A 72,089-nucleotide genomic window follows, 5' to 3' on the forward strand; every position below is an offset into this window, starting at 1 on the left:
GGTTCGAGCTCTGGTCTGGAAGATCGCACATGCCACGGAGCAACTAAGCCCTTGTGCCACAATTACTGAGTCTGTGCTCAAGCCCGTGGGCCACAACGAATGAAGCCCAAGTGCCTAGAGCCCGTGCTCTGCAACAAGAGAAGCCACCGCAATGAGGAGCCTATACACCGCCATGAAGAGTAGCTCCCGCTCGCTGCAACTAGAGAAAAGCCCGCACGCAGCAACGAAGACCCAATGCAGCCAAAAATAAATATATTAAATAAATAAATTTTTTAAAAAATAAAAAAAAGAATTGTCTACAACCACCAGAAGGCAGGAAAGAGTCAGCCATGAGATGATTTCTCCCTCAGCACCACACAGGGAGCCAAACTTATATTCATCTTGATTTTTTTTTATGCTTATCCAGTTTCTTTTTTTTTAGTAGTTTCTGCTTTATAACAAAGTGAATCAGTCATACATATACATCTGTTCCCACATCCGTTCCCTCATGCATCTCCCTCCCTCCCACCTTCCCCATCCCACCCCTCCAGGCGGTCACAAAGCACCAAGCTGATCTCCCTGTGCTATGCGGCTGCTTCCCACTATCTATCTACCTTACGTTTGGTACTGTATATATGTCCATGCCTCTCTTTCGCTTTGTCACAGCTTAGCCTTCCCCCTCCCCATATCCTGAAGTCCATTCTCAAGTAGGTCTGTGTCTTTATTCCCGTTTTACCCCTAGGTTCTTCATGACATTTTTTTTTAATTCCATATATATGTGTTAGCATACAGTATTTGTCTTTCCCTTTCTGACTTACTTCACTCTGTATGACAGACTCTAGGTCTATCCACCTCATTACAAATAGCTCAGTTTCATTTCTTTTTATGGCTGAGTAATATTCCATTGTATATATGTGCCACATCTTCTTTATCCATTCATCCGATGATGGACACTTAGGTCGTTTCCATCTCCGGGCTATTGTGAATAGAGCTGCAATGAACATTTTGGTACATGTCTCTTTTTGAATTATGATTTTCTCAGGGTATATGCCTAGTAGTGGGATTGCTGGGTCATATGGTAGTTCTATTTTTAGTTTTTTAAGGAACCCCTCCATACTGTTCTCCATAGTGGCTGTACCAATTCACATTCCCACCAGCAGAGCAAGAGTGTTCCCTTTTCTCCACACCCTCTCCAGCATTTATTGTTTCTAGATTTCTTGATGATGGCCATTCTGACTGGTGTGAGATGATATCTCATTGTAGTTTTGATTTGCATTTCTCTAATGATTAATGATGTTGAGCATTCTTTCATGTGTTTGTTGGCAGTCTGTATATCTTCTTTGGAGAAATGCCTATTTAAGTCTTCTGCCCATTTTTGGATTGGGTTGTTTGTTTTTTTGCTATTGAGCTGCATGAGCTGTTTATAAATTTTGGAGATTAATCCTTTGTCAGTAGCTTCATTTGCAAATATCTTCTCCCATTCTGAGGGTTGTCTTTTGGCCTTGTTTATGGTTTCTTTTGCTGTGCAAAAGCTTTGAAGTTTCATTAGGTCCCATTTGTTTATCTTTGTTTTTATTTCCATTTCTCTAGGAGGTGGGTCCAAAAGGATCTTGCTGTGATTGATGTCATAGAGTGTTCTGCCTATGTTTTCCTCTAAGAGTTTGATAGTTTCTGGCCTTATATTTAGGTCTTTAATCCATTTTGAGCTTATTTTTGTGGATGGTGTTAGGGAATGATCTAATCTCATACTTTTACATGTCCCTGTCCAGTTTTCCCAGCACCACTTATTGAAGAGGCTGTCCTTTCTCCACTGTACATTCCTGCCTCTTTTATCAAAGATAAGTTGAACATAGGTGCGTGGGTTTATCTCTGGGCTTTCTATCCTGTTCCATTGATCTATCTTTCTGTTTTTGTGCCAGTACCACACTGTCTTGATTACTGTAGCTTTGTAGTATAGTCTGAAGTCAGGGAGCCTGATTCCTCCAGCTCCGTTTTTCGTTCTCAAGATTGCTTTGGCTATTCGGGGTCTTTTGTTTTTCCAAACAAATTTTGTAATTTTTTGTTCTAGTTCTGTGAAAAATGCCAGTGGGAGTTTGATAGGGATTGCATTGAATCTGTAGATTGCTTTGGGTAGTAGAGTCATTTTCACAATATTGATTCTTCCAATCCAGGAGCATGGTATATCTCTCCATCTATTTGTATCATCTTTAATTTCTTTCATCAGTGTCTTATAATTTTCTGCATACAGGTCTTTTGTCTCCTTAGGTAGGTTTATTCCTAGATATTTTATTCTTTTTGTTGCAATGGTAAATGGGAGTGTTTTCTTGATTTCATTTTCAGATTTTTCATCATTAGTGTACAGGAATGCCAGAGATTTCTGTGCATTAATTTTGTATCCTGCTACTTCACCAAATCCATTGATTAGCTCTAGTAGTTTTCTGGTAGCATCTTTAGGATTCTCTATGTATAGTATCATGTCATCTGCAAACAGTGACAGCTTTACTTCTTCTTTTCCAATTTGGATTCCTTTTAATTCCTTTTCTTCTCTGATTGCTGTGGCTAAAACTTCCAAAACTAAGTTGAATAAGAGTGGTGAGAGTGGGCAGCCTGGTCTTGTTCCTGATCTTAGTGGAAATGGTTTCAGTTTCTCACCATTGAGGACAATGTTGGCTGTGGGTTTGTCATATATGGCCTTTATTATGTTGAGGAAAGTTCCCTCTATGCCTACTTTCTGCAGGGTTTTTATCATAAATGGGTGTTGAATTTTGTCGAAAGCTTTCTCTGCATCTATTGAGATGATCATACGGTTTTTCTCCTTCAACTTGTTAATATGGTGTATCACATTGATTGATTTGCATATATTGAAGAATCCTTGCATTCCTGGAATAAACCCCACTTGATCATGGTGTATGATCCTTTTAATGTGCTGTTGGATTCTGTTTGCTAGTATTTTGTTGAGGATTTTTGCATCTATGTTCATCAGTGATATTGGCCTGTAGTTTTCTTTCTTTGTGACATCCTTGCCTGGTTTTGGTATCAAGGTGATGGTGGCCTCACAGAATGAGTTTGGGAGTATTCCTTCCTCTGATATTGTTTGGAAGAGTTTGAGAAGGATGGGTGTTAGCTCTTCTCTAAATGTTTGATAGAATTCGCCTGTGAACCCATCTGGTCCTGGGCTTTTGTTTGTTGGAAGATTTTTAATCACAGTTTCAATTTCAGTGCTTGTGATTGGTCTCTTCATATTTTCTATTTCTTCCCGATTCAGTGTTGGCAGGTTGTGCATTTCTAAGAATTTGTCCATTTCTTCCAGGTTGTCCATTTTATTGGCATAGAGTTGCTTGTAGTAATCTCTCATGATCTTTTGTATTTCTGCAGTGTCAGTTGTTACTTCTCCTTTTTCATTTCTAATTCTATTGATTTGAGTCTTCTCCCTTCTTTTCTTGAAGAGTCTGGCTAATGATTTGTCAATTTTGTTTATCTTCTCAAAAAACCAGCTTTTAGTTTGGTTGATCTTTGCTATCGTTTCCTTCATTTCTTTTTCATTTATTTCTGATCTGATCTTTATGATTTCTTTCCTTCTGCTAACTTTGGGGGTCTGTTGTTCTTCTTTCTCTAATTGCTTTAGGTGCAGGGTCAGGTTGTTTACTCGTTATGTTTCCTGTTTCTTAAGGTGGGATTGTATTGCTATAAACTTCCCCCTTAGAACTGCTTTTGCTTCATCCCATAGCTTTTGGGTCATCGTGTCTCCATTGTCATTTGTTTCTAGGTATTTTTTAATTTCCTCTTTGATTTCTTCAGTGATCACTTCGTTATTGAGTAGTGTATTGTTTAGCCTCCATGTGTTTGTATTTTTTACAGATCTTTTCCTGTAATTGATGTCTAGTCTCATAGCATTGTGGTCGGAAAAGATACTTGATACAATTTCAATTTTCTTAAATTTACCAAGGCTTGATTTGTGACCCAAGATATGATCTATCCTGGAGAATGTTCCATGAGCACTTGAGAAAAATGTGTATTCTGTTGTTTTTGGATGGAATGTCCTATAAATATCAACTAAGTCCATCTTGTTTAATGTATCATTTAAAGCTTGTGTTTCCTTATTTATTTTCATTTTGGATGATCTGTCCATTGGTGAAAGTGGGGTGTTAAAGTCCCCTACTATGAGTGTGTTATTGTCGATTTCCCCTTTTATGGCTGTTAGTATTTGCCTTATGTATTGAGGTGCTCCTATGTTGGGTGCATAAATATTTACAGTTGTTATATCTTCTTCTTGGATCGATCCCTTTATCGTTATGTAGTGTCCTTCTTTGTCTCTTCTAATAGTCTTTATTTTAAAGTCTATTTTGTCTGATATAAGAATTGCTACTCCAGCTTTCTTTTGATTTCCATTTGCATGGAATATCTTTTTCCATCCCCTTACTTTCAATCTGTATGTGTCTCTAGGTCTGAAGTGGGTCTCTTGTAGACAGCATATATATGGGTCTTGTTTTTGTATCCATTCAGCCACTCTGTGTCTTTTGGTGGGAGCATTTAGTCCATTTACATTTAAGGTAATTATTGATATGTATGTTCCTATTCCCATTTCCTTAATTGCTTTGGGTTCGTTATTGTAGGTCTTTTCCTTCTGTTGTGTTTCTTGCCTAGAGAAGTTCCTTTAGCATTTGCTGTAAAGCTGGTTTGGTGGTGCTGAACTCTCTCAGCTTTTGCTTGTCTGTAAACGTTTTAATTTCTCCATCAAATCTGAATGAGACCCTTGCTGGGTAGAGTAATCTTGGTTGCAGGTTTCTCTCCTTCATCACTTTAATTATGTCCTGCCACTCCCTTCTGGCTTGTAGAGTTTCTGCTGAGAGATCAGCTGTTAACCTGATGGGGATTCCCTTGTGTGTTATTTGTTGCTTTTCCCTTGCTGCTTTTAATATGATTTCTTTGTGTTTAATTTTTGACAGTTTGATTAATATGTGTCTTGGCGTATTTCTCCTTGGATTTATTCTGTATGGGACTCTCTGTGCCTCCTGGACTTGATTAACTTTTTCCTTTCCCATATTAGGGAAGTTTTCAACTATAATCTCTTCAAATATTTTCTCAGTCCCTTTCTTTTTCTCTTCTTCTTCTGGAACCCCTATAATTCGAAAGTTGGTGTGTTTAATGTTGTCCCAGAGGTCTCTGAGATTGTCCTCTGTTCTTTTCATTCTTTTTTCTTTATTTTGCTCTGCATCAGTTATTTCCACTATTTTATTTTCCACCTCACTTATCCGTTCTTCTGCCTCAGTTATTCTGCTATTGATCCCATCTAGAGTATTTTTCATTTCATTTATTGTGTTTTTAATCGATGCTTGATTCATCTTTAGTTCTTCTAGGTCCTTGTTAACTGTTTCTTGCATTTTGTCTATTCTCTTTACAAGATTTTGGATCTTGGAAATAGAATCTTGGATCAGCTTTTCTATCATTATTCTGAATTCTTTTTCAGGTAGGCTGCCTATTACCTCTTCATTTGTTAGGTCTGGTAGGTTTTTATCTTGCTCCTTCACCTGCTGTGTGTTTTTCTGTCTTCTCATTTTGCTTATCTTACTGTGTTTGGGGTCTCCTTTTTGCAGGCTGCAGCTTCGTAGTTCCCGTTGTTTTTGGTGTCTGTCCCCAGTGGCTAAGGTTGTTTCAGTAGGTTGTGTAGGCTTCCTGGTGGGGGGGACTAATGCCTGTGTTCTGGTGGTTGAGCCTCGATCTTGTCTTTCTGGTGGACAGGTCCACGTCTGGTGGTGTGTTTTGGGGGTGCCTGTGGCCTTATTATGTTTTTAGGTAGCCTCTCTGCTAATGGGTGGGGTTGTGTTCCTGCCTTGCTAGTTGCTTGGCATAGGGTGACCAGCACTGTAGCTTGCTGGTCGTTGACTGAAGCTGGGTGCTGGTGTTGAGATGGAGATCTCTGGGAGATTTTTGCTGCTTGATATTATGTGGAGCTGGGAGGTCTCTTGTGGACCCGTGTCCTGAAGTTGGCTCTCCCACTTCAGAGGCACAGCACTGACTCCTGGCTGCAGCACCAAGAGCCTTTCATCCACCCGGCTCAGAATAACAGGGAGAAAAAGTAGAAAGAAAGAATTAGTAGAAGAAAGAAAGAGAGGGAAAGAAAGGAAGAAGGGAAGAAAGGAAGGAAGGAAGGAAGGAAGAGAGAAAGGAGGGAGGGAGGGAGGAAGGATGGAAAGAAAGAAAGGAGGGAGGGAGGGAGGAATGAAAGCAAAAGGAAGAGTGAATGGAAGAAGGGAGGGAGGGAGGGAGGAAGGAACGAAAGAAAGAAAGACAGGAGGGAGGGAGGGAGGAAGGAAAGAAAAAGAAAGTGGGAAGAAGAACGGTGGGAGGGTGCGAGGGAGGAAAGAAAAAGAAAGAAGGAAAGGAGGAGCGGAGGGTGGGAGGGAGGAAGGGAAGGTAGGAAAAAAAGAAAGAGCAGGTAAAGTAAAATAGAATAAAGTATGAAATATAGTAGCGTTATTTAAATTAAAAAGTAATTATTGAAAAAAAAAACCTGACAGATAGAACCCTGGGACATATGGTGGAAGCAAAGCTATACAGAGAGAATCTTACACAGAAGATTACACATACACATTCACTAAAAGAGAGCAGGGGGAAAAATCAAAAATCTTGCTCTCCAAGTCCACCTCCTCAATTTGGGACAATTCGTTGTAAAAAGAGGAAAAGGGCGAGAAGTCTGAAATCTTGCTCTCTAAGTCCACCTCCTTAATTTGGGATAATTTGTTGTAAAAAGAGGAAAAGGGGGAAAGTCTTAAATGTTGTCCTCAAATTCCACTTCCTAAATTTGGGATGATTTGATGTCCATTCATGCACTCCACAGACGCAGGGCACATCAAATGGACCGTGCAGCTTGAATCCGCTGCCTCCGAGGCTGCACAGAGAGATTTCCCTGTCTCTACTCTCAGAGCTCCCGGGTCTCAGCCTTGGACCTGGCCCCGCCTCTGCACATAGGTCACCGGAGGGCGTCTGTTCTTCGCTCAGACAGGACGGGTTTAAAGGAGCCGCTGATTCGGGGGTTCTGGCTCACTCAGGCAGAGGGGAGGGAGGGGCGTGCAGTGTGGGGCGGACCTGCGGCGGCAGAGGCCGGCGTAACGTTGCAGCAGCCCGAGGCGCTCCGTGCACTTTCCCGGGAAAGCCGTCCCCAAGTCCCGGGACCGCGGCAGTGGCGGGGTGCACAGGCCCCCCAGAAGGCGGGGTGGACAGTGACCCGCGCTCGCACACAGGCCCGGCGGCGGCGGCGGCAGTAGCAGCCCCAGAGTCCCACGCCCGTCTCCGAGGTCCGCACCTTTAGCCGCGACTCGCGCACGTCTCCAGTGCTTCCCCAAGCAGCCCTCTTAATGCCCTCTCCTCGCACACCAGGAAACAAAAGGGAAAAAAGTCTCTTGCTTCTTTGGCAGCTCCAGACCCTTTCCCCGGACTCCCTCTGGGCTAGCCGTGGTGCACTAACCCCTTCAGGCTCTCTTCCTGCCGCCAGCCCCAGTCCTCTCCCTGCGCTCCGACTGAAAGCCGATACCCGAGCCTCAGCTCCCAGCCCCGCCCACCCCGGCGGCCAAGCAGACAAGCCTCTCGGGCTGGTGTGTGCCTGAGGGCACTGATCCTCTGTGCCAGAATCTCTCCGCTTTGCCCTCCACAACCCTGTTGCTGTGCTCTCCTCCGCTACTCCGAAGCTTTCCCCCTCCGCCACCTGCAGTCTCTGCCCGCGAAGGGGCTTGTAGTGTGTGGAAACCTTTCCTGCTTCATGGCTCCCTCCCACTGGTGCAGGTCCCGTCCCTATCCTATTGTCTCTGTTTATTCTTTTTTTCTTTTGCCCTACCCAGGTATGTGGGGAGTTTCTTGCCTTTTGGGGGGTCTGAGGTCTTCTGTCAGCGTTCAGTAGGTGTTCTGTAGGAGTTGTTCCACGTGTAGTTGAATTTCTGATGTATCTGTGGGGAGGAAGGTGATCTCCGCGTCTTACTCTTCCGCCATCTTCCCAAGCTCTATCTTGATTACTTCAAATTTTTGGCAATTATGAATAAAGCTGCTCTAAAAATCTGTGTGTAGGTTTTCATGTTTTGCATTTGGATAATTAACTAGGAGTGTGACTGCTGGATTGTATGATAGGTAAGCCTATATTTAGCTTCATAAGAAATTTACAAAGTGCTTGTACCATTTTGCATTCCAACAGCAATTTACGAGCTTTCCTGTTGCTCTATATCTTCACCAATATTTGGTGTTTTCCATATTTTGGAGTTTAGCCATTCTGATAAGTGCTTAGTGGTTTCTCGTGAAATGAAGTTTTCTTTTTTTAATAAATTTATTTTATTTTTGGCTGCGATGGGTCTTTGTTGCTGCGCACGGGCTTTAGTTGCGGTGAGCTCGGGCTACTCTTCATTGCGGTGCACGGGCTTCTCATTGCGGTGGCTTCTCTTGTTGCGGAGCTCAGGCTCTAGGCTCACGGGCTTCAGTAGCTGTGGCACGTGGGCTCAGTAGGTGAGGCTCACAGGCCCTAGAGCACAGGCTCAGTAGTTTTGGCGCACGAGCTTAGTTGCTCTGTGGCATGTGAGATCTTCCCAGGCCAGGGCTCGAACCCATGTCCCCTGCATTGGCAGGTGGATTCTTAACCACTGCGCCACCAGGGAAGCCCAGAAATGGAATTGTATTAATTCTTTTTTACTTTAATTTGGATGCAGACCCTATTTATTTATTTATTTATTTAGTAATGTAGCTATAGTCTAGTTCCTGAAAACGTTTATCCTAGAACCAGATTGTCTAGATTCAAATTCTAACCCTACATTTTGCTCCTTGTGAGACATAGGCTAACTACTTAGCATGTGCTTCAGTAGCCTTATAGATAAGATGGAGATAATAATACCATCTACCTCACAGAATTGTTAAAATTCAGTTAGATTATCATGGAACATATAAATAACAATAAGAGTATCTGGCCTATAATAAACTCTTTTACCTTTAATTGTATATAATAATTTCATCCTTTTATTTTATCAAGGGGAAGGAATTTAGAATGTAATTCCAAATATTGATAGAACTAGGGTAATTATTTTAATTTTAAATTAATTAAAAAAACTCAGTTACATAAAGATAGAATTCCTCTATTTCTGCAACATTACCATATTTAGCTTTCAGCACAGTATTTAAATTTCAATTCAGTAACTTCACAGTTGTACGTCTTTTTACAAACTTTCAATATTGAGAACAGTGGCCTGAAGAATTTTTAAGCTTTTTTTTTTTTTTGGTGGGAGGGAGAAGAAGGATAAGTTTTAACCCCACTATTTTGTAATTTAGTTTGGTCATGACTCTGATTTGATGAAACTGAGATCAGTATGATAAATGAAATTGCAAAGTTCAAGACTTTGCTCCACTGTTTATTGTTAACTATTCAAATGAACTGAATTCTTAAAATTTCAGTTGTTTCCAGAACATGCCACTTCTGAAGCATCTTAATCTCAATGTGTAAGCAGATTGTTATTGTTCATCTAATTCATCAAGCATAACTGCATTGCCAGTGGTCTGGCCCTAGGAGGACACAAAGTTCATAGACTTAATTATTACAAACAGTATGTCTTCTATTTTAATTTTCTAGTGGAGGGTAACTCTGGGTCAGTCATGCAAGGAACTGACTTAAGTTCCATGTCCTTGAAAAATGTTGCCACCTCAGTTTAAATTAATGGTCTAACAGCTTCAACCATTTGGGGAGCACTCTCAGTAGTCATATGTCCTAAATTTGACTACTTTCATATTAGCATTGTTAAGACATTATGGGAATTCCCTGGCAGTCCAGTGGTTAGGACTCCACGCTTTCACTACTGAGGACCTGCGTTCAATCCCTGGTTGGGGAACTAAGATCCCACAAGCCATGCAGTGTGCCAAAAAAAAAAAAGACTTAATTAAACCCCAGAACACAGTCGTGCTTGTCATGGGCATCATGTTTAAGAGATCTTCTGTCACATCAAAATTTTCTTTGACACCACCAAATGATAGATCTAATTGGATGGTAATATATATACATATATGTAGCTGAGCTCTCTTCCACTGCAATAGAAACGCCATAAATGATTTAACTTTTTCATAGAATTTGTCCTGTGAATTCTCAGCCTTATCTTCATTACACTGAATAATGGTGTTTGCCTTTGATAATGCTATTTTTGGTTATGGAGTGTGGGGCATGATTTTTCTCCTGCATCCAAGAGATAATCCTTTATAAACTCTCCATTCCTAAAAAAAGTTTTAATGGAGAAAGGGTATTTTTCAATTCCTATGTGATTGGATTTTGCAGCATAATCATTTATTATACATTTAATATTAATGTTTTATAAATCTGGGGAATTTCCAACTCTGCTGAGAAATTCCACTGGAAAAAAGAAAAGAAAAAGAATAATAAAATAAAATATCCCTGTACTACTCAGTGCTCCTTTCTTGGTAGTGGAAAACACATTTCTAAGAAAAGTGGAAACTTTAACAACTCAAATATCTTCAAGATAAATATTGCCCTAAAACCTGCCTTATCATAAAACCATACAAAAATTAGACAGATTTAAAAAAAGGGAGTCAGAATTTTTTATCTAATTGATCAGAGCCAAAGGGCCAGTGATTCTTTTTTTAATATTGAAATAATATAAAAAATAAGGTGTGGTCCATAAGTCAAAGGGATTCCTTAAAAGATATTGTATTTATCATAACTAAATTTAAAAACTCTAGTTTGCAAACAATATTGAAAGCAGAGAGATTAAGAAAAATTACCAATTTTTGAAACCTTTTGGACATTTTTAAAAAAATGATAACAAATGGTATTTTATTAAATTTTAATAAACTGTGTACAACATAGAAATACTTGCCATATACACCATTCTTGGACATTTTATTACAATTGTAAATATTCAGAGCACTTTACTATATTCCACAACGGCATTTTTTAAGGTTTATTTTTCATAAAGGAACAACTGTGTAAAAGATCAAGCAGCATCAATTTTCTGTTTCATTGCCCTCCAAGGCAATCTGTGGAATTAAATAATTGCAATTTTGACCTCTACTGCAAATGATCAATCAGCTGAGGCTTCTACTAAAAGTCCTTAATATGACAAAGACAAAAGAAGAAGATACAATTGTCAGATGAAGTGGCCAGAGATTTACTGATCTTATTTTTTTAAAGTCTTTATTTGCACAGTAACAAATATAAATATTTGATTATTTCATTAAGTTTATCCAGTGAGTATTTATTTATCAGCTAAGAGGCCCTAGGCACTAATCTAGCCATTTGGGATCTAGAAGTAAATAAAACATAGAGACCCCTTTACCTTATGTTACAAGAATTCTTTTGAGAAGACAGATATTTGTGGGGGAAAAAAAGTAAACATGTTGTGTGTTAGATTGTGATGAAAGTTAGGGGGACAAACATAAGTTAGGGTAACAGTCCCTGTGGTGAGATGTGGTGAGCTATTTTAATAGAATAATGTAGGGTGACTTCTCTAATAAAGCTACCTTTGAAAAGGCATTGGAAGAAATTAAATGAACAAGCCAAGGCTCCAGGATAAACTTGGCAGGCAGAGCGGATACCTAAAGCAAAGGTCCTGAACCTTCCTGCTGGTCCAGTGGTAAAGAATCTGCCTTCCAATGCAGGGGACACACGTTCGATCCCTGGTCGGGGAGCTAAGATCCCACACGCTGCGGGGCAACTAAGCCCGCGCACCTCAAATACTGAGCTTGCGTGCTTCAACTAGAGAGCCTGAGGGCCGCAAACTACAGACCCCATGCACCCTGGTGCCCGTGAGCCACAACTAGAGAGAAGCCCACACTCCACAACGAAAAGATCACACGTGCTGCAACTAGGACCTGACGCAGCCAAAACAAATACGGGAACTAAATAAATAAATAAGTAAATAGACAAATAAATAAAGAGAAGACCTAAGATAGATAAATAAATAAATGAATAGAAGGCCTAAGATAGATAAATAAAGAGAAGGCCTAAGATAGATAGATAAATAAATAAGTAAATAAGTAAAGAGAAGGCGTAAGATAGATAGATAGGTGAATAAAGAGAAGGCCTAAGATAGATAGATAAATAAACAAATAAATAAATAGATTCAATCAATCAATCAATCAATAAAGTAAAGGCCCCAAGGGGCATTGTGTGTGCCTGGAAGTGTGAGGAAGTCAATGTAGTGGATGAAGACAAAGTAAGGTGGTAGGCAGTGAAGTTGGAGGGGTCACCAAAAGGACAACTGGCAGTGACTTAATTTGCTGTGTGTGTATGTATTTACCTTGAACCAGGAACTCTGCGTTCAGGCCACACACCTCAACTCTCCATCCCTAAGTGATACTTTAGAATTTTTTTTTAATGAGAAAGAGGGAAGAGAAATAACAGGTGTGTATCTATTTGCGTGTGTGTGTGTTTATTCTTTCCTAAAAACAGTACTAAATTCTTTGATTGTATTATTTAAAAGAACTGTTAGGAATTTTTATTTCTATTTTACAGTTGAAGAAATGGTCCACAAATTCTGTTTTTTTCTGCTTCCTAAACATATCCTCTTGCTACCTGCCCAAACAGTCATTCTGGGATCCCAGGGTGGCCAACAAAAAGTGCTGATGTATGCCTTCAAAGAAACACAAGGTAGAAATGACTTGGAAGTTGGCCCCAGATTTATCTGGGTTTGAATTCTAGTACTGCTACTCGTTGGCTAGGTTAACACTTGTTAACATAGTCATGCAAATATCCCAGGCACTTATTAGTTTCATTTGCCTGTAAAATGAGTATAATAATATCATGTATGTAAAGATTAACATATATAAGGAAGCTAGTCTAGAATCCCCAGATGAAAATAATAAATATTAGTTCCCATCTTCTCCCTTCCTTCAATTAGGAGATGGAGATCAAGTGGGGATTCAACCTGGTTTGGGGAAAATGATGGACAGAAAGAAAGCATGTGCAGGACCTGCCTTGTGAGGCAAAGCTCAATTCCCAGTGGAGAGTGGAGGTGTGTGGTCTGATCCCTTGAAGAGTTCCTGGTTCAAGGCCTGAAAAGAACTGAAGGTAAGGAAAGGGTGAGAAAGAGGGAAAGGGAGGTAGCAGCTGTGTATCTATTAAAATAATTAACAGCTAACGCTATTAAAATAATTCAGGGGAGGGCTTCCCTGGTGGCACAGTGGTTGAGAGTCCGCCTGCCGATGCAGAGGACACAGGTTCGTGCCCCGGTCCGGGATCCCACATGCTGTGGTGCGGCTGGGCCCATGAGCTATGGCCGCTGAGCCTGCGCGTCTGGAGCCTGTGCTCCACAACAGGAGAGGCCACAACAGTGAGAGGCCCGCGTACCGCAAAATAAATAAATAAATAAAAATAATTCAGGGGAGATTTGAATTTAGAATTGGTAGAGGTGGAGGTGGGGATGGTGGTGATATTCTGATGGTTGAACTAGCAGATGTGAAATAGGAAGTGAAAGAAAGTGAGGGGTTAATCATGATTATCAGCTTTTTGCCAAAAAAAACCCACAAAAAACTGTAAGGCGTCTGTGGGACTATGGAGTGAAGCAAATTGGGGCAGAGAAAGATCCCTTCTGTTGAGTAGACAACACAATTGAATATATGACTCAAACGTTTGAAGGAGAAGATTCAGGAACACAAACAAATTGGTATGTAAATCTGTGAGACCAAAAAAAAAAGAGAAACAAACAAAAAAAACCGCATTAATTGCTTATACAATAAGATGAAATCATTTTTCATTTTATATTTACTCATTCAAATATTGTCCGAATTTAAGAAATGCTAAGGGTTTATCCATTTTGAAATTTTCCATTTAAATAAAAAAATAATATTCTCACAGACATATTCATCAAGAATGAGATGACCAGAACTTGAGGAAAGCAAAAATAATAATAATGTTTTGTGAATTTTATGCAAGTGAACTTTCTCGAGATGCTTTTGACTATTAATTTCTCTTCCTATTTTCTCTGCCCTTAGATTTGTTTCATGAACCACTGCTGAGAATGAGCTTAATGAGTAGTTTATTGGAGTTGGAAGTCACAAGAAAAACATACCAGGAGAAAATAAGATTTATGAATATGTACATCATTGCACTCTAGATTATTTCACTTATTAGTCAATACAATCTATTATAATTATAAACTATAATAATAACTAAGGAAATTTAGATTCAAAGAGGTCATGTAAAATGTTTTAAGGTCTTGTCTTAGTTTGCTAGGGCTGCCATCACAAAATACCACAGACTAAGCTGTTCAAAAGACAGAACTCTTATTTTCTCTGGAGGCTGAAGTACAAGATTGAGTTGGTTTCTCCTGAGCCCTCTGTCCTTGGCTTGGAGAGGGCTGCCTTCTCACTGGGTTCTCTAATGGCTTTTTCTCTGTGCAGATACATCCCTAGTGACTCTTCCTCTTCTTATAAGGACACCAGTCACATTGCATTAGGGCCCACCCATATAACCTCATTGAATCTTAATTTTCTCTTTAAAGGCCCTATCGAGAAATACAGTCACATTGTAAGCTATTAGGAATTAAGACTTCAACAAAAAAATTTAGGAGGACAATATTAAGTTCATAACACTCACATGGCTATTAAAAAAAAAAACTGAGATTTTCATACTCTCAGACTCCAAAATCCACCCTCTTTCCAATATAATGTGCACTGTTTGACATTAGACCTAGGCCTGAGACTAAAGATAGAGGTAGGAACACAGAGCTGATAGGGAGCAGAGATCATTCGAAGAGGCTTATGTAGTGGAGTTATATAAATTTTGATACTTCAGTTATTGCTCACTCTACCTTGAGTCAAATTACCTGTATGCCATTTAGAGCTCTTTGGTTTATTTTTTAATTAATTAATTAATTTTTATTGAAGTATAGTTGATCTACAATGTTGTGTTAGCTTTAGGTATACAGCAAAGTGATTCAGTTATACATACATATATACCTAATTTTTTTCAGATTCTTTTCCCTTATAAGTTATTAAAAATTATTGAGTATAGTTCTCTGTGGTATATAGTAGGGCCTTGTTAGTTGTATAATTTATATATGGTGGTGTGTATATTTTAATCCCCAACTCCTAATTTATTCCCTCCCTCTTTCCCCTTTGGTAACCATAAGTTTGTTTTCCATGTCTGTGGGTCTGTTTCTGTTTCATATGTAAGTTCATTTGTATCTTCTTTTTTTTGATTCCACATATAAGCAATATCTTATACTTGTCTTTCTCTGTCTGGCTTCACTTAGTATGACAACCTCTAGGTCCATCCATGTTGCTCCAAAATACAGCTGGATTAAAATCTCAGCAAGGCTCTTCGTTCATCGCTTACCAAAGGTAGACTCCTTGACTTTTAATTTACAGTTCTTCATCTCTAACTGGGAAAATCCTGTTTACTTTTCAGAGCTATTGTGATGTGTAAATGAAGTGGTAGGCTGCAGCAGGGTAGCTTTTCAGTAAATGCTATCTCATCCTGTCACTAGAGATTCTGGAAATTTTTAACCCTTGGGTCAAGCGTCTCAGTGTCTTTCATGACTACAAATATACTTTGAGTGGCCCCAACACAAACTATCAAATAATAAGGTATCTTAAATATGTTACAAGTTTGTTTAATGTAGTGTTTGAGATTGGAACAAAAGAACAGTTTCAATATGGAACCATCTGTAGAAGTGAAAGGAAGTTTGTGCCAAAAATATTTCCTCTGGCTAAGTGATGAATGCTTTGATCTAGAAGTTGACTTAATATAAAATTGCCTAATTTGTATGCTGAGAGAGAGAGGAGGTACAGAGCACTGTTAGAGAAGCGTTAGATTTTCCTGAGTTTAGTGTTTTATCAATTGATGCAATTAATTGTTTCTAGTCTATGTGTGTATGTATATGTATTTTATGTATATATATATATATATATGTTTCTAGTCTATGTATATATACACATATACATCATAAGACTATATATAAATACATATTTGTAGTATATATAAAATATATAAAAATATATGTAAGGAAATATAACATTTTCTTATTGAAAAGGGGGAAATTAGTAAAGAACAATTATTGTATAGTTAAACTTATGTAATATATGAGTATACCCTAGAAAAAAGATCAATTCATATTTGTCTGATATATACATATGTATAAGACAGTTATTACTTGTCCTATATAGAAAGAAAACTTACTACATTTGAGATAGTATTTAACATGTTTGGAATGACTCCAAAAATGATTTGAAATAACGTGAATATTAGATGAAAATTGCCCTTTGAACATATTACCTACTGTGTGTAATTGTTACTACTGTAAGAAACTTATCACTAGTATTATAAGCATCCTTAATTGTAAATTATTGTTTTAAACCCAATTTTACATAAGATAACGCATTGCAGTGCATGTTGGTGTCAGTCCTTCTGATTTCAGACAGATCTTGAGTGCAGATGGGGACTGAGGAATGAGTTGAGGAGACAGAGCTGAGAGTTCAGAGAAACCAAGACTAGAATTCGTAGGTCAGAGGAACAGTGACAGGGCTGCCCAGAGAGAGAATTCCAGATGGCAGCAGAGTGCTCCCCTCCAGCATTTGGCTAAATGCTGATCAGGGCATGTGTCTGAGGTTAGGGAAAACCACCTCAAGGATTGGGTGTAACAAGGCATGGCATTCACACAAAGACAGTCATAGTGCATGTTCTCACCCCACCTTCCCGACTGGAAAACCTCAAAGTTTACAGGGTGCTGTACACAGAAGGGTTTTGTCTCAGTAGTGGGAAAAAATAGCCTACAACAAAGCTGCAAAAGTTCCAAATAACAAATCTTATAAACCAGATCCAGAGGATCAAAACATTCCTAAGGAATTTTAATAAATCTCAAAATTAAGCATAAGAATGTTTATAGAAATAAATATATCTAACACTCACTATGTAAAATTCACAGTGTTAGAAAACCAATGAGAAGTTACCAAGGAAGTGTTAGAAGTAGTAAGCACTGATATTAAAACAATTATTATACCTGTACTGCCTATGTCCAAAAGGAAGTAGAAACAAAGAAGACAAAAAGTAATGCAAAACAGACTTTCAAATTTCTAGAGATGAAAATTACAATGTCCAAGATGAAAATAAATTGGATGTAATTAAAGACAAACTAAATATGGTCAAAAGAAGTTTAATGAACAATAAGCAAAGGGGTAAATAAACTGTACTATATTCATAAAAAGTAATAAAATGACAAAAAGGAATGAATTATTGACATACACAACATGAATAAATCTCACATATGCTGACAGAAAGAAGACAGACAAAAAGGATATATATGGTGGAATTGAACATATACGAAATTCTAGAAAAATGCAAATTATTGCATGGTGACAACAGATTAGTTGTTGCCCGGGATTAGAGGGGGAGGTAGAGTTGGAAAGAATACATTAAAAAGACCATGAGGAAACTTTTTTTTCAACAGATCTGTTTATTATTTTGATTGTGGTGATAGTTTCATGGTTTTATACATACATCAAAACTCATCAAATTGCATACTGTAATATGTGCATTTTATTATATAAACAACTTAATAAAGCTGTTTTAATATTAATTTACATGAAAGTATGAAAGAGCATGTAATGGATTTTCCTATCTCTTCAAACTTGTGTTTTAAAGACTTGAAATTACCACTGTAATGTTCAAAGGAGCAGTTTTACAGGGTTCACCACTGTAAAAATTTATATAGCCTCATTTTTCTTCAAATTAAAAAAATAACATTGATTTAATGGCAAGAATGAGATTTCATTTTTTATTATGTATAAAATTGCAACCACGTGTGGTAAAAAAAATCTCTCTGGGTCTTACGTATTTTCTGACCTTGAGAGTAGAGGCAGTGACTTCTAATTTTCCAGATTATCTTTTCAAAGTCTCACCATTCAGTCTAAGAACTGAACATGACTCTTACCTTGATATCACTTGCATGACTCTGGTGACCTTTCCTCTTTTCTGATCCCCTCAGAGGTAACAACTATCTTCAGTTTTGCATTTAAAATTTGTTTGCTATGAATTTAAGCTTTACCAAATAAATTGAGAGAATTTATGGGTTATTTTTCTGTTTTTTTGACATATCTCCTAGTGTTAAATATGCAAGAACAGTTAGGTAAACAACTAGTAACAATGTCTGCATCATAGTGTGATATTTTCAGTTTTTAAAAATGCGATTGTGCCAAATTATTTTCTTGGGGCTTCCCTGGTGGCTCAGTGGTTGAGAGTCTGCCTGCCGATGCAGGGGACACGGGTTCGTGCCCTGGTCCGGGAAGATCCCGCGTGCCGCGGAGCGGCTGGGCCCGTGAGCCATGGCCACTGAGCCTGCACGTCCGGAGCCTGTGCTCCGCAACGGGAGAGGCCACAACAGTGAGAGGCCCGCGTACCGCAATAAATAAATAAATAAATAAATAAAATAAAAAAGGCTCTGCTTTCCCCCATTAAAAAAAATATATATTTTTTCTTAATCTATTGGATCACCATATTCACCCAACAGAACACTAATGTGTGTAACAGTTGCGCTACTTCCCTGCCATCTCTTAGTGATATCTCTCTGTGCTTTCAATTTGTACGTTCCTTATCATTAGTGACACTAATCACTTTTTCATATGGTAATGATTCTTTAAATTTTTCCCCCTAAATCCCTGATTTTTTCCCCATATTTTTCTATTTTTAATTAAAAAAAATTTATTGGAATATAGTTGCTTTACACTCTTGTGTTAGTTTCAGGTGTACAGCAAAGTGAATCAGCTATACCTATACATATATCCCCTCTATTTCGGATTTCCTTCCCATTTAGGTCACCACAGAGAACTGAGTAGAGTTCCCTGTGCTATACAGTAGGTTCTCATTAGTTATCTATTTTATACATAGTATCAATAGTATATGTATGTCAATCCCAATCTCCCAATTCGTCTCACTCCCTGCTTCTCCCTTGGTATCCATATATTTTTTCTCTATGTCTGTGTTTCTATTTCTCCTTTGCAAATAAGATCATCTATATCATTTTTTTTAGATTCCACATACATGTGTTAGTATACAATATTTGTTTTTCTCTTTCTGACTTACTTCACTCTGTGTGACACACTTTAAGTCCATCCACGTCTCTACAAATGACCCGTTTTCGTTCCATTTTATGGCTGAGTAATATTCTATTGTATATATGTACCACTTCTTCTTTATCCATTCCTCTGTTGATGGACACTTAGTTTGCTTCCGTGTCCTGGCGATTGTAAGTAGTGCTGCAGTGAACATTGGGGTGCATGCATCTTTTTGAATTATGGTTTTCTCTGGGTATATGCCCAATAGTGGGATTGTTGGGTAATATAGTAGTTCTATTTTTAGTTTTTTAGGAACCTCCATACTGTTCTCCATAGTGGCTGTATCAATTTACATTCCCACCAACAGTGCAAGAGGGATCCCTTTTCTCCACACCCTCTCCGGTATTTATTGTTTGTACATTTTGTGATGATGACCATTCTGACTAATGTGAGGTGATACCTCATTGTAGTTTTGATTTGCATTCCTCTAATGGGAAAATGAAATGTTTTATCTGGGCATTTGTGTGTGTGTGTGTGTGGTATGCGGGCCTCTCACTGTTGTGGCCTCTCCTGTTGCAGAGCACAGGCTCCGGACGTGCAGGCTCAGTGGCCATGGCTCACGGGACCAGCCGCTCCGTGGCATGTGGGATCTTCCCAGACCAGGGCATGAACCCGTGTTCCCTGCATCGGCAGGCGGACTCTCAACCACTGCGCCACCAGGGAAGCCCGCGGAAAAGCTTTGATGCCTAAAAATGTCTTCTCATCTACTAACTGATGGTTGGCACTCAACTCTCATCCTTTTATCTCGGAATCTCATCCCTTTAGCTTAAATCTTTTTTTTCCCCTTAAAATTCAAATACTGGTTGTGCTTTAAGATCGTAGTCATTTTTACCTCAGCCTGAATGATCCAAAAGCAAGTTTTGATGATGTGCAAGAGGGAAGAGAACTTGAGGGCATAAGTGTTCTGCAGAGGGTATTAGGGAATAGAGAAGACAGAGCAATAAATAGACTCACAGGGGAAACTCAGAAAGTGGAGCTTGATGAAACAAGCAAACATCACGGTTTTGCTAAGGTCTATTCTAATTAGTTGTTATTCGTGTGTAAAAGTTTGCCTAAAAAGCATAACCTACGAGTGATTTGTGCCCCTGCATATTATGGATGTATAATAAAATTCAAACAGTGCAAGGAACACACAGATGACCACATGGCCTCAGCCATGCTCCATTTTGTAGTCTGCCCACTTTGAGCATCAGAAAATGGATTGTAGAAATCTGGTTCATCTTATTTTAAACTTCTCATTCCCGAAATTTGAAATAGTATTTATTTAAAAACCAGGTTCTTTATAAAGATCGCAAAAACACTATAAAGTATTCATTGAAAAGAACCTAACATTTACTACTGTAGTACATTATGTACAATTTATTGACTATTTCTACTGAATATACATGTATGTATTACATAATCTAACATTTATATTAAGTATAACTATAATATGATTTTTTTTTAATTTATTTTATTTATTTATTTTTGGCTGTGTTGGGTCTTCGTTGTTGTGTGCGGGCTTCCTCTAGTTGTAGCGAGCAAGGGCTACTCTTCGTTGCGGTGTGCGGGCCTCTCATTGCGGTGGCTTCTCCTGTTGCAGAGCACGGGCTCTAGGCACACGGGCTTCAGCAGTTGTGGCACATGGGCTCAGTAGTTGTGGCTCGCGGGCTCTAGAGCGCAGGCTCAGCAGTTGTGGCGCACGGGCTTAGTTGCTCCACGGCATGCGGGATCTTCCCGGACCAGGGCTTGAACCCATGTCCCCTGCATCGGCAGGCAGACTCTCAACCACTGCGCCACCAGGGAAGCCCCTATAATATGATTCTTGTGTCAACCCTGACAGCGCTGGTGAAATCCTTTGCTACAAAAATATGTCTCTGCCTTATAGTTTTGTTTCAGTATTAGTTTCCACATTTGCCAGCAAGATACTTTTCATCCTACTAAACTAATAGGCCACTTAGTTGAATACTGGATAAAATACAAATGGCAGAGAATTCTCCATTTCTGTTTATAATTTTAAAAATTTCAACTAAAAGTGCAAAGCTTTTATCAATTTCTGTAGCTTGCTCTCTTCCTAAACCTACTTGCTTCTTCCATCAATATTTAAGTTTCTGGTTTTAAATAACTGTGACTCTCCTTTAATGTGTTCTCTGTTAAAGGCTTTCTCTCCCTTTAGAATTGTTAGTAGGAGAAGTGGTATTTTTGTGGGAAGAAAACTGCATCTTCTCTACTACCCAGCTGTCAGGACTATAGAGCTACATCCTCAGTTGTATAATCAGAAACCTGGCCTGGCATCAACTAGTGGGATTAATAACCACTTTTTCAATTCCTTGCAATTAAAATATTTACATCAACTTCTCTTTGTTTTAACAATAGCATATAGAACCCAGTGTGGGTGTGGCTCATGATTCTGCTTCTCTGACTCATGATCTTAGACTTCTTGCTTCCAACTTCCTAATGAATGTGACCTTTAGCAATTGCTGGGGGCCAGGTTTGTTTACTGTTACTCCTTTCCAACAGTTCAAGGCCACGAGGCATCTCTTGAATGTATTTCTTTGCTACAAAGTATTTCTCTCCCCTGCCCTCACCCCACTCTCAGGTTCTGTTGCTTATTTAAGATTTGCATCTGTAAAGAGTCCTTTGGGTTTGTTTCCTTGGTGGACTGGCTGTCTTCCAAGATTTTGTTGCTAGTCTTGTCTGACATTTTAAAGATGACCTTTTGGTGTTTTTATAAAACTTCTCAAGAAAAGGAAAACAGAAGTGCTCATCTAACCCTCTTCTAAAGACTATGCAAAAAAGCCAGTTGTTTTAAAACATTATGGCTGGTGATATAAATGGCTGCAGCATATTATATCTACACCTGCATGTTTTTAACTTCCAGAAACTAAAAATCAGCTCTGCAACATGCAATCAGCCATGAAGAAAGAAACAAAGAAAAACCCAGTATTGAAAATTTTCTGCCTGATACCTGAATGTATTGGTGAACAAGCCTGCTACTTCTAGTATTTACATAAAGACAGTAGTCAAATAACCAATGCAATAAAACAAACAATTCTTCTGTGAGAAAAAAAGAATGATGCTACTTAGAGTTGATGGACATGAACTTTAGGAATTTTAGAGCTGAAAATAATCTTGGAGGCCTCCTTTTATAGATGAGGAATATGAGGTCTATGGTGGTTAAGTGAATTGTCCAAGCCAGAGATGGGACTAGGGTACAAAGTTGAGGTCTTCTGCCAGGATGTTGAGCTTACTCTTTGAACTTGCTGGGTGTTTACATATTGCATCAACAGAGCCCATATGTACTGGATTTTCTTCCATTTACTAATAGAAGCAAGTTAGTGCCTTTACAGGTATTGTAGTATAAAATCAGCCCATTCAGTCAAACTAGTCAAAAATTAGTCAATCTGGGCTTCCCTGGTGGCACAGTGGTTGAGAGTCCGCCTGTCGATGCAGGGGATGTGTGTTCGTGCCCCCGTCCGGGAAGATCCCACATGCCGCGGAGCAGCTGGGCCCGTGAGCCATAGCCGCTGAGCCTGCGTGTCCGGAGCCTGTGCTCTGCAACGGGAGAGGCCACAACAGTGAGAGGCCCGCGTACCGCAAAAAAAAAAAAAAAAAATGAGTCAATCTAGGAGTCCCAAAGAGACAATGCTTTGCAGGCTTTTTCTTTTCTTTTCTTTTCTTTTTCCACTGGAAATGGGAATTAGATAGATAATGCATGTTTGTGTGTATGTAGGTATGTATGTATGTCTGTATATATATATATATATATATATATATATATATATATATATACTTATATCTTGTTCAAATTTAAAAGAATACAATTTTTTATAGTCTATGTATGACATAAAAATAGAACGTTGTTAATCAAATACATTTGCAGTATTTATTTTTGTAAGTAACTTCCTTTATGTATCTATACAGTTTTAAAGATAATGGGACAACACAGAAATATTATTCATTTTCAAGCTAACACTGATAATGTTTTGTAAGTGCTCTAAATTATGTAAAGACTAAAAGTTCCATTGTTCTATCTATTCTATGGAAAGTGGTTGATGTTTAGCTATGAAATAATGTATCAATCTCAGGAAACAATTCTTAGGTTAAAAAACTCATTTTCCCCGTGATGTCTTTTCACAAAGATTTAATTCAAAGAATTTGCCTTTGTAAGATCTCCATCACTTTTCACCATTGTTCCCATGCATGTTCCTGTTAAGAGTGCCTGATTCTGTTGCTAAGCAACCTTGCAGTCTTGTTGGGTCATGATGATGAACTAATAATTATTTAAAATGTGTCTGTTTGGATAGGGTCTTTTAAAGAATATCGTGATACTTTTGTGTAAGAGGCTGGGTAAGAGGGTTCTTCATTTCAACTTACAGTTCGACAGGAATATAAGTGATAGAATGACGTTTTCCAGAAGAGTTGGAAGAATGCCAAGAGTACACTAAAAAGCACTAGGTCTGACTTCCTCCTGGTATGCTTTTTTTCTAGAAAAGGGTAAAAGTCAGTCAGATGACAAGTCAAGAAATTTACCAAAGGACTTCAAAGAAATATGAGGAACATCAATATTCCTCTTATTGACTAGATTAAATTATTATGTTTTTCCTTCTCATCCCAAATTCTTAAGAAAAATTGTCAAGCCATATTATGTTGAAAAATAAGTCCCATGTAAGCGAGACATGGGTATTTGAATTTTATCAGGCTTCCAGAGAAAACTAAATTGTTGATTAAATCCTCATCCTGCTTGCTCTTGTCCCAGACATCCCTCTCCAGTTCAGGAATATCCTCCTTTAAATAGCTTATTTAACCATATGGGACTGATGCCAGTAGCCTTAATATTTTCTGTACGGTATACTGCGATATATAAGGGGACTACCATCATATCTCTAGCATGTAGTGAGAGTTAGTAAATAGCATTCCCAGTGTGTATCTGGAAAAACAAAAAGGTTGTTCCTTTAAACCATCTTTTTTGGTGATAATGCAAAGAATCAAAGGTATTTCATTACTAAAGAATCCGAGAATGTCCTAACTCTAAGAGAAGAGCACTTCTAATGTCATCTCAAAATCCATCCAATCCAGAAGCAGAGCTGATGGTGCTTCCAAGAGACACAGTCTCCTTGTGGTGACACCACCTTCAAAAGTTTTGCAAGGTACCCCCAAACATCACCAGTTTTCTTTACAACCTTGCTTGTCTCTAGTATTTAAAGACACATCTGATACTTATTGATTCTATTTATATTTTGAGGGTGATCCCTTCTTAGGGATATCATCTCATATGCAAAGTTAAAAGTATTGATCATTTTTCTCTCCTAAACTTAAACTATTATAATTTATGTTTAAGGCAGCCAAATTTAACAGCTTTGGGGCCATAAAGGTGAGTGTTTAAATCTTGGTTCACTGTTCTGTAGGTGGTATATGGCCACTCCAGGTATCAGTTTTCTTACTTATAAAATAGGGTTTGCAGTGCTTTCTTCACAGATAAAGGATTAAATTTGATATGCTAACATAGTGTCTACCATATAGTGTACATTAAATGTGAGCCCTCTTTCCTATCTCCACTGGGTGTGGCCAACTTCTAGTTTTCTAGGATTTACTAGAAAATTTCATACCTTCTAGGAATATATGGCTTCTGATCATATTCCCTTACCATCTTCATTTTACTAAACTAAAGGCTCTTAATTTTTTTGTAATCCCCACATTCTTATTTCCTATCTCAGCTACTTTTCTGTTAATTTTTTAGAATTCAGTTTATTTTAGCAGGCATTAATTGAGGTAAGGGGAATTACAGTAGGTCCTGTGGTTACAAATGTAAACAGGATCCCTGTTCTCAGGTACCTTACAGTCTAGTGTCAAGAGTAGTAAACAGACAAAAAATTGCAATTTGACCTGATAAATTCTGTGATATTGGTAAGCCTGTGACAACACAAGGGAAATATATAAATCAGATTAGGGAGGATGGGAGATTAAAGGTAAAGGAGCTTGCCGTACTTGTAGGCTTTTCTCTAGAGTTGGCAAACATCTTTACCTGTGTTCAAGGTTTAGATTGACCAAGACAGCCTTCACATTCCTTTCAGCTTAATAAAACTTTAGACAGGTTTCTTCCTGACTTATAGGCCCTTGACCTCCCCTTATTTAGAACATTTACTCTAAAAAACATGCAAATTCTTTTTTCACCCCTTTGACACGTAAATCTTCTTCTAGTAATCTTGCCAGATTTACAACCCAGGAATGTCTTTCTCACGGACATGGGAGCCATTTTTCGAAATGTAATCATCAAGAAAGATAGCACCGCATTCTCTGTGGGAGGGCAAGAGTCTAACTTCAATAAGTGCTGATTAGCAAACACAGATGGCCTAATCACATTAACCAGTCTCCTCCTAATGTCCTCCAGTACCAGTCCACTAGCTCACTCCAGAATTGATAAACGGTCCCACCTTTTGTTTCAGCAGAGTTTAGTCCAATCTCTCTCTCCAATTGCAATCGTTTTCAATAAACTTTCCCTTGCCTGTTTAAGTCTGTCCTTGGACAGGATGCATCCAGGTTTTGTACAAGGGGGAAAAACTGATTTTTGCCCAATAATCTACTCACTGATGCCTGGCACTTGGTCAACTTTTGTAATTGCTGATTAAAATAAGTCCATCATGTCAATGTCTAGGGGGAAATGTTTCCAATGGCTCTAAACACTTTGAGCAGTGATAAATGAAATCTCTGAGTTCACCATCTTCTAACTGGAACTAGAATTATTTTTCCAAAAATATATTTCTTTACACTTATGCACAAAATGAGCCTCTGCCTCCAAGAGACTGTGAGTAGGCTCAAGTATCCACTCGTCCTAATAGCTTTATACTCGTTCTTTTGGTATTTCAATTATCTCAAGTGTTCAGAATCATGAATAAAGTTGGGAGCAATTCGTGATGATGTTAATCAACTATAAATTACTCAACAAGGGCTCCCCTTATTATACTCTCCATGAAGCTCCCTAGAGGATCAGCTCAGGCACTGGCCTCATGCACAGTCTACATTGAGAGGATTTCCAATAATTGATGGTTTTAGCCAAAATTTTGAATTCTACAAATGGATGGAAATTTGGAAATTCTAAATCAATCATAGCAAATTACAAATTATCATCAAGAAAGAATGCATAATAAAAATTTCTAAAGGTTACTGTAGAAATTAAGCTTAAATTCAAATTTAATTCTAAGGTAAATAAAAATATGTACTCCATTTTCTTTTTTTCATTATAAAATTTATAAAACCAGAATTTTCCTTCTAATGTGCACATCGGGTGTACTTGCTTTTTCTTTCCAAAAAAAGTTTCACTAACTTAAGGACATATACAACATATGGCACCTTAGAATTAAGGAAATATGGGAGAATGATTTTGATTACCTCCTCATGCTACATGAAAACTCATTCCTTCAAACTTTCTTGAACAATTTTTTAAAAGATGCCAGTTATCTAACTCATACAAACAACCATATACATATGTACATCTTTCTTGTTGGGGAACAGACTTATATTAGTGTAAATAAGTGGTCATTAAAGTTAATGTGTTCATTTTATATAGTTATAATTTAAGATATAGTAGAAATTGGTTTGAACATGATATATACCTTTTTAAAATATATTAGAGACTTATAGAACCACCTCACAGTGACTGTATTTGTCCATTATGAGGTTTAGAATATACTTTACTACTTAAATGAGTTGAGTATGATATTTTATCATTATACCTTTGCTTTTATCATATATTGTGGATGTAGAGTCTTTGGTCAGAAACACCCTCTATATTATAAAAACATCATTATAGAAAAATGCAGTATTCTTTTAATATATAATTTAACATGAAACTAGGACAGATTTTCAGCAGAAGAAGGGAGCTGCATATATTTGGCTTTTACTGGCAGGCCTGTTTCTGCCCAGTAATAACCCAGTCTTTACATATATGTTACAGTTCAGTGCTTTTAAGGAAATCCAGCTTTCTTTGCTCTCTGATCTTTTCTTCTCACAAAATACTTAGCAAACACATAGCTATTAGCTCCATAGGAAGTGGTTGTATATATCAGGTATTTTTCACAAGCCCACTTAACCAAGGTACCAAGTAATTTGACTAGAATCCAAACCAAATCAGTTGAAGAGCTAAGTGTGCAAAAAATCCTGTAACACACTAGATTCCAATGAGCCACAGTTTTATTAACACTGCATCATTTAGCAAACTCAGATGGGGTCTTTGGGTCTTTATGTTGAGTTTCTTTAATTGGCAAATGCTTAACAGCACACTTTATTGATTGATTGATTGATTGATTAAAGAATCATCTTTTCTTTAAATTTATTTATTTTGGGCTGTGTTGGGTCTTCATTGCTGTACGTGGACTTTCTTTAGTTGTGGGGAGTGGGGGCTACTGTTCGTTGTGGCGCGTGGGCTTCTCATTGCGGTGTCTTCTCTTGTTGCAGAGCACAGGCTCTAGGCACGTGGGCTTCAGTAGTTGTGGCACATGGGCTCAGTAGTTGTGGTGCATGGGCTTAGTTGCTCCACGGCATGTGGGATCCTCCCGGACCAGGGATCGAACCTGTGTCCCCCGCATTGACGGGTGGATTCTTTTTTTTTTTTTTTTTCTGTACGTGGGCCTCTCACTGCTGTGGCCTCTCCCGTTGTGGAGCACAGGCTCCGGATGCGCAGGCTCAGCAGCCATGGCTCACGGGCCCAGCCACTCCCCGGCATGTGGGATCTTCCCGGACCGGGGCACGAACCCGTGTCCCCTGCATCGGCAGGCAGACTCTCAACCACTGTGCCACCAGGGAAGCCCCGACAGGTGGATTCTTAACCACTGTGCCACCAGGGAAGTCCCTAAGAGCCCACTTTAAATGCAGTTACACAATGACATCATGATAAGAAATGCTATAGGAATATAGGCATAGAAAAAAAATTATCATCACTCACATATGCCCTGAGCATTTTCTGCTGAAGAGAGAATCTGAACTCCATAATGAGGGTACTAATACATTACATGCTTCTGATAGTAAGTTCTTATCACTTGAGAAATATCATTAAACATTATATCTCTGCAGCTTAATCCTTCTTAACCTGAAATATACCTTTAGAAATAATATTTTAAGAGTTAGAGAAAATTCAGCTAATACATAGCTATTTATCTAAATATTTACGTGAGATAATCATGGAGGCATTCTATTAATAATTTTGTGAAGACATTGTAATAACAATTTCGTCTTAGAATTTTAGAAAAAAATAAACCAATAAAAAGGTACTTCTTCTGGTTCAAACTGTACAAATGAAAATTCTGAAGCTAAGTAAATTGGGCAAAGTATGTTGCTGTTTCATAAGTTAATGAAAGTAAGTTTATTTATTAAATTTTTATTTATTTATAGTTTCATGGGTTTATAACACATAAGGTTCATGTGTATAATATTATATTTGGACATTTATATAAACTACAGTGTGCTCACCACCAAAAGGTTAGTTGTCAACTGTCATCATATTGTTGACCCCCTTTACCCATCTTGCCCTCCCTCCACCCCCTTCTCCTCTGCTAACCACTACTCTGTTCTCTGTATCTATTTGTTTCAGTTTGGTTTCTTCATTCATTCTGTTTTGCTTGTTTTTATATGCCACATATGAGTTAAATCATATGGTATTGGTCTTTCTCCATCTGGTTTATTTCACTTAACCTAATACCCACAAGGTCCATCCATGTAGTCCCAAATGCCAAGATTTCATCTTTTTATGGCTATTATTCCATTGTAAGTGTGTGTGTATCTTCTTTATCCATTCATCCATCAGTGAACACTTAGGTTGTCTCCACATCTTGTCTATTCTAAATAATGCTGTGATGAACACAGGGGTGCATATATCTTTTCAGATTAGTGTTTTTGTATTCCTTGGATAAACACCCACAAGTGGAATAGCTACATCATATGATAGTTCTAGTCTTAATTTTTTGAGGAATCTCCATGTGATTTACCATAGTGGCTGCACTAATTTACATTCCCACCAAAAGTGCACAAGGGTTCCCTTTTCTTCACTTCCTCTCCAGCACTTATTTCTTGTCTTTTTGATAATAGCCATTCTAATGGGTGTGAAGTGATATCTCCCTGTGGTTTTGATTTACATTTCCCTGATAATTAGTGACGTTAAACATTTTTCACATGCTTGTTGGCCATCTATATACCTTCTTTGGAAAAATATCTATTCAGTTTCTCTGCTCGTTTTTTAATTGGATTGTTAGCTTTTTTGTTGTTGAGTTGCTTGAATTCTTTATCTATTTTGGATATTAGATACATGATTTGTAAATATCTTCTCCCATTTGGTAGGTTTTCACTTTGTTGATGTTTCCTTTGTTGTACAGAAGCTTTTTAGTTTGATAATAGTCCCATTTGTTTAGTTATGCTTTTGTCTCCTTGCCTGAGGAGGCATATGCAGAAAGATATTGCTAAAACCAAAGTCAAAGCGAATACTGCCTATGTTTTCTTCTAGGAGTTTTATTGTTTCAGATCTTACATTGGAGTCTCTAATCCATTTTGAGTTGATATCTATGTATGGTATAAGATAGTGGTCTAGTCTCATTCTTTTGTGTGTGGCTATCCAGAAAAACTAAATTTAGATGCTCTCCATCCTTTCATCAAATTTTCAACCCATTCAGATTAATCTGCAAAACTTCATCAAGTGGTTTGAAGGTAGAGAACTTTTTACTGTCTAGCTGATTTTTAAGAGTGATTAGGGCAGAGTTATAAATCAAATTACTGCAAAAAACGTTCTGGCTAGTCCATGTCAGTCACTTTCCTAAATTTCAAGGTTATTGACTGCTCAACTTATCTTATGACTTTAAATTTGAAAGCCTCAAATTAGCAACAAGTTTTCATAGGATTCAAAGCAGTAGGGGTTTTACAGAATGATTCTGTTAAATTAATCTTTTCCTCATTTGAAATGTAGATGATTAAGATACATATTAATTTATTCAGAAAAGTCATACATTTTTTCAATGGAAAAAGTATTCCCTTCTGTGCTCCCTAGGGCTATTTGTGTGCAAAATTTAACAAATATTGGTTCAACTCTTTTTTTTTTTCTGATTCAAAACTTCAGCATGAGTGATCATTAGTTGGATGGCTAATGAGACAGTAATCTCCTCAAACATCTTTTAACCCACTTGTACATTCTACATGAAGCAGCAGCTCAGTAACTGTTGAATGAACGAGTGGACAGATCCCACTTACCCAGAAGACTGAATTCTTCTTTAAGAATCTGAGGTTTAATTTTGTGGTCAAATGTTTAGAAATGGAAATAGAACTCAAAGTTCCACTTGACTTATAACGTGACTTCTGTCCTCAGCAGATGGTTAAAAAGGTTAGTTCTACCAGTGGCTTCAGAAAACGTACAAAAGGTGTTAGCAGAACCATGATATTTACGGTATATATTTGATTGTTTCAAGAACTGAGTGAACAGGTATTACTTGTAAGGGCAATCAGGTGCCAGTTTCAATGATCAGGCCTGAACTGCAGGGGTTTCACACTCAGCCCTGCTCCTTGTTAACTCTGGCTTAACTCATTATGCTTCCTGATGCTGCCACACAGCTCCTTATTTTGAGGTAACAGGTGATCTGACTATGCTTCTTTGTTTGTTTGTTTTTCTAACGTTACACAGAAAGCTAGAGTCAAAAATTTGTGTGTAGTCTGAGAATGATACTTTGGATATATTGCTATTTATGATAAGCCCAGATTTACATGTTTACCTCGAACTGGAAAAAAATTGCTAACTAGAATTTCCCTCGTAAAAGTAATTATTGACAATGTCTTCCTCCTTAACCACATGGACCTATATCAAGGCTGCTTATCTGTGCAAGATACCAAAGTTGTTACCACAGGACTATGCTATCAGAAGCCGATTTTCTGCCAGTGGGCTGGGCCAGCTTTTGCAAACTACAGGAAACCTGGGTTCCTAAAATAACCTAAGGGACACTCCTGATCTAAACTCAAACAGAATGGGGTTAATACATAAATCCTTGCAGGAAGTTTGGACACTGAAAAGATCTGTCACTGAGGATGGCGATTCAGCTTAACAAATGAGGCAATGAGACTGATGGAATACGCCCTTTCCAAAGAAGTTACAATGATTTCCGTTGATACTATCAGTATTTCCACAGTCCTCTGTTTCCAGGAGGTTATATATAGTATCACAGAAGAACCCTGAGAACAGATAATCAAGCCTTTATAAAGAATCAGAGAAATATATTAAATGTCTCTTAACAAGGAGAATTGAACTATTTTACTAACAATAACCACTATTATCATTATAGAATTATTATATTGTTCTTAATATTTTATTATTAAATAATTATTATCTGCAGGGAAGGCAGATTGGCATCACATAAGTGTTACGTCACTGAAAACTAATCAATACACACACAAAATAATGTGCTAAGGCTACACTAGGGAGTCTCACTTCTGATCTCAAGGTTATGCCAGTTTATCCCAATTTCTCAACAAAACTCTTTATCAAACTTATTGTATCTTATCCCGCACTATATCGGAACTGTTTCAAAAGGGATCTTGTTAGTCATTTTCCTTAAAAAAAAAGAGAAATCCAAGTCATGCCTTTTCTATGAAATCTTTGGAGGTTACTATGACAACGTTATTTGTAGCTCAGCCCACAATCCATATTCTTCAGCTTTTACCCAAAGTCCCCTGGTTCTGCTTGCTAGGTGTTATCTTCTAAGACTCCAAGACATATTGCCAAAGTTTCCTCCAGAGACTGGGATTGGAAAAATGACGGCATTATTAAATGCTGCACTTTATAAAAATCATTTCTATTTTGAGCACCCTAACATAGTTATCTTCATTTTGTATAATCCTTTTTGTTTTAAACAAGGATGTACATTTTTACATGGTAGCAATTACAGCAAACACAGGGTTTTGTGTTATTCCTTCACCATTTCCAATAACGAAAGCATTTTTCATATATTACAATTGGGGGATTATTTTAATGTTAAAGAATACATGATATTTAATCAGATTCCTATTACTAGCTATTTGTCTTCATTTTTTCCTTATTACAGATAGATTCACAAATAATATTATTATGAATATTTTTTTTCCTCTACAGAATTGTTTCTTTGAATGAGACCGGGGTTATGGTTTGTTTGGCTTGTATTGACAGTATTTATAAAAGTGTAAATCTGAATGTGTTTAGGTGAGGCAAGTACAGTAACCTGTATTCCCATTGCCTTCCCCCAGGCCAACATTGCACATTTAGATTACTTGCTTGACCCTGAAAGCATGTGAATTTTTCACTCCTGGATTACTGGGTCAAAGGCGTAAGTATCTTTATGACTTTCAATAACAATGATAATTTAACTCTTCTAAACCAGTTATACATGTATTTCAATGTCACCAACTTTCATTTATTTGAGTACTTTCCAAACGTTAGGTGCTGTATAGGCATTGGGGACACAATGAGCAAGTAAGACAATGAACAGGGAGTTACAATGCAGTCTGAATTAATAGAACTTAGAAGAGGGTACTAAGGGAACCCATAAGAGAAGCAGAAACAAGTCTTCTCCAAATCGGGTCATTACATGGGGAAGTGGTAGCAAGTAGAAGAATGGAGGAAGGAGAGAAGTCCAGGCAAAGAGAGCACCACATGCAATGGCCTGGAAAACATAAAGCAAGCATATTTTAAGTATTATGAGAATGGAGAGGGTGAGGTTAGTGTTGAAAGACATGAATATATATGAAAAAGCATATATATATGATTTTATAATGTAGTCATCATTAGGTATCATTTAATAATTTTTTTGTCAAATTTACTAACTATATAAGCATGTTATACATGTAAAGTAGATTTAGTATGCATCGCATCTAAGAAAATCCAATTCCTGACATAATCAGCAGAATGAAAAGTGACACAGAGATTAGAAAACTCCCCAGCACTTGAGAGAAGAGAGGTTTGTGCAGTTTGATGGCAGCACAGGCCCATGTGTAGCAGAAGGGGAGGTGATGGAGCAGCAGGGATAGGTTAGAACAGTTGGAGTGCCTGGAGGGCCAGGCCAAGGAGTTCACTTTGCATTAACTCAATGGTCAATGAAATTACATAGCCATTTTAGAGGAAACAAAATTATAATTAAAACTGTAGAGGAAACACTCATTCCTTTCACTAAAGCAAAATGCAGAACATCCTGGTGTCAACACTGGAAAACAATCTCCAGGTAATTGAAGCAGGAAAACCACATCCATGTAGGGTTTCTCTCATTCTCATTATGACTCCTACCACCATAGCAGCCTCTAGGCTTCCATTCTAACACTTTTGTCCAGGTACGGAGCAATGAAAAACATCTTGCTTTGTTTCACTTTAGTACAAATGATATAGAAAAGACATCAAAAGAATTTATTAAGTGATAAGAGAGAATAACTGGGAAACAAAGCATGTGTATGAAATATATAAACAGTCTAGTTTACAAAGAACTACTTTATTCTTTATAGAACATTGTTAGCCCATAGTCCATGTTATTCTACATTGGACACCAAGTATCTGTTAACCCTATGAAATAATATGTAAGACATTATGTGCACTTATATAGTCTTTGTATACAGGATGTGATGGAAGAGGACCTATACCAATAGATAGAAAAGAAATTCTTGTAATTGTGTGTTATGCAAGCCAAAAGTGGATGGGGTAATTTGCCAGAAATAATACTATAAGGGATATAAGTAATTTGGTCCAAGTACTCCACTCTCTGGGTTGCATTATTCAAGAGTAAATTTTACAATGTCTGGAAGCAGAGGTCTTACCCAGTGTTCGAGACATATGAGGTCTCTGAGAATTTCTCTGAAATCACACTGAACAGCTTGTGTACATGTATGTGTGTGTGTATATCTCCTGGGAAGTCTTTAAAAGGCTCATAAGCTCTTTTATGGCACTTCTTCAATTCACTTCTGTGCTGGACCTCCCCATTTATGAAAGCAGAAGTTTCAGCCTCTGAGACTTTGGGCACAAGTCAGCAGGTGGTGACAGCTTTCTCTTCCAACACTGCATCTTTTAAGCATTCTTAAGAAAGCAAGCAGCCATCAGTTATGAACATCATTCAGGTGACGTTCTGTATTTATGAACTGTATTTGAGATTAAAAGACGGGAAAGAGATGGGAAGTGAGTAGACATGAGACTATTATAGGGCTCAGGAGAAAAGTGGCAGAATCTAATTACGATGGGATGAGTGGGAATACAGAAATGAGGATGGGCAGAGGATGCACATCTTGGTATTTGGTATATACCGCAGGGTTTTTTTCACCAAGTTGTCATTCTGTGTTTGGAAAACAAAATTGGGGGGAAAATGAAATCAAAGAGTAAGTCAGTGCTTGGCATATAATAGGAATGTAATAAATTTTGGAAAGACTCACACTACCATGGTGAAACTTTTAGTACTAAACATATATTTAGTATTAAACATATATTCATTTGCAGAACAGACAGAAGTTGGACTTTCATATTACTAATGCTTACAATACTTCAACTTCTGGTCATCTTATACAAGTTCATTAGACCACTGAGCGTTGTTGCAATGGAGTTCTGAAAGTTTAATTTTGAGATGTGAATGAGAAATGAGGTCATGGCATAGATGAAGACAGGCAATGAAACTATAAAATTGGTAAGCTTGGTCTATGAGAACCTATATGAGCAAAGAATCTGAAAAAGAATAGATATATGGATATGTATAACTGAATCACTTTGCTGTACACCTAAAACTAACACACTGTAAATCAACTATACTTCAATAAAATTAATTTTTAAAAAATTAATTAGTTAAAATTAAAAAACATTAAGCTTGGTGAAGTGTAGTTGACCTCATTCAGGAAAGTAGAAGTAGGCACTGGTTCTGGAGGATACAGGAGTGGTTTGAATAGAGAGAGGGCCAACTTGACTTCCTAACAGTAAGTTAAAATTAGGGCAATACAGAGATTATAGAATAATAATCAGAAAGTGGCATAAGTGTAAGAAGCAGGCTGGCTCTTCTTATACTAGAGAAAGAGAAAGCTAAATTTGTGGTGGAGATGGTAGGGGAATCATTTGAAACAATCCAGATTTCAATTGAAGTGAAGAGGTCAGAAAATATTAAGGATAAATAAAGCTTAGTTTATTCATTAGGAACATGGAAATTAGGAACATGGAAGTTAGAGTTAGTAAAAACCAGTCTCAAAATGATAATTCTCTAATTTGATAATTCTGAACTAATCAGAAAAAAATATGAACTATAGTGCACATTAAGTCAATGTTGAGGAAAACGACGTATTTATTGGAGTACAATTCAGTTGTTATTTTACAATGCTTTAACAAAAGTACACACTAAATACATAGAATTTATATATACTATAGTATAAGTATACTTTTTAGCATAGAAAATTACAAAATTATCTAATCACTTAAAAGAAAATAGCATTATCCTTCTCACAAAGTTCTGAAATTAAAGAAAAAAATTATGAAGATATAAACTATTCACTGAAGTTTCTGAAATAATCAGAAAGCTTGAATCAAAGAGAGATTGCATTTAAGGAGGATGTGTTATTGTTTAATTCAATGGTTAAAGAAAGAGAAAAATTAAATGGGAACACTTTTCTGTTAAACTTTCCCCTCGGGCAGCTGGTATAAATAAGGGAGCTAGTATGGACCCTCCATTTCCCTTGAACAGGTGTTAACTTCTTCCTGTTTAGAGGGTTTCACTTCATGGTTAAGAGCATGGCCTCTGGGCTCAAATCTTTTGTGCCTGAATCCTGGACATGTCACTTGTTAAGTGTGCAACTTTTGGCAAGTTTCTTACTTTCTCTAAGCCTCAATATTTAACTGTGTAATGTGGATAATATTTGTGAGGGTTAAATGCCACTGACAAACGGTAACTGGTATACATTTAAGCGCTCAATAAATTTGTCTATCAGGAGGAGTTTGGACATAGAGGGAGATGGTAGATAGATTCAGAAGGGAAATGTGAGAATCCGTTTAGAGTGAACAGTTTCGAGGAAGATGACAACTGAAAGGGGGGTCCTCCTTCCCATTCAGCTGCTAGAAAAAGAGGTGTGTTTAACAGAACAGAGAAAACAGGCTGAAAACTGGTGGCCCTGTGGGCATTGGAGGAGGGGAAGCATGTTAGAAGTGTTTCACACACAGACCGAAGAAGCTAAATACTACACATCCAACAGAGCTGCGGATATCTATTTAAGTATGTCTGTGGGTCTATCTGTACAATGTTTCTCTTGAAAAGTCAGCAAGCGCTGTGAAGATAAAGCTCCAATCCTCTCTGACACTTGTTTAGGGGAGGGGAGGCAGCAGAGAAATCTCAGAGTGGAAGACAACCTACAAAGACCTGCAGGGACATACATGACTACTTTCCACTTTCCTCCTGGTATCAGAAGGCAAACATGCTAGCACCTCTGTCTTGGACTTCCCAGCCTCCAGAACTGTGAGCAATAATTGCTGTTGTTATAATCTACCCAGTTGGTGGTATTTTGTTATAGCAACATGATTGGAGTAAGATAGCATCTTTCTACCTTAGAGGAATAATTCCTAGACGAATTACCTAGTAAAATTTGTGCATTACCTCAACATACACCAAGTGATGCTGGATGAGGTAAAATCCAGAAACAAGGTTGCTGAAGAGTTCTGTCATGATCTACTCTCACATACTATCACATACCTCAGAGATACTACATATTTACTTGTGTTAGGAGCTTCACATGGCAGTGGTTTTCTTCATGGTAGTGTGAACACCAGCATCACTGCTACTTGCTACTCCTAAAGGAGCTTGAATGCCTCACTCCTCTTCCTTGAGAGCTATTCCAGTTTTCACTTGGCTGATCTTCAAGCTACTTATCATAAGTGTCCATTCTCTTGATTTTCAGGAACACTCATTACTATTATATCCCTCAGGGCAATTTTAGAAGTTTAAAGCAATGAAGAGCAGCTTCTTACAATAAGAAAAAAGAATAAGGTGGGTTGTTGTTCATTTATTGATCATTTATGAGTAGCTGTCATATGCCAGGCATTGGGGCATTGTGCTTTTGACGTCAGAAGCAGTCCCTGCTTTCAAGTGGTCTCTGGTAAAGCTGGGAGGAGTTTCAACTGGACAGAATAGTATAACATAATGAGTAGATAAGTGCCAGGACAGGGTGCCAGGGTGGGAAGGAGGACACAGAGAAAGAATGAGTTCATCATGAAATATTTTTGAAGAACAGGACACCTGATTTGTGTTTTGAAGGAAATGTAGAAGTGTGAAAGACAACAAAAAAGTTTCAGAAGTGAACATTCTAGGCAGGGGCTACAGCAAGATTTAAAAAGCAAGAGGGCACAAACCACAGAGCTGATCTCCCTGTGCTACGTGGCTGCTTCCCACTAGCTATCTATTTCACATTTGGTAGTGAGTGTATATATGTCCTGTGACCACCTAGAGGCGTGGGATAGGGAGGGTGGGAGGGAGACGAAAGAGGGACGAGATATGGGGATATATGTACATGTATAGCTGATTCACTTTGTTATAAAGCAGAAACTAACACACCATTGTAAAGCAATTATACTCCAATAAAGATGTTAAAAAATAAAATTAAATTTTAAAAAAGACACGAGGGCATACAGAGCAATGGTGGTCCTAAAGAACTGCCAATAGGTACGTATGACTGGAGTGTAAGATCATTTGAGCAAGTAATGCAAAGGATGCCAAAATGTGCAGTGGATAATCTAAGGTAAGGATATATCACCTTTCTTTTTTTCACCCTAGAAATATTTACTGAGTGACTCTTCTGTGCCAATGATTGTTGTAGGTTCTGCAGTGAAACAATCATGTCTCTACCTGCACGGAATTTGCATTCTACCTAGGGAAGAGACCGAAAATAAACCAATACCCAAATATTGACATATTGTTTGGCAGACGGGAACAAACATATGGAGAAAACTATATCAGAGATGGAATGGAGCATGTGTAGGTTAATGTGTGCACCTGCATGAGGATGCACAACAGCTGTTTTTTATAGGATGATCAAGGTCTCACTGATGTGGTGACATTTGACCAGAGACTTGAAGGTAGTCATATCCTATCTATTATCATAACCTCTAGTATCATATTCTATTTATATGTGTATGGATTACTTTTCTAGAACATTTCCAGAGGATGAAATCGTAAATGCAAGGGCCTTTGGATGGGAGAACGTTGAGTGTTGAAAGTACAAACTAAGAGGCTGGTGTTCCTGGTGTGGAAAGAGTGAGAAGAGCAGTGGATAAACTGGAGAGCTGGTGGTGGCGAAGGGGGTGCAGAAAAGATAGGGCTTTTTAGAGTCTCTTTAAGTACTTGTTCCCTTGTGGCTCCCCACCTCTTAGACAGAATCAAGGAACTGTCTAGTCACAGGCAGTGGAGAATAGGCATTTGATAGTTTTTGCTAAAGAGTTAAGCTTAAAAGCCTAAAATCTTTATGGACAGAGAGAAATTTTGCTAAATTTCTTCTTTACTACATCAGAGTAATAGATGGATAAATCCAAAGAATTTTCCACAAAGGGAAAGCACCATCAGGATTTGCGTATTTTTTGTTTTGTCTTGTTTTTTTAAAAAGAGGGAAGGGAAATTACCGTTACTATTTTTAATCTAGAAAGACTGGGGTAAAGAGAGGTTAAATGGCTCATTCACTGCAAACCTGGGCTTAAGAGGACAGTCAAGAGTGTTCAACATGATGCCCTCGGGCAATCACTTACTCAGAGGAGGGCCAATTACTTTTTAAATTAAATTAAATTAATTAATTTATTTATACAGCAAGTTCTTATTAGTTATCTATTTTATACATATTAGCGTATACATGTCAATCCCAATCTCCCAATTCATCCCACCACCACCACCCTTGCCCCGCTTTCCCCCCGTGGTGTCCATACGTTTCTTCTCTACATCTACGTCTCTATTTCTGCCTTGCAAACCGGTTCATCTGTACCATTTTTCTAGATTCTACATATGTGTGTTAATATATGATATTTGTTTTTCTCTTTCTGACTTACTTCACTCTGTATGACAGTCTCTAGGTCCATCCACGTCTCTACAAATGACCCAAGTTCATTCCATTTTATGTACGTACTATGTCTTTTTTATCCATTTGTCTGTCAATGGGCATTTAGGTTGCTTCCATGACCTGGCTATTGTAAATAGTGCTGCAATGAACATTGGGGTGCATGTGTCTTTTTGAATTATGGTTTTCTCTGCGTATGTGCCAGTAGTGGGATTGCTGGGTCATATGGTAATTCTATTTTTAGTTTTCTAAGGAACCTCCATACTGTTCTCCATAGTGGTTGTATCAATTTATATTCCCACCAACAGTGCAAGAGGGTTCCCTTTTCTCCACACCCTCTCCAGCATTGGTTGCTTGTAGATCTTCTGATCATGCCCATTCTAATCGGTGTGACTTTCAATACGCTTCCCTGGGGCAGTAGTAATTATCTTCCCAATAGCTTGGGCAGATTGGTGAAGAAGATCAGAAGCTGACTTCAGCTTTTCATAGCTCTCCATCTTTCTACTTCCTAAATTCCCATTCCTTTTACTTGAGCAGTGGTTCATCAAATATGTAACAGCAGCAGAAGTTTCTCCTAGAAACTTGTTAGAAATGCAAATTCCCAGCTGAGGCTCTGGAAATCATTGTTTTGACAAGCCTTCTGATTCTAGCTAAAGCTTGAGACCCATTGCTCTTCTTCTGATCTGAGAGAGAGGGAGGGGGGGAAAGAGAGAGAAAGCCCAAGAAAGAATGCTGGAAAGTAAATTCAGAGAGCTTTTTATATGGGGTTTTTACTGTGGTAACTTACAAATGGTTGAAAAACACCCACAAATTGAAACATGTAGCTACTTTAAGGACTCTTTAGCAGAAATCAATCTTATTCCCGATCTATTACTTAATACGTCATTTCCTCATAGGGATGACTAACAGCAATTCAACAGAAAATGCTTTTTATATTTAAATAACACTTTCTGTTCCAAGATGTCAAAATGTTTGACAAGTGGTCAAAATGCAGCTCACTAATATTCTCAAGCCCATGGTAGTAAATAACCCACATCTACCATCACTGCTGTTTACTGGTGATTGCTTTTCTGGGAAAGTTGAAGCGCCTTTGCTATCTCTGTAGAAAGTCAATGACTAAAGGAGGAAACGTCCTTCATCTTGGTTCCCATAGGAAACCAAATTGATAAATCACTCACTGACTTCTATTATTGCATCTCAAGGATAGTTAACAATGCTCATCAAGGAAAAATCCCAAAGAACACCCTTGCCCTATCTCTGATTAAACCTGATTTTGGAAAATCATCTGGCTCAATCTACATTTAATTACAATATGAATGCTACTTAATTCCCTATTACTTCTGGTTACACAGGATCAATGCCACTTGAAGAGTAAGAAGCAAAGGTTCACTACATTGGGGTCTCCTTGACAGCCAAGCCTGTGCCTTGGTCATTTTGACTCCCTAGTGACCAGCTTGGTATCTGGAATAGTATATGCGATCAGTAATTATTTCTTGAATGTATGATGTATGAATGAGTCAAGATATTTTGAGAGTTGGAGTCATGGGTCAAGAGGAGAAAACGTGGTTTAAAAAAACCCACTAAATTCTCAGAAGCCGGTGCTGCAATGAATGCTAATAACAACTTGACAATGTCCTCTGTCATTGCAAATAATGTGATACCAACATCTACTAATCAATCAAAAAAAGACTTTCAGAATTCAAATTTGCATAGGATTTTGAGCTGGGGATTCCTCTCACCCACCTTTTCTTATGATAAAACTTGGAACTGTAGTGTCAATAGATAATATGCCAGGTTTTCACTTAAAATTGGAAAATTTAATCTAATTTCGGAGGCATGAAATAAAACTGATGGGCAAATATTAGAATTTCCATCAATGAAAAAGCTTAATTTCTAAAATGCTGAAGGTTAGTTTATCAAAATACTGAAATTGCCTCATATCATAAGTCAAAGCACCCTCTCCTTACTAAATAAGGAGCTACAAAGTTGTACAATTACTGTCAATAATTTTTTTTACTTGGTTTGAAAAAGGTTGCTTGTTTTAAATAAAACAAAGTTCAACTGAAGTGACTATAATATCATCAGTCTTGTAAAACTCCTTGTGTTAGATTTCTTCTATCCCCAAGATGCCAACCATGCATATTAAACGGACTCTTGTTTTTTGCGTATGATTTCTGTACATCTTTCCTATATGAATTTTCATGTTAAGTACCCTTTCTTAGAGTGTGGATTGTAACCGCTCTGTTTAAAACTCTATCACCAGTACCTAGAACAGTGCCTGCCACATAAGAAACACTTAATAAAATTTCTAAATTATCTTGATTAAAATCCATACTCATCCTAGCTTTAAGCACATGAAGACAGAAATAGGTTCCAACTGCATAAGAACACGTGACTAATCCAGAGTAAATGTTAACTATAAGTACAAATTATCTGTTGATTAAAATACAGAACGTGTCTGAGATTTGGAATTCCTTCCTAATAACCCTGAGTCAGAGCTGTGGTCAAGGCTTACTGGGGGCATGGTACCATTTTCTGAGGACACACTCAGAAGAGGAAGAAGTTGATGAGACAGCATGCAAGATTTTCCAGGCTCAAAATGGAACTTGACTCATCTGCATGGAACCATCCAGCGAAACACAGAAGAGCTCACTCTTCTGCTGGATTAAGCTCACCCTGGTGGAACGGAATGGAACAGAAACAAGAGACTGAGGTCTAGGTTTTGAGGATCTTCACTCCACTTACCTGCTTTCACAGAACCAGGCAACGGACAAGAAGAAATGTGGAACTGTTGCTGTGTACCTCTAAACAAATACAGTCACCCTATGTAATAGAATGTGTCCTAAATCCGACCAATTAGAATAATTCCTCCATTCTTGGTGGAGTAGCTCTGATAGAAATGGACAGAGCTGGGCTCGGGGTGGGAAGGGGGTGGTTTCCTTCTGTTACAAACTCTAAACTTTCTTCAAGTTTCCTATGATATAAGCCTAACTAAAATTTATGGACTTTTGAAAAAGAGTAGGTACTAAAATTAAATAAGCTGAGAGTGTTGAGGGTGAAAAACATGATAACAAATTTAAGGAAATGTAGAATTATTACTATGAGAATGAACAGAACTGTGTTTGTTCCAAATATGAGCCTGCTATAGCATTTTAATTATGAATAGAATTAAACAGAAATTCACTTGCTGTCACCATCTGATAATATTACCAGAGACTTCCCTTAAGGAAATTTAAAATTATTTCTTCTATGTAAATCTCTACAAGTCCTTATTTTCAACCTTATTATAAGAAATAACACACAGTAGCAACAAGCTGGCAGGATTTTGACAATTCTCCTGCCTCCCTCCATTCCGCCTTCTTTTCCTCTTTCCCTCCCTCCCTTTCCCTCCTCTTCCCTCACTCCCTTTCTTTCCACAAAGCAAGTAAATGGGTACATAGAAAATAGTAGGGGTCACACGCTTTCATTACAGGGGTTGGGAATGTGGACTCTCACAAAAACAGACTTGATTTTAAATACTGTATCTGTGCCTTACTAGCTGTGTGACCATGAATAATTTAATCACTCTGTGCCTCAGTTTGTCCGGCTGTAAAATAGGTGCAAACAGTACCTACCTCTTAGGATTGTTGTCAGGGGGGATTCCAACTGGTTTTAAAATAGTATTTAGCACAGAGGAAGCATAATAATTATTAGTTTTCACTTCTCTGAATATATAAAACATTTAGTATTGGGATTCATAGTCTCAAAATCTAACACTCACTGATGTGAATATCTGATTGGCTAAATGGAGAAAAACATTGTTATAGTAATTATTTCTTTAGTTTCTCATTTTGTTTTTTTAACTGAAAACCAGAATCACAATTTCTTGGTATTATCTGTTATCAATGAACAGTATAAGACTGTAATATTATTTTTGACAAGGCACTGAATATTTGAAATGAAGAAAACTAAGAAATAGTAGTAAATAAAACTTTTCTTGTACTAATCCCAAGTGAAAGATGAAATTAATGATGATATATATGTGAAAACTCTGGAGAAGTCATACAGAAAGAACCTCAAGTACTTGAGGCACACTTGAAATTCAAATGACATTAAATGACTAATTCTTAAATCAAGAACCCTTCACTAAAATTAAAAACACAAATGCTTTCTTTTTCTTGATTTCTTGTAGGAAGTGAAAGAGTACCCGGTAGGTGTCAGACTATTTTAAAAAGCAGGTTATAGAGATGATATTTCAGGAGTGTAAAAATACTAAGGCGGATCTCATAAATGATTGGTATATTATTTAATTCAGGTTAGCATCAGAATTGTCAATGTTTGTTTCTTAAGCAATGCAATCCTTTGGGTAGGAAGCATGGTTCTTTGGAGAAGTTGAGAGACACAAGATACACAAACTGGAATATGGTGCAAAAACAGACAGTATCGATTTTTTAAAATTAAACCTAGGAATTATTTAACATGGCCATTTCTTTGGGTTGAAGAAAGAAATTCATATAGATTTTCCTGGTTCAGGGTCCAGTGAGGTCTATAGGCAAATTTGCAACTAGAGCAAGATTCAGACCTATTTCCATTTTTGTGCTTACCTCTTAAATATGTCCAGTTCCTACAGCATAGAGGAAAGCACTAGATTGGCCATGGCATGAATGGCCAGGTTAGGATTCTGGCCCTGCCACTTAATAACTGTGTACGGCTTAAATAGGCAATTTGCTAAACTTCATGAATTTCAATTCCCACTCTCCAACCCCCACCCTGGGCAAAATGAGTAGAATCTTTTTTCTACCAACTCTAGAGAGTTAGGATGGTCTGAGGAGAAAATGTACATAAAAATGCTTTGAAAATTATTTAATGCTTTAAAAATATTATTTATCATTATTATTTCAAGATGAGGGAAAACTCCCCCTCCGCTAATATATTCAGCTTTTTATGGCCACCTAGATCTTCCAGAAAGCTACATAAAAACTGAACATTTTAACAATACTCGGCAATGTTTAGATGTTAAAAAAAAATTATCCAAACTGGCACATTTCTTCTTAAACAGTTCTAAAAGTAATACATACATAGTGCAATGAATTTGGAAATACAGAATGAGAACGGGAGGAAGTAAAGGTCACCCTGACTCTCTTATTTCTTCAGTTAACCATGATAAATAATTTTTACATTTTCTTTGGGTCTTTTTTCTCTATGTGCGTGATATTCAAAACCAAGTGGTGAATATGCTGTATTTATTATTTAACATTCTTCTCTTCTCACTTGACATTTTACAAAAAACAATTTTAATTTGTTAACTTCTGTATTGTTTCCGATTCTAAGCATCATAAAATACTTAATAGTGAAGGTTACCTATGAGATATTATGTAAAGAAAAGTTCAGCATCTATAACCTAAATAAATATATTAGAAATTCATATGCTTTAAAGCAGTGATCCCCAACTGTTTTGGAGCTAGGGACCGGTTTCGTGGAGCACAATTTTTCCACCAACAGGGTGGGTGGGGGGAGGATAGTTGGTTCAGGCTGTAATGCGAGCTATGGCGAGCTATGGGGAGCAGCAGATGAAACTTCGCTCGCTCGCTTGCTGGCCGCCCACCTCCTGCTGGGCAGCCCATTTCCTCACACAGCCAGGGGGTTGGGGACCCCTGCTTTAAAGGATATCCCTATGTTTTTATGTGATTGACCATTTCAAAAGTTTCATAGACAATTCCACTATTTATATTTAATTAAAGACCATGAAACTTGTTTTTAGTATTTTTAAATAAAAGATAAAGATGACTTCATTTAAAAGCTGATAACAAACCTCTAGAACACTTCCTTCTACTTAAGTGAGGTGTTAGATTAAAAAAGCACTATAGAAATATAGATTATACTTGACTTTAAATAAAAATCTGAATAAATACTATAGAATTGTTATCTCCCCTTTATTCTGTTAATAATTGCTAATAGGAATATTATGGAGAATGATTGAAGCTTAATAGTTATATGTCAATTACCAAGATCACATTTGTGTGGTACAATGAATTTGCAAAGGTAGACTATCAAATGTATTTTATTGTCAAAGGTGGTCTGCCGACCGGCAAGTCATTTCGTAAGTTATGCTCTAAAATATATCATTTACCGATACCCAAGAGACATCTCGGTATGTCATTAATAGTGCAGAAACTCTAAGCCAGGGATATTTTTGTCTTTATAATTAATTTGAGACAGCAGCTAATAAAAACCAGAATAATAACACTAATAACCTTCAAATTAATTTTGACCCTAAGCTATAGCAATTTCAACAGAATTTAGTATATTTACATACCAAATTAAGATTCCTAAACTTGTATTACAATTGATGCAATGTTTTTATGAAATACTACCTATATAATATTTCATTAAAATAATAAAATGAGAACAATATAGAAATGTCATAAATGTTTGTGTCCTAGAAAGGATTTAGAGGGAATTTCTGGTAGTATAAATTAATACATGATTAACCATATTACTTTTATTTATAAAGCATCCAAACATACACATCTGTAATCTTATATGTCTTTACCATCAAGAGAAATATATTCCAGAATTAATTTTAAAAACACTGCTTTTACTGTGCTTATGTATTCTAGTTGAGAAGTCTGGACTTTAAGCATTTTTAAATTATAGAACTCATCAGAAAGCAGGAGGAAACCAACAATACAACTGATGGCATTTGTTAATATAAACCTTTGTGTAAAAATGTTATGAAACTAAGAATGGAAAAAGAGTAGAATTATTAAGCAACAAATGGCTGTTTTAAAAAATCTAGTTAATAGTATATACTACCTGGGTTATTCTTTTACTTGAAAAAATTACAGTATATTAGGTTGTCCTAATTTGGAACTATGTAACTGCCACTCTCATGTTTCTAGTTTTACTAGAAGAGTGCATTTTTTTGGTATAAGCGTAAGAAAAAAAAAAAAAAACTGGAACGTTCCATACTGCAGTTTCCTTCCTCCCTTTCCCCAACAGAAAAAATAAGAAATACTGTACCTAACCAACAGATCTGATGATTCCAAAAGGGACAAGTCTCTATTCTGAAACACTATTCAAGTCAGAACATTCCAAATTATGATTTTGTGAGACACTGGAAAATTATGGCATGAAAAATAGAAGAATATTTCTAATGCACTATAAAATGTATTCCTCAAAGCAAAAGAGCTAATGGAAGGCCAGAGCACTTAATGGATAAAATAGAATCAAATGAAACAGAAGCATGTTCCAAGCTGAAAGGCAACAATCTCACTATTCTCACATAATTGGATAGTAGACATAACCCAGTAAGATCAGGTTTAAAAACATTTAAATATATATAAATACACATATGTATAAATAACATATATAGCACCTGAAGTAAATACATATTCATATTCATATATTAAAGAATCACTTTAAAATTTAAAAATATTGTTTTTAACTATTGAAAAATAAACAGCTAGTGAAAAAATAAGTTTTCTTTGCAAAACTTGACTCTGGAAACAAAGATTCTTCAAATGCTTCTCCAAGAACTTGTCTGTTTATTTTAAATATAACCAAATAAAAAAATATAAATAAATAAATAAATAAATAAAATAAAATATTTGAAATAGAAGGCAAATGTTCATGAAAGCACACATATATACATGCATTTATATGCATATATACACATAATTGGATAATATAATGAATATATATATAATACACATAAAATACAGATCTTCCTTAACTTACTATGGCACTGCATCCTGATAAACCCATCATCAATTGAAAATATCATAAATTGTAAATGCTTATACTACACCCAATCTACCAACTGTCATAGTTTAGCCTAGTCTACCTTAAATGTGCTCAGAACACTCACATTAGCCTAAAGTTGGGCAAAATCATCTAACACAAAGCCTATTTTATAATAATCTGTTGAATATCTCATTTGTTTTATTGAATACTGTACTGAAGGTGAAAACCAGAACGGTTGTAAGTGTGTCAGTTGTGATCCAGTCGCTGAGTGGGAGGAGTGGCTTGCTGCTGCTGCTGCCCAGCATCACAAGAGAGCATCATGCTGCATATCAGGAGTCTGGGAAAAGTATAGTTTCTACTCTAAATTCAAAGTATACTTTGAAAAAATGAAAAAATTCAAACTATAGTTTCTACTAAACGAGTATCGCTTTCGCACCATGGTAAAGTTGAAAAATCGGTAAGTCGAACCATTGTAATTCGGGGAATGTCTGTATATAAATTTTTGTATAATATACGTGTATATGTGTTTGCACGTGTATATTTAAAACTGGAATTTAGACTGTTTGCTACATCTCATCTTAGAAGCAGACTATGCCCAAAATCTATGCCTCAAGCCTTTGGTGAATAGCTAATGAATTCAGTATTCAAACAGGGATTAAACATATTGACTTGGAAATTCAGGACAAACTTACTACTAAAAATGTTTTACACTTTTTACTTAAAAGAACATAGTTAGGTACACATGATTAGACTCTACCAACTAAAATAAATTATTGCCGATTTGGCTAGAGTTGTTGATCACCACAAAATTCTCTCTTGCGGACAACTATGGCTTACATATTAAATGGAAGGCTTTAGGCAGTTTTCGTACTTGTTTCCTTAGACCTAAATGGTCCACATAATGATAAAAAGTCAAATAAGAAAAAAATGTAAAAGTATGTGCTTTTCAAGCTCAACAAAATTGTTATCATACTAAAGCTCGCCTGTGTACTAACAGTGCAGTTTTTATAGGCAGGTGTTTGTGCTACTAAAATTTTCACATTAATTGAGGCTCTACTTTTGATTTCAGTTTAAAGGTGTTACTAGTGATTGAATCTACTCAGTAGTGCACTTTTATGAATAAGACTCTGAATATTAAAATTCTTACATGTACTCTCTCAATTCATTGAGATTCAGTCAAATAGAAACATATCATATACCAAGAAGATTCCTTTGTATATGATGTACAATGGAGTAACAGATTAATTTTCCTTTTTGGACAACTTAATGATATTGATTAACATTAAAAAACTTCAACAGTTACATATTAAAAAAAAAGACTGGGGTACAAGGCAGATAATTAGTAGTATTACCTTTAAAGGCTTTTGTTAGAGGAAGTGAATGTTAACAACTCTTTATAAATTAAAGTTGCCCTCTCCCAGGAACTTCAATACTGTACCAGAAAAAAATAAAATAAAATTGTCAACTATTGCTTTTAAGAAAGGGAACAATTCCCATTTTCTATAACATTACTTCTGAAATCAACACCCTTGATATCATTTCTGATAATGAGTCAGTGAAAAGAGTGATTAGACAAATGGTACAATTCAGAAAGAAAATAAGATGCAGAAAGAAATTCAGAAAGAAAATAAGATGCCAACTGAGTTTTCCCAGGTCATCCAATCAACTCCTTGCAGAGTTAAAAATAGAAGCTAAGACTAATTCCCACAGCTACTGCCAGATCAGAGCCTGACAACTTTGCATTGTGGTAGCTTCCAACCTCTCCTGCTACTGGGATTCCCTGCATTGAGACATCTTCCTATGAGGTTCAGTCATTTCAAGGTTTGCTTTAAAATGGAGAGGGGTAGGAAAAGGTTCATAATTTTAGGGAAAATCTGTGGTAATGAGATCTCATTGTAAACTGCTCACGAGAATTAGAAAGATAAAAACTGGAAATATTTACTAACCCTTACTATGTCTCAAACACTGCAGTAAGTTCCCTTTTATGTTATCTTCTTTAATCTTTGCAACAACCCTGTGATTTTCCTGTTTTCAATATCCAGAAACAATTCACAGTGGTTAAGTAACTTACCCTAAGTCATACAGATAGAAAACAATAGAGGTAGGATTCAAACTAGGTGAGGTTCAAAGTTCAAATTCACTTCCTGAAAAACATGATTAGAACATAAATGGTAGCCAAAACTCCCCAAAATAAATTAAAAAATTAAAAGAAAGAGAGAAAGGAGGGGAGGAGGGCCTAGTGATCTGCATACCTTAAAAATAATGTTCAGAACTTTTTGATTGATCTTAAAAATGACCAAAAGCTAGCTGCCTGAGAGCTCTAAGAATAAAATTATTAACAAACTAAACAAAAAATATTGATTTTTATACTCACTCACTTTGAGATCACCCAATTGCTTTCCTTTCATAACATTGTACTGCCATTTTATTTCATTTTCTATTATATTTATTAAGGGATAATTTAAAGACAAGTATTTTGCCTAACAGGTTAATGATTTTTTTTCTTCTTAACGATGACCAAGATGCCGATCCTCCTCCCCTTATTCAATGGACTAATTAGTGTCAGATCATTTTAGTGTCATATTTAATTTCTGTGGTGAAATAGTGATTTCACAAAGCCTGTGAAGATGTTACACATCCACTATAACATGCATGCAGGTGGAAAAAAATTTCAACTGATGTAGATTTTGCTTTCTCTATGATTGTATTCTTCACAATCAATGAGATAGAAAAAGACACAGAGATAAGAGAACTGTTGACTAATATTTTCTTATTAAAATGTGTATCTTGGGCTTCCCTGGTGGTGCAGCAGTTAAGAATCCGCCCGCCAATGCAGGAGACACAGGTTCGAAACCTGGTCTGGGAAGATCCCACATGCCACAAAGCAACTAAGCCCATGGGCCACAACAACTGAGCCTGCGTTCTAGAGCCCGCGAGCCACAACTACTGAGCCCATGCACTGCAACTACTGAAGCCAGCGTGCCCTAGAGCCCGTGCTGTGCAACAAGAGAAGCCACCGCAATGACAGGCCTGTGCGCCACAACGAAGAGTAGTCCCCACTCCCAGCAACTAGACAAAGCCCAGGCACGGCAACAAAGAACCAACGCTGCCAGAAATAAATAAATTACTTAAGAAAATAAATAAAATCTGTATCTTGCATTTTCAATTTTCTAAAAGTTCAAATCCATGGTGGTTGAAAAAAGAAGAGTAATGTCATATGTTTTCTTGTCCTGGGTAAATGGATTGTGCTTGGTTGAGTGTCTTTTTTGCCAAAATTTTTTTATTAATTTTATATCTACTATTACTTATTTGAATTCTACTCACTGTTTTTTGTTTTTTCATCTTTATTGGAATACAATTGCTTTACAATGGTGTGTTAGTTTCTGCTTTATAACAAAGTCAATCAGTTATACATATACATATGTTCCCATATCTCTTCCCTCTTGCGTCTCCCTCCCTCCCACCCTCCTTTTCCCACCCCTCTAGGTGGTCACAAAGCACCGAGCTGATCTCCCTGTGCTATGTGGCTGCTTCCCACTAGCTATCTATTTTACATTTGGTAGTGTATATATGTCCATGCCACTCTCTCACTTTGTCACAGCTTACCCTTCCCCCTCCCCATATCCTCAAGTCCATTCTCTAGTAGGTCTGTGCCTTTATTCCCATCTTACCCCTAGGTTCTGCATGACCTTTTTTTTTTTCTTAGATTCCATGTATATGTGTTAGCATACGGTATTTGTCTTTCTCTTTCTGACTTACTGGTTGAGTGTCTTGAACTGCTCAAACTTTAAGGTCCATCATCTCTAATTTCCACCTTACCAAAACCTCAGACAAGAAACAGGAGAAAGGGTAGTGCCATCCGTAATTCATTCCCACCACACCTACAAAAATAATCACAAGGAACTTGTGTAGAATACCAATTCTTTTGTATTAGGAAGGCAGTTTTCAAAATTAAATGGTATTGGTTCATTTGGTTGTTTAATAAATATCTTGCAGATGCCTATCATAAAGCCAAATACCAAACTGACCATTTAAGTTGCAGGAATTTGTACGGTCTTGATAGTTTACTATTTTAAAGTAACAGTTTACATTTGAGTGCTTACCACAATATGTAATACCAATAAGCTCCTTAGAAATCTAAACATTTATAAAATACACCAGATGCTACTGTCTCATGCCTTGCTTTGCAATCCTGGATTGCTTTCTACTATGGAGATGATGTAAGAAATATAAGCTAGATATCTCTTCTATGGGATCACCAGCCATGTCTCAACTAACTTTTATCAGTGGAGACTCTCAGTACATACATATTTATTTATTATAAAACTCTTTGGTACTGATCATTAGGTAATTCTGGTAAATGTGGGCAGGTAATAATAGTTACGAATGTCAGCCCCATTTCATTTCAGCTTGATCCACTGCAGGAAAGCACAAATTAGATGAAAGCAATTTCCCCAAGAACAACTCACTTCCTTGAGATGAGACATAAACTTGGGTGAACAATGATTTGTCACAATTTATTTTTGAGGGTAGTGGTTTAAAAAAAGTGCTAATGTAATCTTTTCAGAATGAATCCTTTTAAAAATGCATTAATTCTCCAGTGAATATAGCTTATAATTAAAAACCTATACATGTAATTTTACTTTTCTAAATTTTTACATATGACCATATATAATAAATATGGAAATCTCAAAATCTTCATTATCTTTAAAATTTGATGGCCTTTAAATCTGAATTTGGATTTGGTGAGTCTGACGGATTATTCTTAGTGACTCTATTGGGTACCACCAATTCAGATTCAACATTATTTCTGCAAGTCTCAGAAGCATTAAGTTTTGTGAATGGATAGAGGGTATTAACATCCTGGTGGTTTTTCACTACATTGAGATGACCAGAGAACCTGAGTGTGAAAGATCATGGAGAGGAGTGTAAGAAATGGCACTAAAGGTATCACTGACTTCTCTCTATTTACTCAGATTCTGCAGTATACAACAGAAGGAACAAAGCAGGTTGTGTTGCTGCTACTGTTGCAATGACCAAGGATCTTCAGTCTCATAGCCATTGCCGTCCATTGTTTAAGATGTGAGCTTGTTGTTGCTTATTCAGGCAAAAGTCAGAATGCTTATTTGTTTTATGTCTGTTTTTTAATGAGGGTTTGATTAGACAGCAATAGAGACAAAAGTAAATAGGAGAAATGTTTATTAATAGGTCCCTCCATCCCTATCAACCAAAGAAAAGGCATACCTTAAAATACTGTAGTGAAATGTCTAGGGTGTGTCTGTCTGTGTTCTTGCCACCCTTCACCTTTAAGTAGCTTTTCAAAAATATGTTATAAACATGTTGCTTCATCCTTGCCCTTTTAGCCTGTTAATGTCTAACTTAAGTAAAGCAGGATGCAATCCCCAGCAAGTTATCTGTTTCTCCTTTCTTGGGCCATGCAAATCAAAACAGTCTTCTTCTAAGGAGGGTGGTGAAAAGTTGTGCCAATTGTGTTCATACTTCAGCTATTCCAACGTTCTTTAGTTTATCTTAAATGAGACATTCTCATCTTTGGGCTTTAATTATTCTGTTTAAAAATAAATTTTAAAAGATACTCTGAAGAGAAACTAAGAAAAAAACAACAAAATAAAAGATTTACCATAATGCAGGTACATACATATGAACTAAAAATACTTTTAAATTAAAAATTAATCTTTTTTATTTTAAAAATTAATCTAATTAAAATTACAGATTAGGCTGGATAGAATTGATCCATTGCTGAAGCCTAAAAACAAACTAGCTATAAATGTTACTAGTTTTCTACACTGCTGTTACAAGACTTGACTGACATCCGTGATGTACTCTGTAATATTTTTGAAATGATGAAATGTGTGATCCGGAGACTTGAAATATTTCAATACTTGTGTATAGGAATTTTCTTCCATGAACTAGAAATGAAAAAAGTGAGAATGTTTCCTTGCTCAAATCACATTAAGTGGATTCCCTTACATTACTTGCATTCATTTTTAAGATAGTCATAAATGGTTACATAAAATACAGGAATATTATCTGTTGAAGAAGTTGATGGTTTTTAGAGTCAATGTATGTATTCAAATGATAAATGTTTCTGCATAATCTCTGACCCAACAATACCATTCCATGCCACTCCAAGAATTCTTCCATCAAAAGTAAAAGCTCCAGGACATCAAGACATGAACCTCTATGTCCATTACCACATTTCTTGAAATCATAAAACTGTTTGGAACTTAATAAATGTTTATCAATGGGTTTTGACTGAATGAAATTATGGCTCACTCATAGTACACATTACTGGGCATCTACTAAAGGTAATATGGTAGTGATATATGCTAGATATCATTAATATAATAGAAACACAATGTACTAAAAGTGTTTTGCAACTAAAAATCACTATACATTGTATGGCTTTAAAAAGGAATGAAATGCTGCTACATGCTATAACATGGATAAACTTTGAAAACATTATGTTAAGTGAAAGAAGCCAGACACAAAAGGACAACTATTATATGATTCCACTTATATGAGGTAGTTAGAATAGGCAAATTATAAACCCAGAAAATAGAATAGAGTTAACCAGAGGCTAAGGGGAGGGGAGAAATAAGGGGTTATTGTTTAGTGAGTACAGTTTCTGTTTGGGATAACAAGAAAGGTCTTAAAATGGATAATGGTAATGGTTGCTCAACATTGTGAATGTACTTAATACCAATAAATGATACACTTAAAAATGGTTAAATGGTAAATTTTACATTATGGGACATTTTACCAAAATAAAAAAATAAAAATATACTATAAAATAAAGTACAAATTTACCTCATACTAGGCATACTATGAAGTTTGCATAAAATTGCACTTATTTTAGGAGCTTATATGGTTATTATCATATTTGGGGACATGTAAAGAAAGCAACAGCTTAAGTAGTCCTCTTGAGTTCTTTCTCTCCATCTTTCCAACCTGGTGTTTTCTAGATTAATGGTTTTGTCACGCCTCTCTTTGAATACTAGCATCAGTAGGAATGCTAGCTAGTACTGGTTTCCTTAAGTATCAGCTAAAAAGTTTAATGTATTTTTATGCTGGTAATTGTTTTAGAACCTGGGAGGGATGTCATTGTTTTCTTAACTTGCCAAAAGCAAATACAGTACTGTAGACAGCATTACTAGAAAGAAATAGTAACTTTGAAGTAGACATATGTCCATCCTAAGCAAACTGAATATATTTCAAAGCAGACCACACCACTCAACTGCTGGCAATGTTCTTCCACATACTTGGCAGTATACTACTCGAAGTCTGAGAACTGTTTCTTTTTTGTAAAAATGATTTTGATTGGAAAACCCTGAATAAATCCTTTGGAATGTGTAACGTTTAGAGCTCCTTCTGGGATTCCTTTTCCATGAATCAAGGTTCTTTGATTCACTATCCTCCTTGGCACTTGCTTCCTAGTCATCTCAGCAGCCTTTGTGCCAGTGCTAATGAAGAGCTCCCAGTTTAGGTCCTAAAGCAGGGAGAACAATAAAAGGAGAACCTCATTTCAAGTACCAGAAATGTCTGGGCTATAAAGGACACACATATTGTCAAAGTAAGCCCAGAGTGGGGTGACATCACCAAGGTCATTCCTGGCTCCACGTCCCCCACAGGAGGAACAACTAACAATTATTTGGAAACAGGACACTATTTGAGAGAATCCTAGAACATGGAGGTGAGGCTGAAGCACCCCCGTGCACCACAGAGACCAAGACAGACTGCATTAGAAGGGTGAGAAAAGGAGCTTGACCACACTGCCCCTCCCCCAAGCCAGTGGAGCACCATGGGTGAGGTCTCCCCTGAACCTCTGGTTCCTCCAGTAGGGGAAGAGAACTGGGGGACAGCAAGCACCACCACTAGCATTGGGGTTGCTTTGTGGGAGCCACTGCTCTAATCTGCTCCACTGGGATTGCAGGGGAATCTGCAGGGTTTGACCACTAAAAGTTGGACTTTTAGTGATGAAGGGGGAAGGGGCATGCAACAGCCAGCACATGGATTGTGACCGATGGAATTCATACCTGCAGTGCCCAAGTAGTGATCACAACTGGCACCTTTGCTTATCTACAGAGCCAGGTTGGTGGGACACTACAACCGGGGAACTCAGCAGGGTACAGATCCACCTGATATGCATCTGGCCCTTGAACCTGGTTTGCCCATACCCAGGGAAAGAGCAGAGTCACAGCCCACCCACTGTGGAGAGTGTCTTCGGGCCATCTGACCAAAAGGGCTGGCAATAAATCCTGGAAGCTATTTGGCCCAGTCGTGCTCCAGCCAAGGGGCAGGCAGCCAGAGCTCATCACTGGCTCTGGTACAAAGCAGAGCCAGTATCAGGTGTGGAGGGATCCTGTACCATGCACAGGCAGGGAGATTAATTCATATCCAAGGCTGAGAGGAGCTCCCAGCTCCTCCCAACTGGGGAGCCTGTTTGAGAAATTAAGAGTCGCCTGGAGTGGTCCCTCCTCATCCCACCCAGGCAAAGGAACTGGGACTAGCCCCATCCCATCTGCTGTGGAGAGTGTCTTCCTGGCCCATCTGACTAGAAGGATTGGTGACAACTCCTAGAAACTGTGCGGCCCAGCAGTGCTCAAGCCTAGAGAAGGGTAGACAGAGCTGATAGTCTGCAAAGCAAAGCCAGTGGCCTTGTTCAGCCACAGAACGTGGAGTGTGGATCAGCTTGAGTTAAGACAACAAAGAGCTTTACTGGCTTTAGAGCTGCTTCTCCTGCTGCACCCAGGCAGGAAATCTAATTCATAGCCCTACTCATCACTGAATACAGCCTTCAGCACGTCCAACTGGGGAACCTAACCAGAGAACATGGGAAGCTGTACAGCCCATTAAACAGCCCTAGATACACTGGCACTTGAACAGACAGCACAGCCTGTGGCCTCCCCCTTCTGCAGGGCAAAACCACTGCCCTCACCTGACCAGGGAATTAAGTGCACACTCTGGCCTGATTTGGGTTCCCAAACAATGAACTATACAGGCTCTGGGTCCTGTCCAGAGCCAGGTCCTATACAAGCTCTGATTCTCTGCCAGGAAACTAATTCATAGCCCCATGTACTACTACTACTGAATATAATACCCAGTTAAGTCTGGTGGAAGAGCCCAATTATTCAGATATGCAGATACCAATGTAAGGAATCAAGGATCACAAAAATTAGGCAAATAGGACACAAACAAAGGAAAGTAATAAAACTCCAATAACTGACCTTAAAAAAATGAAGATCTGGGCTTCCCTGGTGGCGCATTGGTTGACAGTCCACCTGCCGATGCAGGGGATGCGGGTTCGTGCCCCGGTCCGGGAGGATCCCACATGCCGCAGAGTGGGCTGTGCCCATGAGCCATGGCTGCTGAGCCTGCACGTCCGGAGCCTGTGCTCCGCAATGGGAGAGGCCACAACAGTGAGAGGCCCACACAGCACACACACACACACAAAAAAGATAATATCTATGAACTGTCAAACAATTCAGAATAATCCTCCTAAGGAAGTTTAGTGAACTACAAGAAAGCACAGACAGCTAAGTGAAATTAGGAAAACAATGCATGAACAAGACAAGAAGTTTGACAAGGAAGTAGCAACATCAAAGAAACAGGAACACTAGATTTTAAAAATACAATAACTGAACTGAAGAATTCAAAAGAAAGTTTCAAAGGTAGAATCGACCATACAGAAGAAAGAATCAGCAGACTGGAGGACAGGACTTTAGAAATTACCCAGTGAAAGGAACAAAAAGGAAAAGAATAAAAAGAGTGAAGAAAGCCTATGGAAATTATGGGACACAATAAAGTAAACAATGTTCATATATGGGAATTCCAGAAGAAGAAAAGAGAGAGAGAAAGGGAAAAAAAGTATATTTAAAGCAATAATGGATGAAACCTTCCCAAACCTAGGATGAGAAATGGACATCCATATCCATGAAGTCCAAACAAGCCCAAATAGGTTGAACTCAAATAGGGCTACTCTGAGACACATTGCAATTAAATCATCAAAAGTCGAAAACAAAGAAAGAATTTTAAGACCAGCAAGAGAAAAGAGAGAAGTTACATACAAGGGAACCCTGGGATAATTGGATATTCACATGTAAAAGAATGAAATTGGACCAATATCTTATACCACTCACAAAACTAACTTGAATTGGATTAAAGACTCAAATGTAAGACCTGAAACTATGCAACTGCCAGAAGAAAACATAGGAATAAAGCTCATTACATGGGTTTGGTAATGACTTTTTGGATATGACACTGAAAACACAAACAACAAAATAAAAAATAAACACATGGAACTACATCAAACTAAAAAGCTTCTGCACAGCAAACGAAAACAAAAACAAATCAACAAAGTGATTGAAAAGACAACCTATAGAATGTGAAAAACATATTTGTAAACCATATATCTGATAAGGGTTAATATCCAAAATAAATTAAAAATTCATACAAATCAATAGCAAAGAAAAAAAAATTACCCAATTAAAAAAAATGAGCAAAGGACCCGAATAGACATTCCTCCAAAGAAGACACACGAAAAGCCAACAGGTACATGAAAAGATGCTCAATACCACTAGTCATTAGGGAAATGCACATTAAAACCACATTGAGATATTACCTCACACCTGTTAGAACAGTCATCCTCAAAAATGTCAAGAGATAACAAATGCTCGTGAGGATGTGGAGAAAAGGGAAGCCTTGTGCTGTTGGTGGGATTGTAGATTGGTAAAGCCAGTATGGAAAACAGTATGGAGGATCCTCAAAAATTAAGACTAGAACTACATATATCTAGCAACTCCACTTCTGGGAATATATCCAAAGAAAATGAAAACACTAACTCAAAAAGATATCTGCACCCCCATGTTCATAGCAGCATTATTTATAATAGCCAAGACATGGAAACAATCTAAGTGCCCATTGATGGACAAATGGGTAAAGAGGTTGTTTTATATATTTATAGATATATACGTATTATATGTATACACACACACACACACACACACACTGAAATATTATTCATCTGTAAGAAAACAAAGAAATGCTACCATTTGAGAAAACAGAAATGGACCTTGAAGGCTTTATGCTAAGTTAAATAAGTCAGAGAAAGAAAGGCAAACACTATATGATCTCACTTATATGTGGAACCTTAAAAAAAAGAAAACAATCATAGAAAAAGAGATCAGACCTGTGGTTACAGGAGACAGAGGGTCAGGGGAGGGGAAATTGGAGGAAGATGGTCAAAGGTACAAGCTTCCAATTGTAAGATAAATACATACTATGGACATCATGTACAACATGATGACTACAGCTAACACTGACGTGTGATATATAGAAAAATCGTTAAGAATAAATTCTAAGCATTCTCTTCACAGAAAAGTATTATTTGATCTCATTTATATAAATTTGTGTGTTTGTGTGAGAGAGGACAGAATACAAAAATGCAAAAAGAAAAGTTGTAAAGTACGAAGCTGCTTAGGTTTATATCTCAATCTATAACAGATAACAATTTGTTTAATTTTAATAGGTACAAAAATAAATATTAAGCATACAACAAGCAAAAAGAAAAACTGAGCCCAGCGTAGATGTCCTTAAAGCATTTGCAAAGGAGGGCTTTTTTAGGTCCGCGAACACCTGCAATTACAGGCAAAATTCTATGTGTGTGTGTTGTGTATGTACTTGGGGAGTGGACGCATAGCCTTTATTGAATTATTAAAGGGGATGTTAAGACCCAAAAGTTTAAAAAGCACTGGAAAGCCTGACCACAAAACCATTTTAAACTACTCTGATTATGTTTTTATAGTTTTCCTTCACTCCTTAACACTTCAAAGAACAGCATGTGAATGTGGAAAGAATCTCTGCCATTTAGGTAAGATCTCTGAGTCTCAGTGTAAAATTAGCATATAGTAGAAGGATGAAATTATACACCATAGATGAAAGTACCTAGCAGAGCGCTTTAAGACTAGTACTTATTTATGCAAGACATCTTCCCCTGCTTACTTGTTTTCAGTAGAATGAAAGCATACTGAAAGCTGGTACAATGTCTTCTTTAAAGTTTTCTTTTGTAATGCTTACTATGCTTTTTGATACGGATGAGCCAATATCCACTTAAGGGCATGTAAGCTCACAATAACTTTTGTTGAATATAACTGTTTGAATGTACTTTCACTATATTATTATATAGGGATTTTAAACTAAAATGTACCTGCACACACTATTTAGAGCCTAACTTGGATATTAGAGTAGGTGGATATACACCCCTGGAAAATAATAGCTAATTTCTTCACTAAAATCAAATTGCTGAACATCTACTTTGCATATACATAGCTAGGCACTGTATTATGAGTTTCAGGTAATAAAAAGTTGTTAGTCAAAGACTCTGCTCCCTAGGGTTATTTTACAACAGCAAATCATGTTCAAACTAAAGGATAGACCAAAATAGAAAGTGCCACAGGCATTTAGACAAGGGAGAAACACATCTGAAATGAGAAGGAAGGTGGGTATGGGGAAGGGTTCATGGAAGAGGCAGTGTATGCCGTGAGCAAGGTTTCAACGTGTAGCAGGGTGAGTGAAAGGAACAAATGAAGACATATAGTCGTGATATCATGAGGCACAAACTAGAAATAAACAGCACTTGTTCTAGGCTGGTCATGAGGTAATTTAAGGGGATTAGTGAGAAACTAGATAAAGAGATATCTCTTTATGTATTACTTATTAATAATACTTTTGAACACAAGTATTTAATTTAAAAAAAAAGAACAATATAGGGATAGGAGACTAGGAGGTACAAACTATTATTATAAAATGAGCTACAAGGATATACTGCATAGCACAGAAAATATAGCCAATATTTTATAACTATAAATGGAGTATAACCTTTAAGAATCGTGAGTCACTATATTTTACACCTGTAACTTATATAATATTACACATCAACTATACTTCAATTAAAAATGCTATTTTAGTGAATAAAACACTAAGCAGTAAAATTTTTAAAAAAGAACTTAGAAGAGAACTTAAAAATAAAGACATAAAGAGCAGGTTGAAACAGCGCAGAAATCTGGCAATTAAGAGGCCATTGATAACTTTCAAAATAGCACTTTTTCTACCCATTCTCAGTGGAGGCAAAGCCTTATTAATCCTACTATTTCTTTTTCTGTTTTTCAAAATCTCAGGATAAGTCTATTTCAATTGTAGCTAATGGCAGTAATGCAGCACCAGAAAATGCCTTTTGTAAAGAGAGGGCAACTTTGTGAATCCTAAGTGGGTACTCAAGTCTTAAATTACTGATAACACTGACCACCCACCAGACTAAATGTTTTTCTTTTTTTTTTTTTTTTTTTTTTTTTTCTTTTTGCGGTATGTGGGCCTCTCACTGTTGTGGCCTCTCCCGTTGCGGAGCACAGGCTCCGGATGCGCAGGCCCAGCGGCCATGGCTCACGGGCCCAGCCGCTCCGCGGCATATGGGATCCTCCCAGACCGGGGCACGAACCCGTATCCCCTGCATCGGCAGGCGGACTCTTAACCACTGCGCCACCAGGGAGGCCCCTAAATGTTTTTCTTTACGTGATTGGAAAGCAACAGATTGATTTCAATTCTATCTTGTCATATCTACAAAAAAGTTCCTACAGTTCATTTAGCAACTAATAGAATACATCCTTCTATTTGGTATTACTCCTCCTTAACACGGGGCAATTAATTTTTCCTTTCTCTGGGAAACGTTTTTAACAAAGGAAATAGAGTCATAAATTAGTTTCGGTTAGGAAATCATACAACTACTTCTACCTAGGGCTTTGAATTTAGAAACTTTCCTCATAAATTGTTTAAATATAACGAAGTCCAAATTCAGAAATACCTTAAATTTAATTATCTTAGTTGCACTAAAATAACAAATTCTATTTTCTATCTTGTTTTCTTTCCTCCCCAGAAGGCTTCTCGAACCCTAATCCATAACTTCATGCATTCATCTCACCTATACAATCACTGGCAGGTATGATGCCGGCTTTGGCGGCTCCAGTCCCCTAATCCTGACCCATTTCTTGCCAAAGAACTCAGTTTCTTCAGAAACAAAGTAACAGACATTTCAGTTTCTAACCATCATTAGCATATTTTCATGTACTAATACTCAACATAAAAACACCTTTCAAAATTACAGAAATTTTTACTGTACTTAAGATCAATTGCACTCACCTGTATTTCGTAAACCTTGGGCTACTTTCTAAAAAATGAATTATTATTTTAATATGTTTTTCACTTATTATTCAGAATAATTATTCATAGAATTAAATATTTTACAATTAGGTAAGAAAGCTGGAAAATAGTTTTGCTATTCTTGTTCTTTGTTCTCTCTTCTAGTTGGTGTGCCTGAGCCAAAATTTTAGAATATTGAAAATTGAATATTTCAAACCCAAACCACATTTAAAGATAATAATAACAACCAGCCAAAACAATATCGGTCCAGAGGTTTGCATGGTCCGGGGAACAGTTCTCTGAGGGGGCCATTTGGAGTGGGATTTGCCCACCCCCCTCCACTCCTTCTGCCTCATATACTGAAGATAGAGACAAAGAAACCAACTCAACTCTTTCTAAAGTGTATCTATAAATAGAGAATTTGTAATCAGAAAAACAAGAACGATATATAATAGAAGTAACATGATTTTTCAGAACCAGTATCTTGTTCTAAAGCAATATTTAAAAAAGAAGGTAAGAAGGTTAGCTATAAACCCTGGACCTCTTTTTCATTGGTCTCCTATTTTAATTTGTTAAAATAAAATCCATGGCCTTTTGAGTCAAACTGTCTCTTTAATTTCAGATTTAAAGATAACAAATCTCTTTTTAAATGGAATATTGGCACACAGACACCACACAGTCTGGCTTATTGCAACTGTTCTCTGTTGGTGAAGTGGCACATTTGTAATCCCCACCATAGCAATCTTCACCATTTCACAGAATATCATTCAATTGTACATCCCTAGGTGGGCAACAAGAATCGGCACTTGAGCTCAGCAGCAAAGCGTTTGTGGGGAAATCCTAGGTCAGAACCCCTAAAAGGGGAGACTAACTTGAGGATGCCCAAATAACCTGAGGTTTACCTTGGCCACCTCCCCTGGCTTTCTGACTGCCTGTGGGAAAAGCCTCTCTGGAATCTCTTTTGAGGTTATTGGGGGAATCCTAGGACAAACACACTGCTTGCTTTTGCAGGAGGACTTGCCCCATACCCTACCCAGCTAGGTGTCCCACAACCTAGCTGGACTAAAAAAGCTTCAAGAAAAACGGGACAGACTGACATTTGCATTTCTACTTCCACCTATTCTTAGGCACGTGGAGCAAAATATGTAGGTATAGCCCTCTTTCTCACACCCCAACAGATTCTGCTGTCCTCGAAACCCATCTGGTAGCTGCAGTGACTACAATGAAGGGAGTTATCGGAAACCATGTTGGTACTGGGTTTAAAGGATTTTTCATGCCATGCACTTTGGGGAAGGACACAGATAATAGTCCAAACATGGTATAAGGCAATGTCCTTTCTGGGTCCTTGAAAAATCAGTCACGGAACAGAGGTGGTGGACAGGAGCTGACAAGAGCTGGCTTGTTAATGAGCACAGCATCCCCGGGGTGGGCGGTGGGGGAATCAATGAAATGATTGACAAGAGAAGATGGTAAATGAAGGGAGAAGTGGGGACAAGTGCTGCTCAACCCAAGCTGAATTCCAGGAGGTAAGTTTCTCCTCTAATTTGAGATTCTTTCTAAAGGTTCAGTATTGAAGTGGGTGTTTGACGTTGAAATGTGCAGACCCATTCTAATAACTGGAAAGGGAGAAGACTGAGGAAGGCAAAAGGAGAGGGAAGATTTCCGATTACTTCTCTAGGCTGCTGACAAGAACCTGCTGCTCGCAAACCAGAAATTAACCAAGCGAAGGTTGAAGGTAGCAACGTAAAAGTGAAACTCAAATTATTTTACATTCTGAATCCTCTTCAATATCGAAGCGAGTGTGGCACAGCAATGGTTGATTATCTTAAGATTACAGAGGCTGACCGCCTTCTTTGTTTGCCCAGTAACACCGCTCCTCCAATAATCTCAAGCACTTGGCTGATGAATATTTCAATTCCAGTTGCTGCTCTTTTTCCCATTGCAGAAGGCGGCAGGGATATTCCCCTTCTTCCCTCTGTATTACAAACCCCATTACTAACCAAGCAGAAAGCACCGCGCAGTGTGGCCGCGGCTAATAATAGCCGGGCTGCTTACCTTCTCCGGAGGGATCGAATCAGCGCATGTCCCCGCGCCGGCTGCCCCGGGGCCGCAGTGCCGCCGCGCCGGGTCTGTGCTTGGTCAGTTCGGCCGGCCCCACCCCACCTGCCAGCTGCAGCAGCTGCTCCCGCCGCTCCCGCCGCCGAGCTCCGGCCGCAGGAAGTCATCCCCCGCGCCGGGCCGGATCGCCACATTCCGCGCCAGCCGCGGGGGGAGAGGGGCCTCTCCCTGCTGCGGGGACCAGCTCCCGGAAACTGCGCTCAAAGATCGCTACCCTTCCCGGTTGTAGGGTTACTTTCTAGGAATGCTTTTACAGAAGAAGCGTCGCCGGCTGGTGGACCGAGAGAGAAGAGCCAGAGTGACTTTCTCTGCAGAGCGCCTTACCTCTGAGCGCTCCCCTGTCACTCCCGCGGCATGGACAGCTCCATTCCGCTGTGTGGGTTTTCCACCCTCTTCATCTTCCTTATCTGCATTGTTCATTTCGCTGAATTTGAGAGTGGGATTAGCTTTGAAGATATCATTCAAACACTCCGAAAATATTTTAAATTGGCCACTAGTTTTTCTAAGCCCCTGTAGCAAGCTCCACTTTCCCTCAACAAACACACACACACACACACACACACACACACACAGTTACTCGCACGTACACACCCAGCCAAACCACTCACAATTAGGAAAGCTGGGACCTCTCGCCCTCTTGCCTACGTAATGGAACAGGAAACTCCCAAAGGAGTGGGGAAGTAGGACCGGCTAGCGAAAGCACTCGAGGAAAGAGAGAGGGGTCGCCCCAAGATTTTGTTGCTGTTCAGTAGTGTCCTTAGTGGACAGATGTTCCCCCTCTAACCCCCTGGCCCCGCCCCAAGTGGAATGGCTGGTCTGGTGACCGCTGTAACAGTTGGAAACAAAGAAGCTGAAGCCACATTAACAGGTGGCTGCATCTCTTTCTTTCCCGAAGGATTGATCAGAATTGGCTTTAGGAATAATATTAGCATATACGTATATAATAAACCCTTTCCTTCTCTCTTTAAATTGGCACCACCTATTAACAGGTTTCTCTCTCTCTCTCATTTTCCTCCCTCCCTCCTTCCCTCCCTCCCTCTCCTAAGCTGACCAGATCATCAGTTTCCGGACTTAAGGGGGAAAAAAGGCCAAGGATGTGCTCTCTTTACAGCTGAACCAGGGCTTATTTTCCCGGTGTTCAGCCATTCCCAAGTAGAGAGGCTCTTTGACACTAGGGTTCTCTGTGAGTGAACTTCTCACACTCAGCTTGCTTTTGGAATTGCCCATCACTAGGTCCAGGCCAGTTTTATCCTTGGATTTGTCCAGCAACCTAAACAGTATAATTGCACAAGGCCAAGGCAGTACTTTTAATCTAGGAAGAGTTCCCAACTCTCTGTTTAGCAGTTCCAAAATTAGGAGGTAGTGTAGCAAACAGTTTCAACAAGGCTCAGTAAGAATTCTTGACCCTAGAATGCGGGCTTTTTAAAAGCTGGAACAACCTAATTCATCTCTCTGAGTTTCACTTTCATAAAATTAGAACTCACCAAAGAGCAGGGGATTCTTAATATGTATCAAAGTGTATGTGGAATCTGGATGGGAATATTACATCTTTAATTTCACTAACCTCTAGCTGCAATTTAGTATTGAGCATGTCCTTTAAATCTAAATGCAGACAACAAACCACAATAATATTAGGAGTACCTGTGACTATATCCCCAGCAGATACCACAGACAATTTCCTAAGGCAGTTTTTATAGTTATCTCAAAGTATCACTAGTCTGATGTTACAATCAACTCATCATTACTTTTTTGTTTTATCTAATAGACTATATCTATTTTAGAATGGTTTAGATATACAGAAAAATTAAGGGGATAATACAGAGTTCTTATATATCTCATTCCCAATTTCCTCTATTATTGACACCGTACACTAGTGTGGTACCTTTTTTACAATTAACGAGCCAATATTAATACAATAATATTAACCAGAGTCTGTACTTTATTCAGATTTCCTTGGCTTTTGCCTAGTGTCCTTAATTCCATTTCAGGCTTCCATCCAGGACACCACATTACATTTAGTTATCAAGCCCCCTTAGGCTCCTCTGGGCTGTGGTAGTTTCTCAGGCTTTTCTTGTTTTTGATAACCTTGACAGTTTCTTTTTTAAATGTATTTATTTAATTTATTTATTTTTGGCTGTGTTGGGTGTTCGTTGCTGCGCGTGGGCTTTCTCTAGTTGCGGAAAACGGGGGCTACTCTTGGTTGCAGTGCGCAGGCCTCTCATTTCAGTGGCCTCTCTCGTTGTGGAGCACGGGCTGTAGGCGCATGGGCCTCCGTAGTTGCAGCACATGGGCTCAGTAGTTGTGGTTCACGGTCTCTAGAGCGCAGGCTCAGTACTTGTGGCGCACGGGTTTAGTTGCTCCCTGGCATGTGGGATCTGCCCAGGCCAGGGCTCGAACCCGTGTCCCCTGCATTGGCAGGCGGACTCTCAACCACTGCGCCACCAGGGAAGCCCCAACCTTGACGGTTTTGAGGAGCAGTGATCAAGTGTTTTGTAGCATACCTCACTAATGTAAACTGTCTAATGCTTTTCTCATGGTAAGACTGGGATTATGGTTTATTGGGAGGACAACCAGATAAAGTGCCTTTTTTATAACATCTTATCAAGGGTACATGCTATCAACGTGATTTGCCTGTTGATGTTGACCTTGATAACCTGGCTGAGGTCGTGTCTCAGATTTCTCCACTGTAAAGTTACTCCTCCACCCCTTCCACACTACACTTGTTGGAAGGAAGTCACTATGTGAAGCACAAACCCAAAGAGTGGAGAGTTATGATCCACCTCCTTGAGGACAGAGTATGTACATAAAGTATTTGGAATTCTTCCACACAGATTTGTCTATTTTCCCCTAAACATTAATTTATTCAATTATTGATATTTATTTATATCAGTATAGACTCATGGATATCTATTTTATCCTTTGGGTTATAATCCAATACTACTTTATTTTGTTGTTTGAATTGTTCCAGCTTTGGCCATTGGGAGCGTTTGCTTTTGGCGCCTGTGCTCCTTTGACATACTCCCTTTGGGGTGTGTGAGTTTGTGTGTGTCTGTGTATCTGCGTTTAGCATGCATGTTTGTGTGTGTGTTTAACACTTCCTGACTTTCTGGTACCACAAGATGCTCCAGGCTCATTTTGTGTATTTCCTGCCCCAGTCCTAGAATCAGTCATTTCTCTGAGGAGCCCTGATTCCTTTTATTGGAGAGTAGTAATAGAAACCAAGATCTGGGCTCTAGATGTGCTGTTGCTAATGGGCTATTATTTGATTAGGCTCTCTTAACTGAGAGAACAAAGAAATATATATGTATACTAACCCATGTATATACACATATCCGTAAATATTTCTATATATAACTATCTATATCTATATTGAGCTGAGTGTATACTGATGTCTGCAACTATAATGCATTAACGCTGAGATTAGTTTAGCCTTCTCCTCTTGTTTATCTGTAAATTCATACTTCAATATTGAGAAATGTGGCTACCACCATCCACCATCTATTTATTTAATTGTTCAATTTCAGTACACATGTATCAGAGTTGTGAACCCACCTCCCCAACATCACTATTTTTAAGTATAGTAGTTAATAGAGTCTCTGTTGTATCTCGTTATTTAATGAGTTTAAATACCCATTCGTTTCTATATCACAAATTTGGTTTTGAAAATATTCTAATGACTGCACTTAAAACATAGTAACTAGTTTCTCTTGAGATTCTATGTATTATATTTTATGAATTTAAAAGTGTTATTTTAAGACTCTTTAAATGGGCTACTCCATATTGTCAAAGGGATCCACAGTAAAAAGAAGGTTAGGACCCCAACCTCACAAAGATTATTGTCAGTTTATAATGAGATGATGTGAAATTGTCTGGTGCAAATGTTGGGAGCTCATGCTTGATAAGTGTTAGCTTTGTCCACTTGGGCAGGCTTCTTTCTCCTTTAAAGTTCTAAATACCTTGGAAGAGAGAACATGCTAAACCTTATGGTTAATAATTTATAATGTAGTGGAAGGATTTGCTAGGTATCAGTGTTGGAGGTAAAGGTCCATATAAGGTTGACGGAGGATGAGTGATTCCACTGCAGAAGTTTGTACTTGATATAAATTAATATAAGTGCAAGCAATGTATTTTAAGTTCATTCTAGAGGAGTAGTTCAGAATAGCTTCACAGAGGAGAAGACCTGAGCTATCTTGGGAGATGTTTAAACAGATGAGGAGTGGAGCCGGAGTTGGGAAGGCAAAGGCAGTGTAGCCTTAGAATGCAAATGTTCACAGACATGATCTTGTGGCTTATTCACCATCCTTACCAACCTAATAAGGACACCTGCTGGTAGCTGCATCATCATCATCATCACCATCAACATCATCACCATCGTGTTAATAAAGAATGGATATATTTGCCAGGTAGTCAAACAAGCTCTTTGCACGTAGCACCTAGATGTTTTCTACGATCCACCTTATGAGTTCAATCATTGTAATTATTCTCATTTTTCACATAGAAAAATGAAGACTTAGAGAGATTAAGTAATTTGTTCAAATCTTGGTGTGTGCCCTCTCAACTCCATGCTCTTTACCTCTGTGCTTAACAGGCTAGGATGATTTGCCCATATTAAGGGCTCAGATATTGGTTGATAAGTATAATAATCTCATAAAAGGAAAAGTGAAGTAATCTACTTTGATGTTTATGATGCAGTTTGGTGAATGCACTTAAGTGCCAATAGATGAATAATAGAAGTTAGAAACACACAAAAATAGAGAAGAAAAATTCATATGTGTATGTCTGCTGGGAACAAAAAATCCTCCTGAATGTCTAACTTCTTAGTAAATATCAGGATGTCACATACACATCATTAGGCAGCATCAATGGAGGATCCTCTGTACCCTGCAAGAGGGCACTGTTATAGATGCACAGAAAGAAAATTCATATTTCCTGTACATTATAAATAAGGACATACTATGATCACTCTTTAAGAATGAAGTAATTTGCGTTTTTAAATTTTCCTTATCAATTGGTGTATATGAATCATGTTAGGTGAAGAATTATTGGTTGATTGGACATTTTATGTTTTAATTCTTTACAGAAAACAGTAAACAAATCCTTTTAGGCTTAAAATATCACATTCAGCAAATGAGTTATTATACTGAAGAAAGTGTATTCAGTAAAGTGTCTGGAATCTAAAATAAGAAGTAATTGAAGGAACTGGGAATAGATGACATGAAGCAAGACCAGGAGAGAAGTAGGTGGTCGCTCTAAACTATTTTAGGAGTTGTCCTATGAAAAAGGGTTTAGACTGTCCCACACTGAAGATTTTAGACCAAGTAGACAGGTTTAGGTTGATAAAAGGATGAATGTTTTGACAAGTAGAACCTTTCAACTATAAAATGGACTGACTGCATTTTAAACTCAAGAACTCCCTGTTACTGAAGTGCTTTAACAGAGGTTGAAGTTAAGCAGTTGGAAAAGTAAGAGCCTTTACAGTGAGAAAATTCTATGATTCTATGGTTTTCAACTCATAAATTTGTGTAGTTCATCCATTTTACTCATTGTATACACTTAAGTATATTGTTCCTTGAAATGGCCATTCAAAGTTGTTTCCTGTGCCACACACTATGAATGTTAGGGTTGGTCCTGTGTAAATCTTACCCCCATTGAATTAGTATTAACCCTAAACAAGCAGCTTTCTTACATAAGGAAACAAAAAAAGAGGTTCAGAAATGTCCAAACTAAGTTTTTATAAAACTGTGTTATCAAATCTAATTTATCAAAAAACTTCAAACAGGGGCTTCCCTGGTGGCGCAGTGGTTGAGAGTCCACCTGCTGATGCAGGGGACACGGGTTCGTGCCCCAGTCCGGGAAGATCCCACATGCCGTGGAGCAGCTGGGCCCGTGAGCCACGGCCGCTGAGCCTGCGCCTCCGGAGCCTGTGCTCCACAACGGGAGAGGCCACAATGGTGAGAGGCCCGCGTACCGCAAAAAAAAAATAAAAATAAAAGGAAGATGCAGACCTGTATGCTTCAGGATTTTCTCACCAAAACCCCACACAATTTCTTTACTATTCCAGCCAAGTATGGCCTAGCCGTACCCTCATCCCTGTTTTTCTTGGTTTAGTAATAAAGAAAGAGATGGGAATAAAGAAGAGATATCAGGTAGAAAGATATAAAATAGTGGGGAAAATAATATAAGTGAAGTCAAGTACCACCATCATTTACTAGAAGTGAACTTTCAGCACCAGCATTAATATTTTTCCTGTTATATCTGTAAATGATAATAACTAATATGTACATAACAATTTTCAATTTAAACAAATCTCATTTTTATAACTAACTACTTCGCAACAAGTAACATGCTAAGGCAACATCAATAGATGAAAAACGGTAGTCCCTGGCCCCAAGGAATGTTGCCCAGGAGAACACAGATATATGTAAACAACACAATCACAATACAGTGTAGCGAGTGCAACAGTCAGGCATGCAGAAGTGCAAGGGTAGCAAAAAGGAGCATGTGATCACAACACTAAAAAGAAGACTGCACAAAAGACATAATATGTAAACTGAGGTTTGAAAAATGAAGTGGGTTTCCCAGGTGCCCCATAGGGAGAAAGGAGTTCTTGGAGGAGGGAAAAGCATAAATGAAGACTGTGAATTGTTCATATAATCCAGAAGTGAAGTAGGCAATGGCAGGAGAAATGATTGGACACAGGCGTCATGAATACTTGCATGTCTGCATTTTAGCAAGTCCATTCTAAAGGAAACTTTGAGGATCAACTCGGGGGTGGGGGGCCGCTGGGGGGACAGAACTAGTCATTGCTGCCAGAAACACGGGAACCACTTTCTACCAACCCACCAAAATAACGACTTCAAAGGCAACATGGTATCACAGAAAAGGTTTGTTTTTTTGTTTGTTTGTTTTTAGTTCATTAGGTCTCACTTAAAATTCTGATTCCACAATGCACTTGCTTTGGGACCTTGAACAACACTCATAACCTCTGCAAGCTTCAGTGTAGTAAGTTTATGTGATTACCTTCATCTGTAATATCCCTGTGTTGCAATCTTAATGGAAACTCAAGTTCAGGTCAAAGACAAGTTTCTCTGTGACCTCTCCTCTGAATTGATTCAAAAGCCGTCTCGCCCGTCCTCATTTGGCTTCTCTTATGGAATCTCATAAAAACTTCTATGACCTCTTTCGGGGTTTTTTTTTTGTTGTTGTTGTCTGTCTGTTTGTTTTTTAATTTAAGTATAGTTGATTTACAATGTTGTGTTACTTTCAGGTGTACAGCACAGTGATTCCTTTTTCACATTCTTTTCCCTTATAAGTTATTACAAAATATTGAGTAGAGTTCCCTGTGCCAATAAGGAGATCCTTGTTGTATCTATTCTATGCCTTATTTGAATGACCGTAGCACTCGTTGTCTGTATCATTTTTATGTCTCTGGTTGCTTTGTGACTGAAAATGAAAAATTTCTATTTGTTCATTTCCTTCCTTAAAAATGTGTTCATTTATGTATTTCATATTTATTGACTACATCTTAGACACCGTGTTAACTGCTGGTTCTAGATGTTAGTAAAATATAGACCTTCCTGCTCAAAAGGTCACAGTATTTGTGGGAAAACGGAAAAATGAACAACCTATATCTCAAAGAGCTTTGTACTTCCCAAAGAGAACACACCTAGTAGGTACAATAAATACATGTATCATACATAAATGTATAAATAGTTAATGGGATTAAAAACTAGAGATAACTGCTTTTCGATTCTGAGGAAATGATGATTATATTTCACCAGGAGCTCAATACCACTCTGAGAATGAGGGCTTAACCCCCGTCCTGACTCACTGCATTGCTTTTCTGTATAAAAATACACAAGTCTGGGGCCTCCCTGGTGGCGAAAGTGGTTGAGAGTCCGCCTGCCGATGCAGGGGATACGGGTTCGTGCCCCGGTCTGGGAGGATCCCATATGCCACGGAGCGGCTGGACCCGTGAGCCATGGCCGCTGAGCATGCGCATCCGGAGCCTGCGCGTCTGGAGCCTGTGCTCCGCAACGGGGGAGGCCACAACAGTGAGAGGCCCGCATACCGCAAAAAAAAAAAAAAAAAAACACAAGTCTGTATATGCGCTCTAGAAAAAGGCTTATCTGGAATGAATTTCAGATAGCAAGAAGAAAACTTCAAGAAGTTCAGAGAAGCATCCAGAAGCTCAGATGATTGGCACTAATACAACTTGCTTGACAGGAAAATTGAGCTGTAAATCTCACAAAATTAGATGATCTTTGAAGAATTTCAAAACCTCCTGCTATTAATTGGAAATCCTAGAAGAACCGCTTCTTTTAAAGCATACTGATAATATGCTTTACAGCTTACTATTCAGAAGCCTATGTTTTGGCTAAGTGAGCTTCAGGAAAGAAGGAAACTTGTGGTTCAGTTCCATCTACTCTGCAACCTCTGGTCAAGACATCTACTTCTGTGCTCAGCCATCTTATCATCTGTAGAATGGAGGCAACTCTAAGAAAACATAGTTACAGAGATGTGGCACAGTTTCATGTGTCATTGTCTTCATTTGTTTCAGAACACCAATAACATCTAAGCTACTACTGCAAAGAGTGCAATGTTACTTGGGGTCATCTAGTGCAGCTCTGTCAAAGTAAAGAAAAGGAAAGGGGCCTAGAATAACTATAATTTTCCCAAGAGCACACTATTATTTTATGGTAACTCTGGGACAAGAACCCTGATCTCTTTGATGCCATTCCATTATTCTTTCGTTGGGTTCTGAACAACCCAGAGAAAGAAAGAGAAATGAAACTCCTATGTGCTGTGTCACTGGTACAGGACGTAGCCAGATTGGAATTGGAGCACTACATATTAACAGGTATTTGGGGAATTCTTCAAACTAATTAAGATATATACTAGGTCCATAAAAAACAGTATGTTTTCTGAAGATGATTCTGTGGCATGAACAGAACTGGTAACTG

Source organism: Mesoplodon densirostris, chromosome 12, assembly GCF_025265405.1.
Source record: "Mesoplodon densirostris isolate mMesDen1 chromosome 12, mMesDen1 primary haplotype, whole genome shotgun sequence".
NCBI classification, from domain to species: domain Eukaryota; kingdom Metazoa; phylum Chordata; class Mammalia; order Artiodactyla; family Ziphiidae; genus Mesoplodon; species Mesoplodon densirostris.